Genomic DNA, 72089 nt, shown 5'->3' on the forward strand with positions numbered 1-72089 from the left:
TGTTTCTGCTTTTCCTTACATCTCTTTATATAGTTTATACACCAGTTTTCAATAATAAGATTTACTTGTAAGAGTCAATTGAATTCGTCTGCTAATTTATTTTAGTTGAGTTTCATGCGTAAGTAAATGAATAAATAAAGATCAAATCCATCTACGTTTCCTTCTTTCATTTTTCTTTCATAAGGCTTGGCTGACAATCGTAAGTGTTTTATGTAAACTTTGTGTATGCAGATAATAAAAAATTTTAAAGACATTGAGATTGAAGTTTTTGCGCAGAGATTACATTATCGTCTCCTTTATTACGTTTCATCAATGCGTTAAATTTCGAAATTTAACTCTCCCCCTAGCGTTAATTACCGATTAAAGATTTACTCGGTGTACTGTCTGAAGGGATTATTTTCTTTCTGCTTTATAAACCCGATGGCGAATTTTTTTAATTATTTGGTTGCGATTATTGTACAAAGCGAAGAAAAAAAAAACATTATACGCATGAGAATATAATTCAAACAACTGCGCATACATAAGTATGCTTATATTGAGCATACGAAACCACAATTTGCTAGAAATGTTCTACATGTCAGTTCGAGAGTGGGGGGCGGTTGATAGAAAAAACCATTTAAACTTGAGGATTAACCACTTGGACTAACCGCAACAAAATTACTGTTGTATTGCAACTTTAAAGAGGAAAAAACAAAAGTATAGCATGTAAAAACAACAAAGGGGAAACTAAACGCTTACACCACATACCGCAACTAAATGTTTTTTTTTTTTTTTTCGTAAATAAAATATACGTGTAACGTAATGCGATGATGAAAAATAAGGAAACTTTGTTTTAAATGAACTTTAAACGAATCGTTTTCAATACTTTTCACATTTTACGCGTAAAATGTTAATATGAAGTAAAAACTGAGCAAACGAGATAAACGTTTACATCCGTTAGAGTTTATTTGGATCAGAACGTTTGTGCTTTGCAGCCTTTTCCTTTGGCAAATCATATGGCAAGGCGAGCTTCTGAGCAATGAGCAATGAGCTTCTTAAACTGACTGTAACGACTATTTCAATGAAAGAAAATTGTTAAGAAATAATGTTTCGACTAATTTATCGAAATTCCCACGTGCTGTACTGGAAAAGGTTCTTTTAAAGATATTTTTAGGAATTCGACGAAAAGAAGCGAAAATTATTTCAGTACGAAAGGTTCAATTGTTTAGAAATTTTTTTCCATTCGCTCCTAATCCTTGCGCGGGACTGCGCGAGTATTTGAGGCTATTTTGAACTTGGAACTTACATCCTTTGATTATTTCATATCGCATTTGCAAAATTTTTCTTTACTTTTTATTTACTTTGCAACTAAGCCTATAAAACTTTGATTTTGCACAACATTTTTCTAAACTAGGGTTAACTCATTGACCGAATCGCGGTACTCGCAAACAAGGACAAGAAAAATCTTTGCCGATAAGATAAAAACATTGCATTACGATTTAGCCGTAGAGTCACAAAAAAAAGTGGTTCAATGCTCAAGTTGATGTGTTCTGCTCCTATTCTGAAAACCATGAATTTGTCGATTGTTACTACACCGTTACAAATTGACGACTAAACGAATTTACAGGATCTAGTAAATCTTTGTAGAATACTTTGCTGCAAGTCTTTGTTGCTTTCATGGAGTAAACGCAAGCGTCATCACAGGATAATAGTGCTTGGTCGCGGGCAATTACCACGAAACATCTGATTAGTATTCAACAATGATAATTTCTCTCTCATTTTCGAGAGCCTAATAAAAATTTGATTTGCTTCCATACAAACAAAAATTTAATTCTTGACTATCTACTCTAATATCTTCTCAAACCTTTTTAATATATTTTCTAGGCGGGATTCTTCATATTTTACTATTTTTTCTTTTTTCCTGCTTTTTCAACAAGTATTCCGAACACTTCAAAATAGATACGTGTTAAGGTTAAGCAAAAAAAAAAAAATTGAAGGAGAAACTATTATATATAAAGAAATAATATTCTATATAAAAAATAGATTTCCCTTCAATTTTTTTTTTTTTTTTAGTTTCAATTATTCTTATAATAATCACAATTCCTTCGTAGTTTTTCTTTTTCCGACTTGAGCTACCTACGTTTCGTATATAAAAGAGAATTATTTGTAACTATTTCGACCTCACGAAAGAGAACAGAACAAATATATCCTGAAATTTTGCGCTTGCAGAAGATAAATTTAAAAACATGAAAATTCAATTAACTAACTTACCAATGATAGTTTGTTGTTATATTTAGTATTACTTTTATGATAGTTTTTACCATTTTTCTGCTCTTCATCGTCCTCATCATCATTATTATCAGCATCGTCATCATCATCATCTTCATCGTCATTGACATCATCAATATCGCCTTCGCCTCCTCCTCCTCCTCCTCCTCCTCCTCTATCGTTTTGCTTTTCATCTTGCACATAATAATAAGATTTACGATCACGTTGATAAGAAGGTAAGGCATTAAATTGTCTCCCAGTATGTTTAACAATTTGCTCACTGTTATCATCAGCATTGTAATCAGGTTGTAGAAGTGCTTGCGAATTTGACGACGTTAATCTAACTACAGCAGCAGGATTTTCCATACAATTTCTTGTTGTTATATTTGTCGATGTATTATTACGATTGGCTAACAAGTGTTTACGTCCTATAAGTATTGCTGTGTCTGCAGGTGTAACCGTTGTACAGCTGGGGGTTAGTGGTGAAAAAAGACTGGTACCATCTTCCATTTCGTAAGATTCACTTTTGCCTGAGTTCGTATAGCCATCGTCGATTCCACTGATATGATTTTGACATTTTTCTTGTGGCTGTTGCGGTTGCTGCTGTTGCTGCTGCTGCTGATGTTGCTGTAAATTATTTCGGTTACTCAATTGCATAAAACTGTTCGTCGTGTTAGTAGTATTCTCCGTAGAATAATTCCCTCGTGTTGAATTATAAGGATATGATGTACTTAAAGTGAAGTTGTTTGAATTCTGAGTAGATCGTCCATTAATACGTGCAGAGCGATAAAGAGGACGGGAAACGCTGAAATGTGTGAATAAAAACAAATGAGTAAGAAACGAACGCATCATTACTATCAACAAACAAGTTTATTAAAGTTTTAAAGTTAACAGTTCACGCATAAACACATATTGTAGATACTAGTGACGCTTACTATAGCTGCGTACTCTGTTTACTTCTGTCACGATTAACACCACACTAAATGTTCGACTACAAAAAAAGAAAGTATTTTTTTACTTTCTTATATTCATCATTAGGTGCTTATACAATCAAGCAATAGCGCTTATATTAACCGGTGTCTTCAAAGTAAAATCATAGTTTCTAATAAGGTAATGTATAGAGTCATTAATTTTGTAGTTTTGAAAGTAAAGATAAACAAAAATAAAATATAAAGTACCCGATAGTCTTTAAATATAGCGTTTTCCCTTAGAAGCCGTACTGAATGACGGCCAAGAGAGATTTAACTAATCTTACAGCTGGTGTATAAGTGAAGATGACTAGACCTAAATAAAAGCCTGGGCGTTAACCACGACGGCACAAAAGGAATACTTGACATGATAACATAACGGCAGAGAGACGGACAATTAACTACGGTTTTTAACAATAGATTGCCGGATGTTGGGTATATATTTATTTTGCCTGAAATGAGTCGATTTAGATCAAACATCGAAATTGAAGATGTTTATTATTTTTAAGAAATTTTATTCAAAATAGTTTTTACATATATAATACTGTATCCAAAAAGTAAGACCAATATTCAAGTTAAATTGGGTTGGAGAAGAGACTCGGATCTACGCGTACGAGCCGAGAACATTCGACCGAATATCGCGAAAAAGGTGAATCAAACCTGGAAAGAAGCGCACCAAAGTCCCTCAAAAGTCAAAGTTCTCTTCGATTATTGTGGTGTTTTACGCTGTGAACTGCAAACTGTTAATAAGGAATAACACTGAAATGTTTTAAAAGCAATGAATGCCATGAGATTGGTGTCCAAGGATAGATAAAAATTATTCATTTTGTAAGCAAATTCACTGTGCTTATTGAACACAGCAGTACATATATAATTTATTGCGTTTATAAAATGCATTTTCCGAAAATTGTTTCAGTACATTCAGCACACATGGCCTTACTTTTGTTTCGCTTTGCTAGACTAACAATTTAAACGTTTTGATGTCTAATTTATTTGATTTAGCCGGGATGCATTAAGTAAATGGGCGCTTGGCTCTAGTTGCAAAGTATTGCTCATCGACTATTATGTCTGTTCCAGATTTTATAACAAGTTACAAAGAACAGCTCAATACATATTTCCTATACTTTATTATATAATGAGTCATATTCATTCACATCAAAAAATGATGGTAAAACACATACGGAGTTTGAAAACTCCCGAAGTGAGGGGAAGAAACTAGTATTTGTGCACATTTCATATTCTTATGAAAAGTCAAAACTTGGTTTTAAAAACGATTTTTATTTTTCTTATTATTATTTTAACGAATTTAGCCAGAGAATAAATTCTAATGCCGAAGCCTTAAAGCACTAGCATCCAAGGCTGTCGGTTTTATTGTAAACTCTACGGTACTTGAAAGTTGAATATAATAATAAAATTTTTTCTAATATAATTTCCGGTCCCCAACGAGTAACGTATTCCTATGTCTCGTAGAGGGCCTATAATACAATGGAGAGCTAGACATGAGGTATTGGATTTGGGATAAACTCTCTCTTCTTGACAAGACAAAGCCTACTTAGCATCATTGACCTTTTAATGCTCCGCTGAGATTTTGGTCTAGTCACAAGCGCCGTGATATACCCCTTGGACTGTTCTCAGTTATAAAAACTTCGTCGCTTCCATTCCAATGTACCGTAAGTAGGAAAAACTCCGCCTAAGTAGGCGAGTTGATAAGAATCTCGACTACCAAATCAGCGTTCGCAGGTGTAAATCTCAAGTTCGGTAAAGTTTTCGACACCCTTTGCCCATAAAGCAACGAAGTGACAATATAAAATAATATTATAATCATTAAATGCCTATCAAACCAAATGATTTTATGAGATTTTCATTTTATCCCAGATTATATTAGCTCAACATCTGAACATAATTTGTTGAAAGTTGTTTACGAAGGAGGATTAAGCGTACAGCTCACCTTCTTGTTTCCATTATTTTATTAAGAATCTATACGTTTCGAACACTTTTTGGGACTTTGAGAGATCCATTAATCCATGTCTACATAAATTGATAGGCAGATGGATATCTTAAAATTTTTCCATGATAAAGAACCATTTATTTTCATTAGTTGTTACAAGTGAATTAATAGAATTATTATAATCTCTTTCAATTTTAGGGTGAGGGATATGTAGTGAACAGTTGAAATTAGAACTTACTTGTATTGGTAAATTGGCGAATCAGTTTCTTGTCGCCGCCTCGATGACATCATAGAGTGAGCCCGATCTCCGCGGGCAGATGCCATCACATACGTCCACATGGCTTTTCATCACCTTATTGTCGTTGCCATTTTCCATTCATATTAGTTTTATATAAGTCAGCGAAATAAAAATTTTGCACAATAAATGAACTGATGATTGAATTGTTCGTGATAAACATCTGTTTTGTATTCAAATAATAAAAAAGTCAATAAAAACTGTACTCATGCACGCTTTTAAGCATATGCATAAATTCATTCGATTTGTATATCGATGCACATTTAAACACACGCACCGGATTAATCTATACTTTCGCTGTGCCTAACACATCGTTGTATTCGTTTCATAGATATCATAGTCCCTTGAGACTTTGCTTTCCTATTCATTCGCCATTAATAAATATTGTGTGTGTGTATGTGTACGTATTTCTATTGCTGTTGCCGTTTTTATATTTGCTGAATTCTTTATCGCCAAACCGGTTTCCTTAAGCCCATAGAAGCGCTTGATTAAATTTTCTTCTTCGATTTTTAACGTAATTTCCGTTAAATCATTGCTTCAACGACATATATATGCGTAAATTTACTGCCGAACATTTCAATGCCATCTATCACCGTTCTTTAGCTCGCACTGTGATTTAATTGGAAAACAAATTAGTGAGAATTCAATTGACACGTTGCGAATGAATCCCTTATCTGCAACCATAATAAATAAATAAAAATATTTAATTAAATTCAATTCCTTATGATAACATTTGCGGTAATAATTTTATTAAAAAATATAACAAACAAAATCAGCCATTACGAAGAGAAATGATTCATCAAATACTTCTTTCTTCGAAAACTATTCAAATTCCAATCTAAAACTTAAACTTCAAAGCCGATTTATTGAAAACAATTCCGTCCTTAAGACAGAGGGTTGGATTATTTCAATATGGGAACGACAAGCACTTGCATAAGCCTTTAGGGAAATGATTTCAGAAGGGCCTGAACCGTGCCTATTCTTGTAGTTTGTCAATAACTTTAATAACTTATACACAAACACCGTAAAGAGCAACTAGTTCTAGAAAATGTATTATTCGTGAAGTAAGTTACTTTGCAACCATAACTATTTCTGTAATTACAGATGCTTAAAATGACTCAACAAAGTCGAAATTTGTTTACATAAGCCTTTAAGCAGTTCATACGAAAAAACTGGAATGATTGAAAATATGTTTACAAAATTATTTTTTTTTATTAAATTAATGGTAAGAAAGGACCAACGGGGAGGTTGTCGCTTTCTGTGCATCGGAAGTAATATTATTGTCAAAGAAAAACCTATTTTGTAGACAAATTAGATTAACATCTCTTTTTGAATTCGTTTTTCTTAACAAGCAACCATTAAAGCATTAGATACTTAACACCTCTTCGCTTAATACCTTTATTCATGAAGCCTCAAATTTTTTAATATAACGGCTTTTCAAAATAGTGCGTTTTGTGGGAAATGTTGATTGTTATTATTATTATTATTATTTATTGAAACAAAGTAAATTTGAAAATAAGAAAGCACTTAAATCCTATTTATCATAGCGTTTGTATATACATTCGCACTCTATTTTTGATTCAATGGCAAAAATTCAAAATATTATCTTATAGTTACTAATTAAGTGCGCAAATTATTCTTCCAATATAAACCAAAACTTCGAATCTCGTAATTAGCGGTTGCACACCTACGGAAGCCTGAATTATTTAGAGTGATCAGCTGATACAGCGAGAAAAGTAAGCAGGCATTTTAGTTTAGTATTGCCGTCTTTATCCTTTTTATTTCTTTATTACGACGGCGTAATATCATACAGTTTAGGGATGTCATTGCATTGATCAACACGCAAATCAAAGTGGATGGTTCATCTCGTAGTTGGTACGAGGTGAAGGCAGCGTCAACAGACGGGCAGCTGGAACAGACTCTTCCATGCCAAGCCACGTAAAGCAAGAAAAATTTTTCCACCCACTTGATTTGATCGACGTAATTGTATGAATACTTGTAGTTCGTAGACCAAACTACAATTGAACTCCAAAATCGGCCGAGAAAGTGCACTAAATAATCTTTTGCGAATGTAGAGGTCTTTAAATACAAACAACCATCGTTTAATAGAACTTTTCGTTTTCTTAACCCTGACATAGAATTGTAAATTAAAGCTCAATTTACGATCCAATACAACCACCAGATGAGTAAAGCTCGAAACACATTGAAACTTATAGGTATCAATAAAATAGTCAATAGCAATCGGCACTCCTCTGCAAAACATAATTTGTTAGCATTTGGTCAAGTGAAATGCCTTATAGTTATATTTATACCGTATATAAAACTCGTCCAAAACAAGTCTAAACGCAAGCATCTGGCATCCACTAGGGGATTAAATGAGCAAAATAACTTGGCATCATCAGCAAAAAATACTTTTGAAGATAGTAAACGAGATGATGGAATGATAATGAATAAAATAAAAAGTAAAAGATCCGAAAGGCTCCTCTGCGGAATACCAGATACAGCTTGTATAGATCGAGATATATAAGAATTAAATAACACACATCGTGTACGACTAATTAGATATGATATAGACCGTGCAATCAAATTAGTAGAGAAGCCAGTACAGTACAACTTACGTGCAAGCAATTTGTGATTGACTCGATCAAACGCTTCATTAAGGTCTGTGTGAACAACGTCAATTTGTTTGCCCTGTGAAAACCCTGTATAGACTTAACAAACAAGCTCCAACAGGAGCACTTAATAAAGCCATTTGGAGAGAACGACACAATAGACACCAGCGACGGTCCAAGTCTTTTCGATGTTCGAATAATTTGGAGAGAGCGGCCAGTTTAGCAATTCCTCTATAATTTTCATCGTTCTTCTTATGAAAAGCAGTTAAACAGGATTCTTTCCAAAAATAGCATTTCCTGACAGAAGAATAAAATAGCAAAGTTGAGGGAATATGAAGAATATTAAAAGAAAACCTTAAGATACACGGCGGTATCCCATCCGGACCAGGTCAACATGATGATTTTAAAGCGGCTAGGGTACTGAAGACTTCTATGTTAGTAAAGATAATATGAAGAAAAATATTAAACGATTCTAGATGATATGAATAAGTTATTAGTAGTTACACATTGTTACAAATATTTATGGAACTGTAAGATGCACTACTAAGCTACGACTACGAACTAACAAATTTAAGAAAACACTTCGGATTCGTCTGAACCGAGTGACACATTTTGTTGATGTAAGCATTGTAACAATGCTTATTCAAAGTATTAAACACGCTTCTTCTTCTAGAGTAATTGGCCAAATCAACAAATGGCCCAGTTTTTTTATATTTTCTAAAAGTCTGTTCCCTTTATTGCGTACTACTCTTAGCTCATTGGGAAGCCACACCGGCGATTGTTCGGCAGTGAGGTAGGGCTTGACAGCAACACGCTCAGATATAGCGGAATAAAGAATTGAGTAAATAACAGACAGGCTCCCATCGATGTCACCGTAATCAAAATCCCAAGAGATCGTAAATAACGCGATATAAGTTCTGACATAATTAGTTTTTTGAAAGAGAAATCACCCACTAGAATTCTTGATAAATACCGAAGATGAGTTGGAGATTCTGGCTGATCAGTTTAGCTATATCAGAATGGTTGATGGATATACATTCTCCCGAACGACTAATGTGGGGAAACGAAGAATGGATACATTCTTCGCACTACAAAAGACCAAGTCCGAAAGTTTATTAAAGGAATTCGTAACATGGTCCAACTAGATACAGAATCCAAATAGCCACGCTCAACATTGAAGTTCCAGGAAACATTAAGTGAATTAAAATCTCCTAATATCAGTAATGTATCCGCGAGATTCATTTTTAAGGACGCCAAGCAAATGCGATGGAAGTGATTTGAATAAGCACTATTATCAGACGTCAGAAGTGTATACGAACACGTTGTAAAAATAACGTTACCACCAAGTTTCAGCGATATTACAATAAAGTCTACATCAATTTCTGTAGACGGTAATAGCCGGCGGTAAGGGAGAGAATTTACCACAGCGATTAAAACTCCACCCTCAACCTTGTTAAACAATATACCCTTGATATTCCGAAGAAAACGATTCCGCATCCAGAACACTTGGCTTTCGCCAAGTTTCTGCAAATGCAATAAGCTGATATTCAAAATTATGAGAGCCAACACGTACATACTTAACTTTAGTATTAAGCCCGCGGACATTGTGATAACCGACGGACAAAAAGCTAATTGAAGCAGAATTATCCTCCCTTCCCATAGCAATATTACCCGCAATGCCAAAATCCGGCATTCTAGCATTCCGACGAGGTAAAAAGTCCTTAATAAAAACTCCGCCAGGCCAACATTTTCTGTCAAAGATACGCGAGTAATAATAATATCGGAACAAGGATTTGAAACGACGCAGTTTCTCTAACACTAGACTTTTGACTTAATTGATTTTTGACATAATTGATCTTTGACTTAATAAAGCACTCAATTATCTCCTCTGATAAATTGAAACAAATAAAGCCTTTAAAGGCTTTTGCTTACGGCCCTGTTGTTGTGTGCTAATTGGACTCTTGCTTGCTATATTAAGAGAGAAGTCTGAAATAGATGCGCGACCATCGTCTGAGGGCTGAGACGAACCATCCATGCTCCTAGAACTACTGTCTACGTCACCTATGCAGGATCGAAAAATGCTGGACACCACCGGCCACGGGCATTCGCTTGGTTTACCGCCAGGTGCTGGGTCAAGGAAGGCCTTTCGGTAACTCACTCAACGTGCAGACAGAATTTGTACTATTGACCGAATCCTAAACAGCTGACGATTGCTCAGACATTGATGGAGGCGCAGAGGACGATCCTAAAGAAGTAGTAAGCGAAGTACCAATCGTAGACGCGGATACATCTTTTCGGGAACATGTTTCATAGACACGTTGGCGTCCATAATAATTTTGTGGACGTCAACGCACTAAGAAGCATTATTATTATACAATGTTGCCATCTCATCAAGGCATTCACACCCGTCAAGGGCAGTCTTCTGATCTTCAAACATATTACACATATCACGAAAGCGTTTGGAAATCTTCCTGAAATCGTCTCTTGCCTGCGAAAGCACCTTAAACAACTTGATCTTATTTTGGTTGTACTCTTCACGCGACCAGTACAAGCTCTTGATGTTTTCGCAAATAATATCGAAGACAAGACAAGATTGATGCCAGCATATTTGTGACACATTACGCGGTCACAGTATTGGTGGAACAAATATCTCTCATCTGGGTTTTATTTCAAGATGAGAGCAAAACAAAACCCACACCTTAGAAATTCAACAAACCACAACAGCTTCCGAAATAAAAAACACTTTATAAAACAGCGGATCCTGCGATTTGTTGTTGGAATGCGCTGACAATCACTTTTGCTTTCATAGAGTTTAATTCTACAAATTAAATGGCAGACGAAGAATTCTACAGTAAAATATATTTATTGAGATTAAGTTATTAAAGAATTGCAGTTGACAAAAATGAAATAAAACTCTGGAAAGACAAAACTCTAACCCCAAAACTGTTACTTCACTCTAGCACATATCGAAGGCAAATCTACGGCTAAAACTTGCTTCCTAACAACCTCCTGCGCGCTCAACATTTGTTTCACATGGGCAATAAAATACGCACATGAATTAAATTGATTTCAGATGGGACTTATTTTTTATCTTCTTGTCCAGAAGAAATCGTTCCTGTATAAGGTGTTATAAGAGTTTTTCGCAATGTGATCAGCTTTGAGAATATGATCTTCACATCCAACATCACGTGGACAAAGGCAATTGTTACTATTATTGCATCCATGTTATTAGTTACGCCAGGACTCAAAAGGAAAAAGAATGCAAGCGAGAAAATGACATATATTTAAGTATGTTGTGATCGAATAATTTAAACCCTCTACAGGAGGTGGACCTACAGACTCATCCAAAACGTAGAACAATTGGTGGGAAACAGATATGGGGAAATTAAGGAAATAGAAACTACGCCAGATGATGTGCTAGCGCGCGTGTCAATAGCGCTACACCCAAAGACAACAACGAGGTTGATAGTGAGGATCAACAATTGATAAGAGCCTATTTCGAGGTAGTGCGGTATGGGTATTTACCACAATGTACGGCCATTAGTTGGCAGTGTGGTGCCGCTACGCCCAGGCAGATGGGCTGACGGACAAATGGACAGACGGACATGGACATAGCTAAATTTTATCTAAACTTAGCACTATTTAAGATCTTCGAAGCCTTTTTCCTGGACATTGCAGCCAAATGACAAATGAATGTACCTTCACCATCTATGGTGAGTATAAACGAGTAACGTAGTACCTGCTTATCTTTCTCATATTCTTAAGTTGCGATATCATTTAACAATTCAATAAAATTATATTTCTACTCTGAAGTGCAATACTTTTGCATTTCAATAGCCCGTGATAGAGTCTTAGTATATAAACTGAGATGCATAAAGTGGAGCGCATAATACATTAAACGAAAATAAAAGATGTACTTATTGTTCTGCATTTTTATTCGCTTCATTGGCAAAAAGAAAACAGAAAAGAAAAATCAATAAAAAAAGCTTTCGTTGCTAATCTGAACTGCTTATCTAAAAATTTATTTTTGCGTGGCTTATGGTGTATGTAAGCAAGCATACGTAAAAGTATACTATGCTTATAAAAGAGACCGAACAAATGCACATCTTCAAGTATGTAATACACATGACCACATGCTTTTTTCATTCCTACACCAAAATTTTTCCTTTTACTTTCGCCTCGATTTGCTATAAATTCGGTAAAATTGTTTTTGCCATGGTAAGCATATTGAACATATTTCTACAAAAGCAAAGAATTTCAGAATATACTTCAGTTGTTTGTTCATTTATTCTAACACAACAGGCCTTTATGATTCGTTTCAAGCTAAATGTTTAAGAAATTTCTTATTCCCTTGACTCTGCTCCTCTTCTTATTTGATTTTATTTGTCCAAAAAAATGCGCAAAAAATTCTTCTAACCCCAAATAAATATTGAGCTGAATAAGTTTAAGAATGTGGAAGAAATTTTAAGATAGTAATTCGAAAATAAGCATACAGACGACATTACGAAGGAGACGTCTAGTCTTCAATAAGCGACATTTTACTTAAGCGCATAATGCATTTATTATGTTCAATATATGCCAAAATATAACGTTTAAGGTTAAATGAAAATTGTTTACCTATTAAAGTTCGAGAATGTTTAGAGAACGTTTGCCAGGCGAAAGGAGAAAATTGAGCTGGAAAAGAGTTTTAAGTAAATATGAGAGGGGATGTACATAAAATTGAAAGTGCTTTGTGTGGCAACTATATGTAAGCACCAGCCACTCATAGTTAAAGTAGTTAAATGAAAATTCAAAGAAATATATACAAGAACCAAAAGATAAATTTTTGAAGAAATAAAAATCAAATTATAGACCATATCTTCGAACGAATATTAATTTTTAATTTCGTTGGATCAAATGCGATTTTATATTTATGCAAATTTGGCAAATACGGCCATTTTTAGCATTGTTTAAACTATGAAATGACGAACAAACCGCATTTTTATACCCATTACTGAAGGATGGAATGCATATTAAGTTTGTCAAACCGTTCGCAACGACCACAAGGAAACCTCAAAAACATCCAAAGTGTATATGTTCTTGAACGGCATGAGTATACCTGTCCGCCTGTAAGCATTCTCCTGGCCGCAAAAATGAATGTATCGACTTCAAATTTGGGAGAAACATTACACGTTTTTGCATGTAGGTTGGTATAGAAAATGGGCTAAATCGGTGCATAAAGTGAAGACATCTCGATTTTTCAATAGGAATAAAAATAAATTTTTGCTTATTACTCATAAACTACCTCAGATATATGTACAAAAATTTAAACTTATATTCTATTAGTGATGGTGTAATGCCTGTACAAAAGTGAGAAAAATTAACCCCGTCTATCCAGTATTTTAGAGTAACAAAATTTAATTTTTTTTTTCAATAACTTTAAGCAAACTTCGAAGTTACCACAAAATACATAACTTCTTTGACACCTTCAAATCCGGAATGTACCTAAGCATGTCCGTTTATTCGTCTGTCCGTATATCCGCCTGTCCAAGTGTGTATTATCTGTGGAAAGCATTCCCTTTTTATGCGTCTCTACAAATTTGGTAATTAATTTTGAAATTACACGCCTAGGTAACAAAAACTGTGAACACCTTTACCTTCCGTGCGTTTTCTGCTTGTTACTCATGAAGTGCAACACCTGCGCAATATAAATTTTCATTTTTATTCTGAAAATGGAAAAAATCGGGCACGCCCATTCAATATTATAGAATATAAAAATTCAATTCTTAAAATTTTTTTTTTAGTCTTTTTTTATGATAGCAATGATGGGTGTAAAAGCCGGTTCGGTCGCGACCGAATATAAATTTCTTGCTGGTTTATCTCAAAACCGGTGAATTTTTCAATAGTCCTTGCCGAGGCCTAACACTGTTATGATGGCTAATTCTAAAAATGAAAACGATATTCAGAGAATAAGGGCCCTTGGCAACAGATTAAGAGAAGCCAAAATTGTATATCTCTTTTGGGACGATATTTTTCTTTCAGCATTTCTCGAATCGCGAACGATGTAATAATGTAAAAAATGTGCTTGTCAAGCAGTTACTAGAGGTAGGTAACAAATGTAGACGCGGAGATAATAGAACGACTACCAAAATATTTCAATAGCCATCATAAAACTGCAACAGACCACAGTAAATCATTTCAGTTTATTTTAAAGGGAAATACTACTACTAACTATTTGTACATAACAAAGCTTTTAATCTTATATTATGTAAAAAGAGAATAAGTACTCGGTTCTTGAACATCAACGCCCATATTAATTACGCTTTCTTTCACTAGCACAAGTAATGTATAATAGTTTTATTTTGATTGCTACACATACTTTTACATCCTTATGAATGCGAGTATGTGTTCATTTGCACATATATTTCCACATCAACAATTTTATAAAAAGCCAAATAATATAAAGAAAATAAAAAAAAAAACAACACCATCTTCAGTAAATAATCACTTCTTGCGCTTAAAGCGCAGTAGTTTAATTAATAAATTTTAGCGCCGTTAAGAGGAATCATTGAACCTTCTCTTGGCGCACAGATGCAAACTTCATCAAAAATTCATAATTTTCATGTTTCTCTGCAGAGAAATGATTTTGTGTTTTAATTGCATTGATGGTATTAGCTCTGATTTGTTGCAATACACGAAACTCGTTATCAAATGTTATGTAAACAGGATTATCGGTTCACAGAGTAGTTTTACACATTTGGTAACATTCCAAAATTTATTACGAAATGAATTACGAAATTTCTGAGATTTAATATAACTACTGCGCTATGATCGCAGGAGATAATGTGGCCATTTTTATTGCCAGTTACTTGCAATGAGATATCGGAATTTTTAGAAACAGTTATATTCAACTTTCCTTATCACTGTTCATACCCCTTTGGTGCTTTTAGACGAATATATATTGCGTCGAGGAACAAGCTCTAGAGAGTTTTCCTCAACGATGATTTCAAAAATGCGTGACTTAACACGAACTCTTGCCAGGCATACCACAGTACGTATTCAAGCTGATAGCACAGATATAAAGAAAAGTCTGTATTCCAATATATGTTTAGAAACATCACTTCGTGTAAGACGAATACGTTTTGCAAAGTTGCGAACAACCATAAATATCGCGAACATTATTAAAATCAGTAGCACGTAAATAGTTCGGTCGGACTGAGTAGAATGGAAGGCTGACATTTGGGTACGATAGGAATTAACGATAAAAACTTTTATGTGCCGAGTTTCCATCTTAGAATCGCCGCTGAAGTACAACACTTGAAAAGGAATGCAATCCTAGACAAGCATAACCGACGTCAAAGCCAACGTTGGCGCAAATTACGGTAATGCTTTGTTTGTTGGGAAGGAGCCATTCATCTTGTACTATTGCAATAGGTAATTAATTTTATGGACTACAGTTAAGAAGTAGGAAAAAGGTTTCGACAACGCGGGACAACATAGGTTTTGTGTTGACTCGACAAAAATTGGTAGTCCTTAGTTCGAAAGTTTTGTTGCAGCCACCTTCTGGTTCGGACATTGCCCGGTTCGACCACGATTTATTATCGTCTCTACGAGATTTACTTAATGGTGCAATGCCGACTTCAAGGCAAAGCCAGTTCCGGTTTTTGCCAAGCAAACCCAAGGATCCTGTCGGGCGTCGGTATACTTGAAGACCCTATTAATGTTGCTAACGCAAATCATGAACGATCTTCGCTTCGTATGTTAACATCTTACGGAGCCCTTGCTTTCAAATTGCGTGACGAAGATATCCATTTCTTTAAAAAGCTGTGCAGTCGTTAGATTAGGGTAATCTCCCAAACTATTGCGACAGCAGCTACAATTTCTGCATGGCTTCTATAGCATTCCCGTATACGTATGGACGCTATGGTCATCGGGTAGAATTATAGGAAGAGTGGGATAAAGAAAGAGAGTACCGTTTGCGAACGTTTGGCTCGAAAATGGAGAAATCAGGCACGACAGGAAAGACCTCTGCTGGTAAGTTGTTCCAAAGGCGGGCAATACAGTTGGTAAACATTAGTGTGTTGTGCCATATACAGGTAACTCTAAGATGAGTAGGGGAAGACGTTGAAAAAACGTGTATCCGCGTTGAAGGATTTGCTTTGTGGATATATCTTTTTTATTTTATAATAGATTCGCTTAAAACAGAATATAATTTTTGTACTTGCTTTTTTTTCCCAATTTTTTATATTTCTGTACAAAGTAAGGTAATAGAAATTTAAAAAGCTTTTGCTTACAAACAAACATATTGATAAATTGAGGCAACTTACAAAGCTGTAACCAATTCAGCACGAATCTTGAATACTCTTCACATTAAATGTCTAGCATTTATGCTGCACGTAAAAGCGATGCATAAGAATAGTTTCATTGAAAATTAAACAAAATTTTTTCAGTGATAACTTTATCTATATAGTATACGTATAAATAGTCATTCTAAAGGTAACTTTAGCTAATAAGTTAATCCACAGGATTGTACAAAAAATTATAAAAAAAAAAAAAACAGTTTCGAAACAAGTAAACGAACATGATAACATTGAATCAAAAGCTAGCGCTGATCAGGAGTGTATTATGCACAGTTCGGCGAATGCACAAGAATTTATAATACATGGAATATAACATCTTTAACTTTACATAAGGGCTGCAAATGGCCTAACAAATATATGTAATAAAATAAGTAAGGACATTATAGTCGAACAAGGCCGACCTTTAATTGCTCTACATCACTTTATGCAATACATTCATTCACTCATTTTGGTAATAATATACCAAATATTACACATTATTTTCAAGCAAATGTATACTTTTCGTGAAAGTCCGCATATTGGACAGTACCCAAAACCCTTCATGATGTGATTCAAATTTAACAAGCTTGACATACTTCCAATTATATTACTATACGCAAGTTTCTGTCATAAAAAAACTAGATATTAGAATTCCTCTCCATATATGAGCTTGCTTCTCATGATAACCCCTGTACATATTAGTGTCTATAACATAGACACTAAAGATAGATCTAAAGTCCCTATCGTTACTGTTAATAAGAAATCTTACATGAGACGTGGTCGAAGACACATTTAATTTTTATATCAAGTTACTTTAACGAAAAAATTTTCACAATAAAACATTAACGATCAAATGTTCTCGACATGAAAAGATTTGAATTTCCTCCAAATAATTGATCTACATGATGCAAATTCAATTCGCCTGATTTCTTTGTCAATTTACTATTACGAGCCAAGTTTTAGGGAACGGTTATACGGGAGGGGTATCAAAATATTGTCCCAGCCGATCCAAATTGTTCATGCTAGTTTAAAATGTCGAAGCACTATTACTCAGCGAGTTTTGTCGAAAAATCATAAATATTGTAATTTGTTTCCATAAAAAGGGTTTTCAAAATAAGCGGTTGAAAAGTCTATCCGAAGCATTTTTAATAGCGTTGCTACTTGGCAAAATATGTCAGTGTACCAAATTTCATCCAAATAAGTCAGAAATTGTGATTTGTAGGCTTAACACAAAGGTACATATATACAATCTGGCATCGGTATACTGGCTGTAATAAAGGTTCATTTTAAGCACGAGTGGTATAGGATATGAAGACCATAACAAAGCTGAGTTTTCTAAGATGCAAGCACATATGCAGCGTTGCTACGCGGAAGACAACAGCATGTGACCTACGAAACACTAACTTGAGGATAATAGCAACTTTATTAATCGAAAGAAATATTTGCATAAAATTGAGCTGGATGGTTTGTTTAAAATTTTGAGCCTTAAGTGCAGAAAGTGCAGCTCAACTTCCCTCAGTCAAATCCAATTTTCTTCACTCTTATACATTGACAGGCTATATTCCGCCAAATACCAATCCCTTGGACTAGGTAACAGGATATGAATTCCTATAAGTTTTCTTTGTATCGTAAGTAAATGAGTTTATTCATCGTGCCTCAGTTACGTAATGTAAATGGCAATTTATCTTTGCGAGCTGACGTATAGCTGATAAAGAAGAGTCGCGACTACAAATCAGTATTCGCGTTAAAATCTTAGTCTTAGGTCTGTCCATATTTAGTGAATGTTCAGTCGCTAAAAGCATCATACTAACCGTTCGGGCGATCACCACCTAGGTTGCGGCATCTCCGTACCTCCTTCCCAATTTCCTCCTTCCTGTCCTTCCCAACAAACAACTGTTATACGTATAGGGGACATTGCCTCAGTAATTTGTCACGTCAAAAAAAAAAGATTTCTAGAATAGACCCAGTAGCTTTTAAAGTGTGGCATGCCTATTGGTTTGCTATCATATTCTACGCCCCTAGTAGTAAGAGTGTCGCAAGATTGTGCGGATTTAAACGTCTAGAAGATTTTGGAATATGCCAACCTTTTATTGCAGGGATCGATTCAGACTCATTTTCTAACCCGAATTTTCTGTTCTTCTGTCTGTTTGCCTATCTATGTATTCTTCTATAAGACCTACGGTTGTTGTATCACAATTTTCAAGATGTTTTAATGAAATTTACTATACAGACATATATTGACCCAAAGACGGAAACTAATTTTATGTTATTATATTAAAAATGTGTGCCAATCAGTTCGTGTTATGTCTGTCCATGAAATTTTTTATATATTTTGATGCAGTTTGTTATGCTAACATGTTTTGGCCTAAGCACGAACGGTATTAAGAAGGAACTGATTTGGACGATTTTTACGAACATTCTAAACGTGAAGCCTTATGCTAACAAATGCTTTAACGAAAACAATTTTCACTTCTAATATATCTCGATAAAAATAGGTAAAGAATAGAGTATGTTACAAATTTGAACCATTTTTAAGAAGCCTCCGCACAATAAAATACTCCCACAAAAGAAGTCATCTAATCTTGGAAAAATAAGCCTTCATACGGCAAAAAAATCTCGTTTTTAATGAATAATGATAAGAAATGCTGCCAAATGCCTTTTGAACATGTTTTAACTAATCGTAGTAAGTTTATATTATATAGATTTGTTTCGCGGACTTCTCCCCGTTTGATGACCTTTATATATACCCCTATATGGCGATAAGGTATAATTTCTGAAGTTTACAACGGAAATAGATGAAGAATTGTAATCGAATGTCTTGCTTAGAAGTCGGTAGTTTCATTTTTTCGGCCAAGAGACGACTTGCCATAGACATTGAGCAAAGGGACAGACGGACAGGGGAAGAGACGAAAGAATTAACGGACGTACAGTAGAGACAGACAAACAGAAGGGCAGAGGTGCTCATGCATAGAGCGACGGCTAGAGAGCGACGGCGCGATTAAATCGGTTCAAAGTTTGATACTGATCAAAAATATATTTACCTTATGGACTTACTTCCTTCTGCCAACGTTTCGAAAAAATAAATTAACCCCTATCCATTGGCGATAGTTATGACGAACGTACTAACATACTATGACTATATGGACGAATAAAGATAAGAAATGTTATTTCTGTAGTTTTAGTTAACGCGGAAAATCAGCGGAAAAAAAAGATAAAAAGTTTATGTTATGTTTGCCCAACGTAACGCAAATTGCTGACAATAATTGTGTATTGACAACAGACAATTTCCAAATCCGAAAAATGAATCCCAAAAATTGCTGAATTTCTTTTAAGAAATAATTAAAAACTTTAAAGGCTGCACATGTTGGCTTGGCAAACATAACCTCGTTGTCTTTTTAATTACTACACTGAAAACAATACGAATGCGGGTAAGAAATTTACAAAAAAACAAAAGTCAGTTACAGGAAAGAGTACCTACGTACGCGTGCATTTACTTGCACACACTGTGTATTTTTATATGTTTATTGCTTTTGTGTTAAATATATTTATTTTAAAGACATATTAAGGTCTCAAACGGCCGTATAAGGGAAAAAATGAATTCATCCAGAGGGCTCCACCCTTGCAACGTTATTTTACTTTTATTGTATTAATTAAAACGAATTGAATTGAATCTATCGATTAACAGAATAAATTTGCATAAATTAATAAAAAAAAAAATACGTTATGACTTCATTGCATCTTTATTGTGGCTTAATACTCTGGAACGATTTATAAGAGATATTGCACAAAGAAATCTCAACGAATAGTTGAATGTCGGACATGAATACTTGACGTGAGTATTGACAGAAAATTTCAATTCACTGCAAAATATCATGATTGCAACAATTTGTTGCATGCAATGCATGAATTGCAAGTAATAAGAGTTGAAACAATTAAAAAAGTATTCTTGAATATTTATATATGTACACGAGTACTTGGAAGCACTTCAAGGCATTCCAGTGCCATGACCATAAAATGGCTTAATATACGAAGGCAATCGGTCTTAATACAATGAAGTTGACATCACTACATGCTGAATGCCAAGGATTTAGGCTTTTGTGAAATCCTTGAATAGTACTTTTGTAAATAAGACATGGAAGGAGATTATGCGCGGTTATTAAGGGCTGGAAGAAGTGATCGAACTGAGTTAAGAAAAAATAGCACATGAAACCCTTCCACAAAATCATTTCCCCATATTAGGCTCAAAATTTTGCTGAACAAAAATTATAAACCAAAAGAAATAATAAAATCAATTAAGACAACTAAAAATATTGTAGTGCGCATGTCGCACTACTCTGTCATTGAGTAGCGTAGACCAGTACGTTTAATATGATTACTCACGACTTTTCAACAGGAGGAGAGAAGACGGACAGAAAAGCTTGAAGGAGTGATTCTGATTCGATCGCTACAATAAACGTTGCGCTTATCTCAAGCAATAGACCCTTACACGGCAAGTGACATAAGGCATAACAAAGCATTCTTTCTTCTTTGATATTCATCTAATACTAGCAAAATTTTCTAATAACCAGGGTCAGTTAGCAGTTATTGTACTGAAGTTTCAGACAAGTTTGGTTTTAGGCTATTTGGCTCATTACAAACACAAAATTTACACATACGCACATTTACAGAAAGACATGTCTAGGTCGACTTGGATTTTTAAGCTGTTCGAGGGCATAGGTACTACAGCTATGAAGGTTGTGTTTGGGTGTCGTAGACGTTTTAATAAAGTCCTTAGTTATTCGATGGTGGATTAGGCATACACCTACCTCATCTATCTCTTTCTCTTTCTACACTTCTTTCTAGCCATTACTGTGTTACAGGCGAAGGCAAAATTCTTCGAGCGATTGGTTATACTAAAAAAAAGAAACTTTGATTTTGACAAATACTCATACTTCCCCTCCTTCCGCGGTTCCTCGGCGATAGGTATAAAAACGTAATAGTTTTATTACTCGTGAACTTTAGACATACTCTCACTTTCATAATTAAGCAAAGAAATTTTAATATCGCGGAAATACAAGAAAATCCCATTCGTTTTTTCCTTTTTAAAACTGCAAAGAAAACCTTTGCAAGTACTTGTTAAGTCCTGTAAGAGGGACTTTAAAAAAATCGAAAAACTTTTACGTCTTCTTAATTTCGTTAAAATACTCTTAATAATTGCACACGTCAGTGCAAAATTGTTTATGATACATTAGTATACGCACATATACACACTCTCAATTGTATAAGCATCCACATCTATAAATATAAAGAACGTATAGGAAATGAGGGCGTTTCCATATACAAACCATATATCATATAAAGAGAACCATTCATCAATTTGACTTGAAGACATTTATCACAAATTACATAATAATGCAGTCGGTATAATAAGTCTCAAAATAATCGCTTGGAAAATTGAATTCACTACGATTCTTTTGATCAAATCTTTTTTTGCTATCACATATGGAATAGAAGAAAATGAGAAAATCGATATGTAATCAATAAATACCCAGAAAACTTTCGACAAAAAGATCCTTCTTAACTTATGTCAAATTTCTTGAGAGTTAATGTTAGTTGATATAATTTGTCAAATACATTTCAAAAGCTTTGATGAGTTTTCTCCAAATTTTCCGCGATATTTCAATATTTCGCTCACAAATACTCCCTATCGCTTATATTGTTAATCATACCTTCTTAGTGTTTGAGATGTTTACGAAATTTAAGGAAACGATTTCGTCAAAAGCATTTGAGAGTAATTGAGACGAAACTAATATGCCCTATAATTGTAAGCATTCATTGGAAACCCACAACAAAATATATGTAGGATGAGTAGATGGAGCTGTAATAATGTCAATCTTAATATGATGAAAGGCGACGACGATAAGGCCAAGGACAAACCATAAAAAGAAAAGCGAGCTTAGTAAAGATTACTATGAGATTCTCATAAACGTTGGGTGAACAAAAAAATTGCGTTTGTTGTAGAAGTTGTCCCTCGCTATCCGAGACTTTTTTATTTGAATTTTTCTCCAGATTACATTTTTCAGTCTAGCCGAACTACTAACGCTTTCAATTTTCAACCGATTATCTTTAAATTTCAGGTAAAGCCTAACATAGTATAGTTAACGTTACTTCGATTAATTCAAACGTCGATGATTTTCATCTCTTTTATTTAACAACATTTTAAAAACATTTTACATTTTCTTTTAGACAGAAAATTTGCGACTTGTAGGAATACGACCAAAAACGTTGTATGAAGCCAGGTAAGAAAATTTTATTCACTTTTAGGCTAAGAACAAAGGAGAAAAAGCAATTTACATCCTCTATAGTATTAAGTAGGGGTGATTTTCTCTATTTTTTAGAAAGAACATAGAAATTTATATTGTGCTTGCCGAGGCTCGCAGGCTCGTCATGCAGTTGCAGGCCGATGAAAACGATTAGAGGAAAAGCAGGCTGGGATTAGAAATAAAACCATAAATTTAGGTATAGTAACATGCTTGTAAAAATGTACATAAATAGAATGTTTGTGAAAGGGAGAGTGAGTCTGGGAAGAACGTAGAAGTTGATAGTACGGCCAAAAATAAATTGTAAATAAATGATCCTACTGTTAAGGAATATAATTGCAAATCAAAGAACTTTGAAGTGTATTTCGCTTGATCAAAATATGCACGATCTAGTGATACGGACTGTATCTTATTAAAAGCGAATTTCATAACAATATGTTTGATAATACAAACTATTTCATTAAGTATGGGAATAAAGTTTCATTGTTTATAAAAAAGTTAAAACATAAAACATTTTTTCGAGAACTTAGTTAGGTATGCTTTTAGGCAATATGTATGTAACAGTGAAATAAGGATTACACCATGTGGTTGCAGGTAATACATACTTTCCGGAAAGACACCTCATAGTATAAATATCTTTCCAATCCAATTACGTTATTTTGAATATTAGAGAATTTGTATTCATTGAATCTTAGCATTTTCACATGGATTCATTCAAAAAAAATCTTTCAAATGTTTTCTAATTGCCAACTGTTACAATGAACCAACGTAATTACTTTCTGAACTTTACTGCGGTCAAAAGAGAAATTTAATAGCCAATTTTCTATTATCATTACGTATTTAAATAAAATTCATTTTAAATAAAACAAAAGTGAAAAAAAATCTTTCTTTTCTTTTTTGCCGCTCGTAAACGAAATCAATACACATTTATCCCCAAAAGTATGCTTACAAAATTTAATTAAAACCAAGAAGAGCATGTAGCCAATTTTAAATACTAATACGTCCAGTTTGCCTTCTAGTTTTTTATCTCTAATCTCAATTAAATGCTTTTCAAAATGATTGTTAGAAAATAGAAAAACGGAAAGGGGATAGAGAAAGAGAGACAACAAGCGATGAAAACGAAGCATAGAATCTTTTTTATTTTTATTTTTCAAGGAATATTTTCAAGGTTGTTGGAGACAAAGAAATCATTTCTTATTCTCGTTTACGTTTAATTCAAAGTATTTTATCTGCGTTGCATGTTTATTTATCATCATTGTTAACAGTCAATGTCAAAGTCCTAATCACGAGCGTCCTGTTTCTATGTCTTTTAAAAAAATGTAAATAAAACAAAATGAACAGGAATAGTAAAAACAATAACAACAATCATTCAAAGTGACATTATTTCAATTGTTTTACATAATTGAAAGTTAAACAACATTATTAACAGCATTGTTCTAAAAGTCTCGTAGTATAATGTTTAGCCTCATATCTGCTTGAGTATTTGCGTATTTGTATTTCAGTTTATTATATACGCTAATCAATTAAAGTGAAATATTATTGATTCTAAGTAATATTAGCAACTTAATGCGTCATTCATTCATTCACTTATTCACTTTGAAGCGTTTAATTATATAAACTATTTTTACCTTCGTAATTAGCCATGTATTCTTTTCATTGTTTGTATAATTTAAATTTCATTAAAGACAATTAATATCGAACGAAAATTATAAATGAAGAAAAACACGTAACCATTATTTGTATTTACGTTGCTTTTTTATTTATAGCTTCAGATAAATTTAAAATAAATTTTTTTTTCATAAAAACGATTATACTTATTTGCTGCTGCAGCGGCACAGATGGACAGTAATGTATAGCAAAACATTGAAAAAAAGCTAGAAATTCAAAAATGTGAAAAAGTTATGCTAGCAGAGGTTAAGCAAATAATGTCTGTCATCGATAATGTTTTTATCTATCGTTTGCGGATATCTTTATTTATGATTTCATTAGATTGACACTCAAGAACGCCACAATATCCGGAAAGGTTTACGGTCGATTATGTTTACCGTTTCTGGCGCCGCTTTTTTAATAGCTACCGCTACTGCCGTCATCCTTGGTCGAGTTTAATTTTACTTTAATTTCAATTGCACTTAAAATGTTTTTATCTGCCTTATTTTGTATCGCTTTCTTTACACACACGCTTTACATTTTTTATTATTTTTCATATTACATCTGCAGCTAAAATGATGTTGACTTGGAAATACAAACAAGAGAAATGTTAACGAATAGAAAGAGTAAAAAAATAAAGTATACAAAATAGAGTCACGACAAAGCTGATGCTTATCCACAGTACGCAAAGACTTTAAGCGCGATACAAAAGTAAAATTAAATTAAAACAATTCACTTTTACATGTTCCCGCTGATACTGGTCATATCATTGTAATACCATTCTAAAGTATATTGACATGAAACTCTCAAACTTCCATTTTAATTACAATATTCGTTGCAGATTATATTGATTATATTACTTTCGCTTGCAACCACCATTTGACCCTTTGAATGCCATAAGATTCTTTTTAGCCAAATCAGTTGCATTTTCAAGCTTGAGGTTTGCAATTATAACGAAACCGTTTGCGCCAAGCTTTAAATATTTCCATCAATTATTATCACTTTAAGGGCATCAACAACAGGCAGATCGGTGGACGAACGACAGCTTAATTTAATCAAAAAATATCAGACTTTGTACCAAGGTAATGATATTAGTTATGTGAATAAGGTGCTGCCTATTTTTCATTCGTGTTGTCTAACAATAACCCGCACTCATCTTTTATGCAAAGCATGAATTAAGTACGGGTATCGTCGTAAGAATGAAAGCATCATTCGGACAAAATATAAGTTACACATTGAAATCAGTGTTAATCGGAGGGTGTAGTGTCTCCTGATAACAGCGTGGACATTTCACAATAAGGAGACCGAACTATTTTATGCCAGAAGCTGACTACACATGACTTTTGGCATATTGCCCCCGTTTTTCATCACAATTATATAAGTTGTCTTTACTGGTAGCTTTTTGGAGTGACGGTTTCATTTGCTTGCCATAAACCATAATATATTAGAGCCAGCTTACTTCCCCAAATGGAGCCGGAACGGTTCGCCTAACCTGCATTATGCTTGTTTCGGCTTTGGATATGGCAACCCATACACTATTTGTCATTGTTAAGGACTTATCAGGGCTATGCTTTGAATTAAGCAGGAAAAGTGAGAATTATCGCATATGACATTTTTTTTAGCACAGAACTATACGTATACAAAGCTGCAAGAGACTGCATCGTGTACGCTTTAGCATAATAACTTGTACAGTTGTGTATATTTTAAAGACAACGCTTTGGAATGATGAAGTCATAGTTTTATTTAGCACTTCATAGCACTGCTTACACTGTCGCTTAGAAAATGGCAGACACTTATTCGCGTATGCAAAATAAATGTCTTTATAATTGAATTTTTTCGAGTCGAGTCAAGTCCTTCATTGCGATATTCTCCTCGCATCTCCCCCGTTGCTTTATAATAACTCGCAAGAAAACAAAAGTGTGCTTAATGGCTAATTTAAAAGATCTTTGAAAATTTTTACAATCTCTTCAGCATTTTTGTGTCACCATATGCAGCCTAAAAAGAAATGTAATTTTGTTGCAAAACTGTATATCTCTTCTCTACATATGGAAACATTTTAGCTCTTTAGGTTTTAATAAAAAACTGACAGCTATATTTTTGCAGCTAGTTTTGCAAATAGTTAAAACAAAGCGCATATATGCCTTATACCGCTTATACATACATTATGCATTATTTCATAAAAGTTATAAATATTAAAAAAAAATCGCAAGCAACCGTTGCATATTCGTAAATTATTCATCAGTTAAATGATAAAATTTTTCTCAGGGAAAAATTACACACAGTCTTATATAACAATTCTTAGCCTTTAGTTTTTCTTCTTTTTTTTTTATTCTTAATAAAGGATACACTAAATGTAAAACAATAATAATGCCTAAGAAAATCCTTGAGCTGTTTGCCTAACACTTTGCCCTTTGCTTAAATAATATTTTTTTTGTCGTATTGAATGAAATGCATTGTGCCTAAAGCATAAAATGGAAACTTGAATGATTCGGATGTGGGCAGATGTATATTTAAAATCTTCCGCTGAACCCAAGAAACCATAACAGCGTAAATCTAACGGCAACTTAAGTCATATCTTTGTCAAATTCCAGAATATTCAAACCGCGTCTTTCACTGCTTATTCTTATTTAGAATTTCTACATTTTTTCACAAAAATAAGCAAATAATAAAGAACCTTAATTATCATTTCCTCTTCCTCCTTACATGTATCTGTGCTGCTTTCTTCTTCAAAGCCGCAAATAACGGGACTATCAAGTCGTTTCGCTATCAAGTTGTTCGCTCGTTCAAATCTTAAGTACGGTAGTGTTTAATTTGGTCATAGTTATAGTGGGCGACTCAGCCAGTAAAAGTATAACACTTTTTTCTTCTCTTTCCTCGTCTTTCTCATCGTCGTCGTATTAGCCGTAAAGCGATTGTTCACATTGAAAAGAAAAGAAACAAATTATCTCGCGACTAGTCTTTTTAAGACGATATACAAACGATAGACGAAGTTGTAGAGTGTGTTTATTTGTTGCATGCACGTTGGTTTGCCACCATATCCCACGCCCTTAGTAGTAAGAATATATTAAACTTTTGCGAATGTATACAATATCTACATGATCATGAAATGCATCAAACCTTTATAATACGAATCGTTTCAGTTTCATTTTCTAGCCCGCTTCGTCTGTTCTTCTGACTGTTTTGTTTGTTGCATTCAAGTTGACATAATTCTATCATCGTTTCTAATAATATTGATTCTCACTTTTCTGATCGCATGCTCATCATGTTTCCTATTTGTCGACTTGTTTATCAAAGAGTTTTGCTACATTCAACGGAAGTTTTAATAATTTTTACGATCATTATCAAATGTTGCAGGCTTGCCAGTTTTGATTCTTCCGCTTTCACCATCCAAACTAAGCCATAGAATTTGTTTATTTTATGTTGTGTCTACGCCTCTGTACGTTCTTCATCGCCCATTCGTTCTATAAACTATACCAGATGAACCTGCAAAAGTTCGAACATGTATTATATGGGCGACGCTGTAGTTCAAAAGTGTATAAAGAGCGGTAAAATTAATTACACTTACATAATGTTACATTAATACACTAATTGTACGTAAAAATTAAATTCGTGTGAACCACACTCCCTATGATGAAATTTCAAAAGTCTTTAACGTAATAACCTAATGCATGTTAATAGATGAGTAACTCAATTGTGCCGCACTTCGATCAAATCGTGTTTGTTTAGCCTTCGACAAAAAGGTATTTATTAAAATTATTTACTAACAAATGTATTGACTTTTAAGGGTGAAACGACATATGCGTTTCTATAATCTACAGACGACCGATAGGGCGAGGTAAACGGTAGTTTATAAATATTATTGATAACTTATTTAATACAGGCAAACAAATTTACACTTTAAGTGCGCAAACATGTATCAATTTTCAGATAAATACACGTTTATAAATAAATTTATTTTCACAAGGGCTGGCAACTTCCCCAATTCATACAGAAGAGTCAAGGGTTAGATACAGATAGCCGTACGTAGTACGTAAGTGTAGACGAATAGGTGAAAATATTCGCATACACATATTTAAAGAAATAGAGATACAAACGTGTAGATGAAAAATTTAGAAGTATTTTCCATGGAATTTCAATCGTTTGTAAATAAAGTCTCGGCTTACGTCGTCGCAATTGAAACCGAAGAGAATAAGAACCGCTTGGGATGATGCGGATAGTTTTTTCTTTTTGTTAATTCGAGCTAAAATTTGTATGGAAACTTTTATTTATTGAGCTTTGAAAAGCATTTTGCAAATCCATCATATTAGCAATCGCGTAGATTTTCCTTAAGTAATGCCGATGGGGAACCTTTAAAGAGTTTTCTCGAATATTTGAACCGAATTTTAGATTCAGATGTGATCAAATCATTTTCTCATCCAATTTTCTATTTTTAATCGTATTGTAGAGTGCATTAAAAGCAGGTCAGAGTCGATTTTTTTGGAAGATTTTTCGACAAGACTGAACTGCCAACCTGTGTCATCGCGATGAAATTTGACCAGCGAAAACTATGAGGTTTTCAAATCTGAATCGTCGACTGAATGTTGGAAGTGCATGAGCAAAATCATGATTTTTTTCAAAGAACTCCTCTGAGTGAGTAAAGTCGTACGGTTCTGGTTGGGTAAATCAGTAGATAAGAGTACGGCATCAGGAGCTCAAGAGAGGCCGTCGAGAACCAATTGATACAGATTTTGGGAAAGCGTATAATATAATTTTTGTAATTTTTGAGAACTCTGCCGATTTCAACATTACGATGGATGCAAATGTTATAGAACGACATTAACCAAATATTCTTTTTGCTGAAATTATTGCTATTGTTACCACAGATACAAAGGCAGCGTTTATTTTCAGCAAGACGTCTACACCGCTTACAAAAGTTTCCTCTTGTTTTAAAATAATATCTCGCGTACAAAGGTCCTATCAATACCCTTGGCAGTTTGCTACGTAAATGTCTTGACACTATGAATTGATTGATAAAAGCGTTTTTGGATGCTTCAGATGTAAGTGTTGATCTTTTTCTCTGTCTCTTACTGATCAGACCCACTTTACAAGACGTCGACAGCTGGCATCGAATGAATGGCAAGGCAGGGTCGCGCATGCCACCGACTAAGGTGTTGCATACATCCGAGCAAATACCATATACCCTTGCACAGAAGTGCTGTAGGAAACAATAAATTGCTTGTTTTCTAAAACGAAAACGCATAAAGCAAGTCTGTAGTGCATTTAACTAAATTATTTTCGCACGTTCCTTTGTAGCAAACATATGAGGGCGATATAAGTACGCGAATATTTAACTCTATTTTTTTACATTACCCAATAGATATAGATATGCGTGTGTTTGTATGTGCATATGCAAGCTTAAAAAAAATATCTGAAAAGTTTTCATTGAAAAATGTATTGCGAAATATACAAATAATGCGAAGAATTTGGTAACCAGCCGAGACAGTTATTCATTTACATAAAGCTCTCACTTGCTGTCATTGTATGGGGTAAAAAAAAATTAGGCCAACGGAATTTTTCCACATTTCTACTCTTTGCGATGGCATTTAAATCTTCAGCTTACAAGTATGCTCTCATTTTAAAAATTATATGAACGTGAAATTTGTACATATTGCGCCAGCAATTTCTCTAGAAGATACTTACCAAGCTAAGCCGCTGACGACAATGCAATTAAGCCCTAACGTGTGATGATTTGTTTACGTGTGTTTAGAAAGGAAATATTTAAGATATCATAAAATATGCGATCAGAGGGATTTTTTATGTGTTTTTGTCTTTCTCACCTATTCCTCTATTAATCTTTAGAAAAAGCTTAAGGTAACGAGAACAAAAAAAATTTGCAGAAAGAAATATTTATGATTTTCTCGACCCTCACCTTCTGCAAATTAAATTATTATTAAAGAGTTTTTACTTTTTTTCTAACATCCGAATATATGTATGGCTCTTTTCGCCATTCTGTTTATATGAAGTCTCACATTTATGTACATAAAACAAGTGAAAACACTGTATCGCCACCGTTAATGCCTTACGCCATGCTAGAGTTATTCATACAAAGTCTTTTCAAAGAAAGTGTTATAAAGGGATGTGGTGGACAAAGTGTTCCGGTCCGAGGCATTTTCAATGGCGTTCGTCCTTGCGCCAAAACATTCTCGGCTTAGCAAATTTTATCGAAGTTTGCGAAAAATTGCGATGTGTAAGCTGAACACATGAAAACAAAATGGACAAAGGAACAGGCGAGCTTAGATCGATTCCAAATCGCTTACTGAATAAAAGGTGGATCTATTTCAAGTCTTTCTGGGTGTTGTATATATCCGCGCAAACTTAATATGCTCTTGTACCAATATTTCGTGATGAAAATTGATCCACGACAAATATTCGATGTAAAAATTATGCTTACCAAGTTTGGATAAAATAAGTCGATTTATATGTATACTTATGCATATACATATCTAAAGATTCGCACAAAGATTAGGCCTTTCTTCAACAAGAAACTTCCCAGGGCTTTATGACGAAAATGTGTGCATAGCGTTAAGATATTGAAAAAGAAAATAAATTTTTGACATACATTTGAATCACATTAGTTCACGCTTTCGCCCCAGGTATAATTTTTAGTGTTTCATTGTGAGAATTGTGTTAGACAACATGGTGTAGCATGTTTAAAGGTTGTCATTTTCTGATTTTATTGTTTTACATGCGTTCCTTATGCAGACGTAATTACGACAACAAAAGCACTATCGTCGCGAAAACTTTTACATTCCGACAGAAAAAAAATAAAATATTGTCATACTGAAAACATACATCGACCTCGCCAATTTTAAGGTCAGGCAAGTAGAATGCAATGTAGCGGATGAATGATGTAAATCGTATCTATCAAAACTATCATAGAATTCCATTAACTACTTTTAGCTTTTATACTAAAGTAATGATTTCATTTGGAAAATTCAGGTTTTGCGCAATCGACCTAGCAAAAATCTTTTCAAATATCCTTTTTGGGGGTTTAAGTGGTCATTTAAGAAACTAGAAAAAAAATGTAAAGGAAAAGCTTACAACGTAGCATTGTCCTTCGAGGTTAATTTCTTGGCCAAATCTTTGAAATGATTCTCATCAACTGTCTTGAATATTTGCTTATTTACTTACTGCACGTAACTGCTTCAAACGATCTGACCTATCTCGCCTATCCACAACATAGCCTATCGCCTTAAACTACAAGTTTTGATGGCATACTATGGCTAAGGAGAATTTCTTAAGAAGTCATCGTTGATCTTAAGGAAATTTTATCAGTTAATAATGTTTTAGCTAACCACAAATATTTTAATGAGTAACTTGCCAGTTAAACCTCTCACGACCACCCAATATGAATGAAATCCAATTTCTTTTCCAATCTCTACAATGACTCAATGAAGCATTAAAGCGTTCCTTCGAACGCGTTACGTGTATGTAATGCAAATATTTCTTTAATTATTACGAATGTCTACATACAATCAAAAAATTGAAACTCTTTCTCTAACCAAAAAAAAAAAAAAAAAAAAAAAAATGTCAATTGACATAAGAAATTAATTAATTATAGGTATTCTTGCACAAGAGTAGTCAATTGGCGATGAAATACTGCCGTTATTGAGCAGGAGAAATCCTTCGGTAAGGGAAGTTACAATAAACGAAAGAAAAATATTTTCGTACGAAACCAAAGAGATGTGACAATGTGTGCCAACGTATCGTCAGTAAGGAGAGTAAACTAATACTTATGTCGCGTTTGTAACTCCTCTTGGGGCAAGTATGAAAAATGCTATAAAATATATATTTAGAGAGTGTCGAGTCTATTTATCAAGACAATCTAAATTTCTTCCAAATGTCACTGATATTAATGCGGGCATGAAGTAGATGAGCGCAGCAAAGCATAAAGATTTTTAAGTTTATTCTTAACGGAAGTGACATTCGTAATGAACTTAGAGCCTTATTCTGAGCAACGTCACAGAGACATCACAAAGAATTTTTTCCTGTACGATTTACAGGAGTTAGGTAACTTGTTTTACAATAAAACTGATATCGAACGGTATCCTTAGGACTTTTCCTTCGGAATGCCAAAATCGATTTAAAATCAAAGCAACTATAATAAGAATACACATAGTTTTCTCTTATAACTAATGATTGATCGCAACACCCATTTTTCTATCCCTCAATTGATGTTTTCTTGATGTATCTAAAGCATATCTTTCATTGAAATTGAAAATGTAACAAAAATTCTGGCCTTGAGATAGATCATTACGTCTACTCATCACGAAATCCTAAATTTTTAATAAGATATTGAATACCACGCTGAGATAATCTACTGGCGGGAAAGTGTTTGGATCATTTACTTCAATTCAAATTCCAAATTTTGCTAAAGAACATTACAATAAACAACTTGTAAAAAATTATTCATCATAAAAAGTTTTCTTGTCACAATTCTTGGGAATTTTTATCAAATTTAACATTCCGCAGCGCAATATTTAATGTTGTTATAAAACGAGATTGTTAAGCTTTAAAGGCTACAAAAAGGAGAGCTTGTGATTTTTTTGTGATCTGTGACAGCTCTATGATGCTACCCGGAATGCGATTGTTTTTCAGTGTTTGCACACCTTTGTAGTATCGTGACAAGGTGAACCATTCTCAGAGAATAGAAGAAAAGAGTTTACTACATTCGTATCGATAAAAACTTTGAATCCAGAAGAGCCGTCTAAAAACCTAAATGGAATATATTGTGCTCCCGGTTTGACGTCCATGAAAAACTTTGTAGTTTATGCATACGAGTCATTTGCTTGTTCGTAATTTTCTGGCCAAAACCATGATCGTAATCATAGCACTTGTCCTCCTGCGACGTTTTCCTATTCCCAAACTTTCGAATGGATAGAGTTTCGGCCCGATTAAGGAGATAAAGACCGCATCACTGAAAGATCTCTAGGCTTATTAGAAGTGCTTTGAGGTTTGGGAAAAGAGCCGGCAGAAGTGTGATTATATGTAAGGGTACAAAGTAGACATCTCGCATACTTTATACTTTAAATGTTCTAGAGATTATCTGGCCACGAGAAACTCATATATTTGTATGGTTTATCACACGTACGGTTGTGACAAACTAACACTGTCGCCTTCATTACACACTGTATGTTCAACTTTAAGACCATTTAAAATATTCAAGTTTGATTCTAAAGCGAATAGTTTCTATTGAGTAAAATAAATAAATCAGAAGAAGATTCGTTCACAACAATTGTGCAATGACAGCACAAATACCACAAGAAGAATCACAGCTTGCCGTAAATGGCTAATATATTCGTTTCCTTCATGTGAAATAGTTACCCAACAATTTATACGCATATCAATGCTTATTTTTGTATGCATGTAATTTATATTAAAATGCATTCACTATGCAAGCACATCGTAGATAAACGATCAGATGCACACCAGGGAACCCAATCAATTGACGGCAATCGCAATCTAATTAGGCGATATTTTAATAAACGACGAATTAATGCGTTTTCAAGTGTTTTATGCGTGAAAGTGATATCACTTCAGACTCGTCCCCTTCTTAATGGTTAAATCCATTTAAAAAAACATTTGTTTCCCGCAATTTCTATTTTTAATGTTTCCAATGTCTTTCCAGCGTACTGTGGATGGGTTAGTTCTCACTAGCCATAAATAAATGCATAAAACTAACTTCTTCATGCAATTTCTTAGTAAATTTGAAGTTACTTTCAATTTTCGAATTCACAAACTATAACATGTTTGTTATCTATGTTTGCATGTATGCAAATACTAATTCAATGAAATTTATTCCTTGCTATTGTTTTAAACTTTTACATTTAACTTTTTCACTTCAAATATTTTTTTAATATTGTTTTTTTTGATATATCGAGTCGACTTGTGTTCAGTGTAGTGCGTGTTTTCTTTTCGTCTGCGTTTTTTCAATTGTTTCGGTGTTTTCGGTGTTTTTGTGTATTTAACTTCTGTCTTTTCAGTGTTATTGCTAAAACTGGTTAACGCGGATATCGCATATGTGCTTTTGTTTCGTCTATATATAATAAAAAATAGAAAACAAAAAAACAAAATAAAAAAAATTGAAAACATTTGACACTTTTCTTTAGTAGTTCCCAACCTCCTTCCACAGTTCCCAAACCTTTTCAAGTGAGTGATTATTTCACAAATAATAAGCAATAGAAAACAATAAGGCATAATGGCCCCGGGGCCGCCAGACAAAAACTCGAATAGATTTTATCTATTAAGTGATACATCCCCCCAAAGAAAAAAAAGTAAAAATTCAGATTTTCCGGTGTTGCCGATCACCGGTATAACCCCTATTGATAAAAAATATATTGTTATTTCTTCAACCGATGCTCGAATAACAATTTCCCAAATTAGCCCTTTTGCTATAAAAAAAGCTCTAGATAGCATTACAACATACATCGACTCGATCTCGATTCTACGCGATGGGAATTTACTGGTCCTCGCTGGGAACCCGCGCGCAACCGAAAAACTAATAAAGGCCAATTCTTTAGCTAATCTATAAGCTATTTCAGCTAAACTATATGAGAAACTTAACTCGGTTCGAGGCGTAATTTATGCCCCTTGCTTAAAGCATGTGCCGGAAGATGAAATTGTCCGCGAAATGGGCATTCAAGGAGTGACTGAAATATATAAATTAACCAAACTGAATGATGACGGAAAAACACGCTCTCCTACAGGAAGGATTATTTTAACTTTTGATCGCTATCGATTACCGCGAACAGTTGATGTGGCGTGGTATAAATGTAAAGTAGAACTATACATCCCAAATCCTATGAGGTGTAAAAATTGCCAATGCCTGGATCATACGGCAAAAAGATGCACTAGTGCTGCATCTTGTGCTAACTGTGGTCATCCTCCACATACTGAAAGCTGTACCCGTAGTTTCTGCATAAATTGCAATGATCAACACTCAGCGTTAGACAAACAATGCCCACGTTTTGTACAGATGCGTGAAATACTAAAAATCAAAACAGAAAATTACTGTAGCATGGGCGAAGCGCGACGCACATACCGGGAAAGAAATCCATCTGTAGCGACCTTCTCGACGGAGACGCTGATATGTCAACTTAAGCCTCCCTCCACTCTGCTTACATGTTATTACAATTAAATAAAGTTTTTAAAATTCTACAATGGAACATTAAGGGACTTATTAATAATTTTGATGAACTCCGTACACTCATAAGCGATTTTAATCCAACCTTTTTATCGCTTCAAGAAACCCATTGTAGAAGCTCTTTTAATCCTATTCCATCCAAATCATATACTGGATACTTCACGAATGCTGATCAAAATTCATATTCTAAACAAGGAGTAGGTGTTTTTATAAAATCAAGTATACCTCACAAACGCATAAATTTAAGCTCAAATATACAAGCCGTAGCGATACAAATAATGTTAAATATAAAATTTACAGTGCTTTCGCTCTATATTCCACCTTCGCAATCGTTTTCTCAGCAAGAACTCTACAATTTATTCTCCGTACTTTCCCTCCCATTAATTATATGCCGACGATTTCAACAGCTGGAATACCATCTGGGGCTCAACAGTGAACAACACTCGCGGTACTGTTTTAGAAAAGGACTTTTTTCAAAGCAACCTTTGCGTTTTAAAAGATGGAAAACCAACGCACTTCTCAACTGATCATACTTTTTCACATATTTATTTAACATGTTGCTCTCCATCACTTCTTCCTTTGGTGTCCTGGTCTATTTCTGATGATCTACATAATAGTGATCACTTTCCAATCATAATCGATCTTAAACTTTCAACGTCCTCTGCTACTCCAGCAAAACAGGCCAAATTCCTCCTAGATAAAGCGGATTGGATCAATTACTCCAAACAAGTGGAGTCATTTTTGAATTCAAAGCCAAGCAAACGGAAACTGCAACCATGATGCTGCTATTATGTCTAAAGCGATTCGCACGGCTGCTCATCTTTCTATTCCTCAATCCAACACCTCTTTTAAACGAGCTAGGGTTCTTTGGTGGAACAACACGCTTTCGTTTTTGAGGAAAAATAAAATGGATCTATGGCACCGCTTTAAGAGATGTCCTGATCAGTATCACCTGTTATTATACAAAAAGGCCAATGCTCTATTCAGGAAGGAATTACGGAAATCAAAGGCACTTAGTTTCGAACTTTTCTCGAGACGAATTCACAGAAATACATCAATGAAAGTTGTCTGGAACAAAATCAACAGACTTAATGGGACTTCAAACCTCAACGAAATTTCTGCCATCTGCACTCCCAATGGAACTTTAACTGACGCAGATGAGATTTCTAATTACTTTGGAAAAGTGTGGTGCGAATACTCCTCTGACAGCAACTTCTCCAGTGCTTTCATTGATAATAAAAGGACTCCAATATCTCCTTCAAATAATATCGATAGATGTGCCATGTTCCTGGAAAATTGCGTATCTACCTCAGAACTTGGAAGATGTCTCTCCAATTTGAAGGGGAAGACACCTGGTCTAGACCGCATCTCATACCAAATGATCAGTGGTATGTCTAAGTCTAGTAAAAAGAAATTACTGGACCTATATAACACGGTATTTATGACTGGCCATATACCCTACATGTGGAAACTGGCAACAGTTGTTCCAATTCCAAAGTCAAAAAATGTCTCCATCGCATCTGATTATCGCCCAATTTCTCTTTTACCTTGCCTCTCTAAGGTATTAGAGAAGATTATGGCATCTAGATTATCTTGGTTTCTTGAGTCCAAGAACCTGATAACAAAGCAACAAGTTGGTTTCATGCGGGGTAGAGGATGCATCGACGTTCTGTTACATATTGATTATTTCACAAGCAAAGCAATTTCCGAACGAAATCACGTAACAATTCTCTCAATTGATTTCGAAAAAGCATTTGATAGAGTTGGTCTTCATGTTATCTTAAGACTCTTGAAATCATGGAATGTTGGACCCAAATTCTTCAACTACATCAAATTATTCATGTCGCATCGCCGGTTCAAAGTTAGAATCAAATCTTTCTGATTCCTTTCCGCTAATGAATGGCATTCCGCAAGGATCTCCTCTCTCTGTCACGCTTTTCCAGATCGCTTTCAACGAAATTAGCAAAATTCTACGCGGACGATGTATACATTTTTACAAAAGAAAAAGACAACACGAAAGCAATCAACATCCTCGAATCTATTGCATGTGAGATCTCCACATGGGCAAACTCATCAGGAACTATAATCTCTATACAAAAATCAAAAAAAATGCACATTTGTCGAAAACAAATATGCGATGCAGGAAACCTACTGATGCATTTTAATTTTTAAGCGCTCACGTTTTCAAACAATTATCGTTGGAAAGCACACTGCCTTCGGTTAAAAAACTCCCTTTTAACAAGGGCAAATTTCATACAGTACGTTGCTTGGAGAAGCCATGCGCATATTAACACTATCGCTTATCTTACCAAAATGCTTGTGTTAAGCAAGATTGACTATGCTTTGATAATTTATGGCAATAGCTGCAAATCTAATATCAACATCCTTAAACCGGTCTATCACCAAGCCGTTAGAGCAAGTTGTTATGCTTTTCGGACGACGCCCATAAATAATATTATAATTGAAACTGGTCTCCCAACTTTAGAAAATAGACTGTATGAGTTAAAAGCTAAAATAGTCCCTAAGCTTCTTAATTCAAACAAATCCATTCTCGGTGATGACGTAAGAAAGATTATTATTGCGAAGAAAATTCCAAAGTCACCATCTGCAATTGACCATTGTTTGTGCATCGCAAAGGAATTGAACATTTCCTTAAAAATGTCCCGCTCTTTTGGTGTTAAGCCTCCCTGGATTTTGAAAGACTGCTCTTTTGACATCTCACTGTCTATGCACAAGAAAGAAGATACTCCAAATTACGTCTTCAGGAATCTAATAGCTGAAAAAACCCAAATATTGGACAGTACTGGTTGGAATCTTTTGTACACAGACGGCTCAAAATCGCCTGGCCTGCCTCCTGCTTGTGCGGTGGTAGATGCTACAGGACAGGTTCTTCTCAAACACATTTTTCACGAAAGTACTTCAACGTTCACTACCGAAGCCAGAGCTATCCTTCACGCTGCGAACCTTGCCCATAAAAACAAACTCAAAACCATCATTGTTACCAACAGTTTGTCGGTATTACAAGCTATTCGGAACCCTTCGACTTCGAGATGGAGCACCATCAACAAATTAAGGTATATAATTACTACACCCGACGGAAAAATTCAAATGTTATGGGTACCAAGTCAGATCGGTTTATTGGGAAATGAGCAGGCTGATCGAGCGGCAAAGTATGCTGCTTCTGCTCCTCTATTTATGGATGATGTCATGGAAAAGTTGGATCTTCAAAGATACATTGGGAGAAAAGTTAAAGTGAAAATTGCAGAAAGAAATTTACAATACCATCATCAACACTACTCTTGCATTAACCCTCAATTAACTCCACCTCTATATCCAACAAATGTTGAGAAAACCAAGATCCAAACATTTTCGAGAATTCGCCTTGGTCATATTATCGCACCTCACCAATGGATCTTGAAGAAGTCTTCCTCCCTAATCTGCAGTTGTGGACAAACTCTAACTATAAAGCACATTCTCTGCGACTGCCTTAAGTTTTCTTTGGCTAGAAATATTGCATTTGGAGCGACTAACCCTTTGGACATTCTAAAATCAGCTTCAGAACCGAATATAAATTCTATATATTGCTTTATTAATACTACTAAGCTCATTATCTAATGTACATTTACTTATATTAGAGCCGATAGCCTGTGCTGCTAGTGCTCAATGTCTTTTTTTTAGTCTAAGAATTCAATTCATTAGTCTAAAATTAAAATAATAATAATAATAATAGTGTTTTGTGCGCATTTGTTTTTATGGTTTAACAACAAACCGCACATTAATAAGAAAAAGTTTAAAAACTTTATATAATAATGTGGTAAACTACATAAGTAATGAAGCTATAGTAATCCTTAAGATAATTCTCGTGTGAGTGAATGTGCGCCAGAGTTTTCCGAAAGTGTACGCAAGTCAGTGCAATTGGCTATCAAAAAATTAATCGCCATTCCTCATTTCAAAGCAATTCCTTAAACTCTAAGTTCTATATTTCTATAGTTAAGCATCAGCTGAATACAATGGTTATAAAATAGGCAAAAATAGTATAGTGGCCCACCGGCCCAGCATTAAGTAGCCTACATTACTCTCCAGTTGTTCATATAACAATTTTTCAAAATAAGCCGTTATACGTGCAAGGGGTTGAAAAAATGGTTAAGCCCGAAACATTTTCAACAGCGTTCGTCCTTGGACCAAAACATTCGGGAATACGAAATTTCATCAAAATACGTGAATAATTGCTATCTGTAGGAAATGGATAGATATCAAATGTACAGACGGACAGATAACCTTACATCACTATATATACTCATTATATAAAGGTTCATTTTAAGCCCTTCCGGGCGTTACCGGACACTATAGGGTATGAATATCACAACAAAGGAGAGTTTCATAAGAATATTTCTGCTCGGTGGACGATACGTAACCAATCTAAGAGTTAAGCAATTTTAACAGCAGGTGCTCTGTAAGCATAATAGAACCATTGCTTCACAAGCCGTGTAGCAATTGGGGCCGCCCTGTTGAAAGTAAATGTCGTACGCATGCGCCATTGTACCATTTTTCAAATGGTACAGACTAATCGTACCAAAAACTGCTCTAGTTTGTCCCTGATTGTGATTGGAGGATTTGTTCGACTATTACTCTCGAATTTCCGATGCGTCAAGTGCGACAGTTCCACTTAATTACGCACCTAAGCAAGTGGAAATGAGTGCTTCATAATCTGGAATATATTTTTTTTTTAAATCGCGATCTTGTTTATGCATTTTCCTCACCTAAACAATTACTTATATCCTGTATCGACTCGAAATCACTCTCTGAATCAATATAGGCCTATGATTGCTTGATGTCTGTCCCTATATTTTCATCTTCAACCTACAGCACACAAATTTTGAAATATTTCATAGAAATTTGGTACGTTAACGTAACGTTTAGCCGAAAGGGGAGACCTATTGAATGCACGTTTGGATCCGACTCTTAAAAGAAAAAGTCTTATGAAAGGAAACTGAAATTATTGATATTTTTTGAAAAAAAGTAGTGGAAACCAGTTTTTTGCCGTATAAATTAAATTGGAATGTGGAATGTAGAATTCGGCGATGGGACAATTTTTTAAATTCTTTCCTACATAAAAGTTCTTAGAAGAAAATAAGTAAGGAGTAGGAGTACTTTTTAGAATTTTGATGAAAATTGATTCAGACTTGGATCATATGAAATCATTTTTAGGGTTGCTTCTCCCAAGTCATTAAAACAGGGAAAGGTTTAGTTTCCACGATTTTATGATAAAAATAAGCGCGGAGCAATATATTCTTCGGCAAAAAAGTTTAATTTTACGAAATTTGAAACACCCTACTTTTAATTTTAGGATCTTCTCATGAAAAATAAACATTTATCAGATAACTTTATTTGCAATTTTTTGTATGTTATGGAAAATATAAACGCAGTATTATTTGATGTAAAGTGTTTAGTGGTCGAACACTTGTTCTTATATCCTACGAAATTTTACTTTTCAACATACCGTTCCTTGGCAGACGGAACAATATTCTCTTAAGTAACATACATAAAAATTAATTCTATTAACAATAAGCAATACTCGAGCGCTTTAGATGTTGTGTAATCGACGGACGACATATTTTAAATGAATTGCTAAAGAAAATTTTAATTAATTAACCACTGCGCACCTGATGTCATTAATTGCTGTGAAGTTAATTATTCTATAAAGTTTCCATATAATTGATTAATTGAATTAATATAAGTTTATCAATGTAGTTAAGCATATGTCTATAAAGGGATAAATTTGTTATTAAAGTTACCCAACGAGAACGAAATTGATGTATTGATAAAATTGTTTAACAATGAGATGAGCCGCCATTAATTAGTAGTAACGTACGATATCTTCGATGCGACATGACTTTAACGGATACTTAATCATGTTTTATTAATTTTCGAAATGAAAAAAGGCCATTAAAACCGCATTATAAAGAATGCTTTTTTCCGTTTTTTTTTTTTTTTTTTGAGTACCTATTGCAACTACAACCAAGTATACTTTACCAACGATGCGTTTATCTCTGACCCTAACTGACACCGAGGTTTAGGCTCGCTGACACTCACTTAGTAGTCGTGATTCGTATCAACTCGACTACGGAAAATAGTAAATATAAAAAAAAAAATGTGAAATATTGGCGAAAATAAAACCTTAAATGTTTGTTTTTTAATTTATTGTCATCATTCTTTTTTTCGTTTCGTTAAATTGATTGTGCTCATGGTGTTTCCTGGTATTTCTTGTAGGTAGAGGAAGGTATTTCCTTTTGGGAATGTCCTAGCTAGATCACGCACACGCTCTCTCTCTCTCTCTCTCTCTCTCTCTCTCTCTCTCTCTCTCTCTCTCTCTCTCTCTCTCTCTCTCTCTCTCTCTCTCTCTCTCTTTCTCTCTCTTATAGGTATTGATATCGAAATTGCTTAAATCATACCCGCCGTTTTGCGATCTTGAACATATTTATCCGTCACGCCTAAATAAATTGGGATGTGGTGTAGACTTCAGTCAAGGATTTTATTGCATTGGAGCTACATAACTTCATCTCCCGAGCAAACTTTTACGGCAGTTTGCAACTTCCAAAAGCCTTTTTCACCACAGACGACGTCTGCGCATATATTCAGATCTTCAGTAATCTTAATGTTAATTTGTTTTGTAATGTTAATTTAAAAAATAAAAATTTTAAAATAAAATGTCACAAGCAGTTGGACTATTGTACAATAAACACATAAACTGTCAATTTTATAGTAAAACCAATAAAATTCACACCCATTATTAAGTATTTGATTAAACAATGAAACTTAATGCGCATATCGCTCTCCCTCGCTCATTCGCCCTCTTGTTCCTTGTTCGATACCTTCCAATCCTCCGGAGAATATTAACATCCTATTGAAAATTGTAAACATACACTCGGGCACACACCTACTTACATGTTTACTTTTTCACTGAACGTAAACATCAATTCACGCAATATTGACTTTGGTGTTGACAATCTATCAATATATCAAATTTCACCAATACGTACGTAAATATATGATATTCAGGGGTCGTCACACAATATGCTACAGAAATGTTACTGCGAACTATCAAATATGTGCATAGACCGAAAGGACAGACGTCAAGGTTTAAAAACGTTTGTTAAATGACGAAAGTCAACTGACTATTTACACACACTTACTCATATTGAATTAATTATAATAAATTTGTGTATTTATTATATTAAAAACGAGATTTACACTTAAAAGCTAGCCGGGTCTCCTGCACAATTTTTCGATTTAATTGCAATCCACCTCAGTGCATATATGTATATGCACTAAAAACAGAAAGAACAAATTTTCACATTCTCTTTTTTTTATACATGTATATACATACATGTCCATCTATATCTACATGTATATATGCGCATACATATGTACATATGCCCATATAGATGTATATGTATATATTTCTATATGTATACGTGTATACGTATATATGTACATGTATGTAAATATATATATACGTACACATGTACATGTATGTATATGTATATACGAATATATATATATGCATGTATATGTATATACGAATATATGTATATATATGTATATGTAGTGCGAACCTTCCTTTTAATTCAAAATATTAACTCCCGCGTGCATTTCGTGTCAAAAATAATTTTGGCCACCATAGTACATAATACGATATTTTAAAGCACTATAGTACATACCAGACATCGGAGTACATTAATGCAAATGAAACATGTGACGAAAAGATATTTCGATATAAATCGCATTTTCTCCATAGACTGCAAACACTGTGGGAAACACAAACGATAAGATAAGTTGGCAATGCCAACGGTTTACAAACAACACGAGATCAGTATTCCCTTCTCGTTCCTCTTACCATATCGAACACTCACCCCTACAGAAAGTTATCTTTCTCTGCATTAAAGTAGATTTAACGGCAACACCGATATAGTAAGGCTGATACCAGTGACATAAGTTCTATTGTCCTATACTGTTACTGTCACGATTTACTTTATTTGATCGGGTGCTTTCTCTGTCTGACCGAACCAATTTATTATAGAGGCGGTACTGTAATTCGTCATGTACCGCGATACCTACGCTGCACTTTTCAAGTCTTTCATGTGCACCCTTGTTTTTTGTCAAAGTCTAAATCTGCTCTATTTCTTCGCTGTCTTCCCAGTTATGCTACCATGGTTTTCCTGTTCCTTTTTTGATGTCATCTATTGCGAAGAATTATGTAGATCGTCGCAAAAACTCACGCCCTGTGGACTTCAAATCTACTCTTGTTTCTTTCATAATCGAAATTACTAGCATAATACAAGCTTTTATGCTTTGTGATGTTCCCCTCCCAAATGAATTTATTGCCGACATATACACTGTCGTGCTTTTCGACTTTTTCTCTCACATAACTAGGAAAAGAATTGAATTAGTGAAGACTTTAAATCTATATGCCGAGCAACACGTATTTCCATCAATTCTTGGTGACATCGATGCGGTAGAGAGAAGAGTATAACGTAATAAAGAGGCAAGCAATTTTATTCGTCCACTTGAAATGACAATTGGATATGTGTTCTCCTTAGGATATTCTTGGGAAATTAGTTCCTAACAAAAGTTGTGAAAATAAAAAAAGATCTATCTCTTTAAGGAATCTTATTTTTAACCAAAATTCCAGATTTTATGTCTAATATTTCGTGCACACATACACATGACTGTTAACTTAAATTGCATTCTCGAAAATTGAAATAAAATATTTTCTGGGCACATTTATGAAATAATTTTTCATATGCATCACCGAAAGATGAGAGGTATATTCATTTTGGCAAAAAATTTGAAACGGCCAGACGGAAAGCTCGGAAAGATCAGCATCAAATTTTGAATTGATTTGTTCGTCTATCTCCTGATAAAGCATTTTGCTTTAAATTTTCCGAAAACATTAAAAGTTCTTATACGCAAGCTGGTAGTCAGATCCAAAGCGGTCAAAAAACACGACTACCGTACAATATTAGTTGAGGTGACGTTTTCGTTACGATTAAACTTTACATTTGCATTGTTTCGGTGACCTTGCAGAACCTGCATAAAAATAGAAAAAATCAACCACGCCTACTTAATATTACAGAAAATTGAAATTCCTTTCTTCTCTCGAAAAGTTTATAGCAGGCAGAAGGAAGCTTCGGGAACATCAACGCACCAAACGGTGATCCAGTCGCGGCGTAATATAATTATTTTTTGCTTTGTTCTTCAATGCTCCCTTCTCTCAAAGTTAATTTTAATCAAAGAATCAAGTCGTCATAATACTTACCGAAAAAGAAATTTCTAAGGTAAATTAAATTCCATAATTGAACCAATTGAACCAATGCGAGCAATCGTTGAATGGAAAACTTATGGATTAATAATAAAGTGAAAGTGTTTTCCTTTCTAAGTGCATAGAAAATATATTCCATACATTGTTTACTTTTCCCACTTAACATAAATTAAAATCGTGTACTATTGTTGTTTTGTTAAAAAGCGATTTTAGAAAAAAATACAAATGAATTAAGCGCAACACAATGACAATAACAATATATACATAATGGCAGTTTTTCACACTCGCACAATAATGAAGAAAAACAAATAACACCGTAATACGACCGTAAACAAGTGATTTGATTAAAATGCAAATGAGCTCGTTTTTCCGTAATTCTCCTTCTTCCGTTTATCAATTTAGACAAGAATAATAATAACTGCTATGTTAATCATAAAAATTTAAATTCCAAATGAGTTTTTCTTTCCTTTTTTTTTTTTGTTGTTTACGGTTTATTAAGTTTTCCGTTAAAAGGGCACGAGATGATGTGTCAAGTCGAAGAAAACGATTTTTTATTTCTTCTCACATAATCACTACTTGTTTTTATTACAAAAGATTATTTTTAATTTTTTTTTTTTTGTTTACCGACGCTATGATAATTTCTAACCTATAACATATTTACTCCTTTGATTACTTTATCTTTTTTTCATATTTTCTTCTTCTATTATTTACGTAACAATTTATGCTTTTGGTATTTTATTTTTTTGTTTTTTTTTTTTAATGGTAAATTTTATAGTAATTTCTTATTTTTTTTATTTTTGCTAATATTATTGACACTATATATATATTTTTTTTTTGCGCAATAACGTATAATACCGTTTTCGGTTTGAAACGTAATAATAGTTTAATGGCAAACTACCAATATTTAAAGTCTCCCGTTAGAAAAATCATCAACTACAACAATCATGGCTACGTGAGTGAATGAATATGCTTAGCATCTGCGAAGTTTGCAAGCGAGTCATAGTCGGACTCAACATAACACAAAACAACTGCTTCTGTATCAAGGAAATGCTGCTGGCTGTTCACGTGGCTCTTTTCTCAAGGGATGAAAAATCAACTTTTATCCGCCAAATTCATTCATAACAACGATGCGAGATATAAGATATAGATATAAGATCTTGTCTTGTCATCTTTTATTTTAGTTAACATTCGTTATTGCCTTGCCTTAAGCTTTTCAGAGAGTAATTTATTTGAAAGCTTACTCTTCTTTGTTAAGAGAACGTTATCACATAAACGCACATGCGTTTTAATTCTACACATACGTATTATCTCTACACTTAACAAATGCACACGTGTATGTAAATTTTCACCGGGAACATAAGACCTGTTGAATGTTTAATGTTGACAATTTGAAGGTTAACCGAGTTAACTTCAAAGTTAAATATTCATATATACAAGTATATACAAGTATATTGACGACCTTAACAAGAAATACACTAAGTAAGGTGTCTATCAATACCTTCGTTATTTAGTGAAATTTTAAAGGGTTTTTGTTGAAAATTTTTATTTTTTTACTTTTTTTGAAACAGAAATAAACTAAAAATAATATTCGATGTTTTTACCTGTCGAAAGTCGAAAAGGCAATTGAATTGAATATCGAATTAACGAAAAGATTTGTCTGATCGACAAACTGTAAATGTGTTCTTACTAGATACTATGTAGATACTTTGGATACACGATGATATCATTTATGTCTTTCGTACCGTATGGACCGGCTCCTGTTAGCAACTGCAAAGTTTTCCGACTGTAAATAAGCAAAAATATTATAGTGGACAATGGCCACCGCCGCCATCACCGTTAAACAGCCTACTCCACTACCCTTAATACAGTTATTTTATGAGAAGTTATATCGGAAGTGGTCGAAAACGAGGTCCATTCCAAACCGTTTTATTCTTTCTTGCGCCAAAAGACGTGGGTGTGTCAAATTTTACCAGAATGTCTTAGAAACTGAAGCCTATAGGGTAAGCATAAAAATAAAAGGCGGACAGACAGCCAGACGAGCAGACAAACCCATATCGATTCAGAATCACTGCCGGGACAATCTGTCGTTTTAATAAAAGTTGGATCCGTTTCAAGTCGTTCCCGGGTGTTGTACACATTCGCACAAACTTAATAAAGACTTGTACCCAAAGTGCGGGGCATAAAGAAAGGAAAAAAGCGAGAGAGAGAGAGAGAGAGGAAGAGAGATAGGCATATGAAATACTTCGGTTTCGTACTTTTCGTAAGTTTCTTACTTTTCGTAAGTTTATTACTTTTAGTTACTTACTCACTACTGAAGGTTGGAGGTATAATCAGAGACGCCACAATATGTACATATTCACGAGCAGCATCAAATTCTGAATCGATTAAAGTATTTCCGGCTGTACGTCCGTGTAGTGTCTGCTGCAAACATTTTGCTAGCCGCTATCGATTTCGAATTCGACAGTAACATTGGAAGTTCTTGCACGCAAGTTGGTATTAAAAACGCGCCAAATAGGTCGAAGAACACGCCTACAGTACGATGTAAACTGAGAACACCTCTGCTTTCCAAAAGCGATAAAAAATTAGTCTTTTTGCTTATTACTCATAAACCATAGCAGATAAACCTATAAATATTTGAAAGTATATTCCCTGAGCGATGCTTTAATATTTGTAGAAACTTGGGGAAAATTGACCCACTATGATAAATTTAATTTTTTTTTCATGTCCGTCTGTCCAGTTATCTGTCAGTGCCCACAAATTTACAAAAGAATTTAAAAATGATCCAAACCTTTGTCTCCCGTGTGTTTTTTGCTTTTTACTTATGAAGTACGACACAAACACGGTATAAATTTTCAGTTTTATATTGCAAATAAAAAAAATCCAGCCACGCCCATACACTGTTATAGATTATGAAAGTTTATTTTTTAGCTTTTTTTCAGTCTTCTTTAGGATAACTGTGATGGGTATAAAAGATTCGATAAGGACCGAATATAATCTTCTTATTTGTTAGGAGTTCGTTTTGCGGAATGTGTAAATTCTTAATATCGCCATAAGCAGTAGACGACATCCTCCAAAGAAGAAAAATTATATGAAGCAGCGAAATATAGTTTTATTTATTCATTTATTTATTCATTTATACATGAAATTCAACTACAGGAAATTACAGCCGAATTCATTACATGTTAATAGAAAATCTTATACTACTAATTTTAAAACTAGTATACAATAGAAAAAAGGAAGAATAATAATAAGCAAGTAAGTTTACAATAAATTAAAAAGTTAAAAGTAATAATTCATGTATAAATAAACAAAAGAAGAGAAAAAAAAGAAAAAACATGTGTCAGAAGCACACCCGCAACAAGAACAGGTCCAGGTTGCAAGTGAACCCCTAAACCATTGCAAACATGCATAAGCTTGACAACTAACACGTTAACAACATAATATTGTTTTAAATAAGAAATGAGATATTAAGAATGGAATGTTATAATAATTATAAGACATTTAAGACATAGGTAAATCGCGCATATTAAGTAAAGTTGCTTTAATAGACTTTAAAGAGTCCGATAATGGGAATAAGTGATAGACGTCATTTATGTCCTTGCAAACAACTCTGATCGGGTTAAACAGCTCATAAATATATTTACATTGACTAAGCTTAACCAAGATAAAGTGCTTGGAGAAGCGGTTAGAAGCATTAAAGCTTATCTCACCAAGTAATGTGGGCGAGTCAATTGCACTATTTATTACTTTGATTACGAAGGAAACGCCAAGAACAAATCTACGTTTCTCGAGAGACGGTAAGGGCAACAGAAGCAATCTATTTTCATAGGGGGGAAGACAGGCAATCGGATCCCAACCCAAATTCCTAAGGGCAAACAGCAAGAATTGCTTTTGAACAGATTCAATTGAATCAACATAGCACTTATAATAATAATGATAGTTGAGGGAGTTAAATCTATGCCTTGCCGCCGAGTAAACGAAATAGTCGAAAACAGAGCCACTTTTCGAATATTTTTTGAAAAGCGTGTTTTTCCTAACCTTAAAATATTTAATTGTCTTATTAAACCACGGGGGACACCTGCTTCGAGATCGGGATTGCTTGACCCGAACAGATGCAGAAATAGCTAGATTTCATGTATTGTAGAACGATGACTGTAAGCTTTCAATACTTCCAGTTGAAAAATCAATCATAATATGTGAAAGATGAGATTTTAGCATTGAAACATTATTTGAAAAAGTTGACTTGGGAAGGTTGCAGAAGTTCAACGAACCATCATGCTTGTAATGAAAGCAAATACCCAATGCTGGATGATAAGGATCCTCAGGTAAACTAAAAGGTAGACAACGATTAACACTAATCTCGGGAAAATTTACAAAGCAAAGATCAAGCAGTCTATCAATGCAGTTAGGGGTACCATTGTATTGAACTAAGTTGTGATCAAATAATTCATTAAAGAACACAACAGTTCTATCAGATGTTGAAGTAGAAATCAAACAGCCAGAACTATCACTTTAACACCAAGTGGCTTGAGGCAAGTTGAAGTCACCCAACGCAATGAATATATCAGTAGGTTTAAATTGCTTGGCCAGTTCGCAAATGAGGGCGGCCCGTTTCTTATATACGGAAATATCCGAATTTGGGGGAATATATGAACAGGTCACATGTAAGTGTTTATTAGAAAATTTCGCTCGAATGGCGATAAATTCAAAGTCGGGAAATTCAATTGAATAGGAGGGAACTGCCGCAGATATGGCTATTAAAACACCACCACCATTGCGACACAATCGATCATTTCTGAAAAGATCGCTTGGATTTCCTGCCCATTAAGTAAGATGTTCCACTTTTTGAAAAACGCATTTGTTTGAATGCATGCTGCTTATAGATTGGCAATGATGTCGGCAGGAAAAATGCCAGAACTGAGGGTCGGAATGTCGTCAGCAACAATTGGAAACATACATCCACTTGACAGTGGAATGTCGAGAGATACAACCTACACCGATAGACGTCAGATGGATATCAAAGCACCTACCTTTCAAAAAGCTGCGTGTGAATTTAGCAATTTCGAAAAAAAAATTCTAACGAAGCATTTTAATAATGAGTCTTTCGTGCTAAACAGCTGGCAAAAATGGCGATGAAAGCTAAAAAATGACAATATTGGTAAGTTTTTATAAAAACCAAATAAAAATATAGCTGGTCACAGGCCACCATTCACTTAATACAATTATTCACATAGCAACCATTTAAAATAAGACGGTATATGAGAGGGCAGTGGTTGACGAAGCGATCCAATCCGAACCATTTTCAACAGCGTTCATCCTTTGGTACCCAATTTCAACGAAATATATCAAAAATAGCTATATTTGGGGAGAATAGAAGGAAACAGAACGGACAGATAGACAAACGAGCAGGCAAGCTTAGATCGAATCGAAAAAATCAAAACTCTTAACATACCCTCGCACCACAAGTGGTGTAGGATATAAAAAATGAAATCATTTTTTTAATGTACAGAGTTTTACTTATGAAAGTACAAGTCTTAAAGTACTTAGAAAAATTTTTTTCGTTATTGTTTGGACAGCCTGCCTTAATATACCGCTACAATTCACAATTTTGCGTTCAATACAATAAATCGATAATTTTTTGCCTCAAAATCTAGTGAACATTACGGAATTATTAAAGGAGGAAATTGAATCAACTTGAAAACTTATCGAAAAAATTACCTTGATCGTCAATGAAATATTTAATGAAAGTTTTAATAAAAATTTTAGGACAAGCAGAAAATTTAAAAAGCCAGCAGTACTCGAAAAATCCATTTTGAAGAGGTCTTTACTTTGTATTTAAATTAAAAATCTCTGCAGTTTGCTTTAAAAACTTCTATTGGCGTCTTTGAGTTCTCTTTAAGACTTTTGCAATTTCAAAGATGGTCAAAATACGGCTGATATAGCCGACCGCATTCTGAAAATCAAAATTTTAGATTATTTAAAATTTCAGCCCTTCCTACAGCACTTGTGGCACAGGGTGGCCCAGAAGGACTTAAGATTGGCCCACCTTTTATTATACCGATCCATTCAGAATCACTTTCTAAATCGATCTAAGCCTCTTTGTCCGTTCGATGTACTTTTGTATACAAGCTGCAGGTCGCAATTTTTGAGATATATTGATGAAATTTGGTATACGGAAATACTTTCGTCCAAAAATAACGCCATATTCTATGAAAATTCGCTTGCTAGCGAATATTGTAATTTTCAAAATGTCTAGGTAAAAGTGGCTAAGTAGTAATATTCCGGCAATCTAAATTGGTGTGAAAACTTTGGAGTAACTTTTTTAAACCTCTCTGGTATAACCGTTCCTACGGAAGCTGATGCTTTATATGATAAAGAGAAAAGCTTCGCTCATAGTAGTAAATTAACAAAGTAATCCACCATGGAACACGTAGGTCTATTTTTTGAATATTTTTTGTGATGAATGATTGAATGATTGAATGATTGAAATAAAGTTGACCTAATTTGAACTACATGGGTCTATTTTTTGGCTTCCCCATAAAAGATATGTCAGGAGTAATAAGCCCTTCAAAAAAAACTTTAATTTGTAATATTTTATGGTAAAAAGGATTCATAGTAGTGTTTCCACAAAAAAATTAAGGGTGGGGAATTTGGATCACATAGATCTATTTATTTGGAGCCCAACATATACGCTCTATTATGAAACGCAAACTTTTATATGGGGAGAAAATCTAACCTCCCAATATACGGGCTTTCAGCAAAATAATGTGTACTTTTTGGTGTATTATTACCAAAACTAGCGAATGACTGCCCTAGGCGATGGTCTTACTTTTTTTTTTTAAGTAAGTTAATAATATAAAAAACAGAAAAAATGATAAGATAATATTACGCGAAAATAGAATTATTTTGAAAATTATCAGGAATTGACAATAACAAAAAAATATTGTCTTTATATCACCAAACAATAGCTTTCAGAATTTAAAAGTTACATTTTAAACTTGTAGTTTGCTTAAATCCTTCTAAGAACTTTCCCTTTTAGCATTAGCAATGTACTCGACCTCAAGCCAATGTATCATAAACTGATCTCGTAAACGAGGTGATTCTATGAGTGTTGTCGTATTACTTCTAATTCTATCAATTCAAATACAAGTTATTTTTGATCGATACTACTCATTAAGCGGGATTTGTGGATAAGCAATTCTTCATACACTATTTCAAAAGAATATTGAAATTCCTAACAGGACATTTTTAAATGGATCTGATAAGAATTTGCATTTTCTAGTAATAGTATAAGTGTTCGCTGATAGGAACGTACACATTTCAATCCTAGATTCGGATTAAGCATTCACTTTTTGGCAACCTTAACAGTTCAGATATACAAGAAAGTAAACCAATAACTATCATAAATGGCCAGAACAAGGAGACAATGACAGCACTACTATCATCCCCAATCATCAGGAAAAATTTTATAACGGGGAAGAGCTAGATTAAAATGTTGCGGTGAGTGATTTAACTAAAGTTACAGAAGCAGACGGGTACATTTATTTTCCCTATGTCAACAATATTTTCATTTTCTGGAGGTTCTTGCTTGCCGGGCAAAAAAAGAGGAACTTTCTTCGGTACGTTGTGACTGGCAATGAAAAGTGGATTTCCCATGACAATCCCAAGCGCAAAAGATCATGAGTTAGTTCTGGAGAGCCGTCTGCATTATGGCCACAAAGTTTTGCTGTGCAGATGATCGGATCAGGACCGTACATTGTATCACAAGCCGCTGAAACCGAATAGAAGAGCTGATGTCTACCAATGCCAATTGAAAGTATGGATCGAAATATTGTGGCAACAATAGTTGTTAACGGACACAAAGTCGTCTTCTTGCATGACAACGCTCGGCCGCATGTTGCACGAGCCGTGTCCTTCACGGTGTATCCCGATAATGTTGCAGCTCGAATGGGAAACTCTGTTCCATCCAATACCAGACATAGCACCTACTGATTACCACTTGTTTAGATCGACACAATATGGCTTGGCCGTCACGCGTTTTCAAAATACTGAAGAAGTGCGAAAAGGTGTCAACGATTGCATCGCTGCCAAACCAACGTCGTCCGTTCGACACGGTTTCGCCGTATCAAAAAATGAAGGGAAATGTGATCAGAAAACGTGGAAGCACCTAATGTTTGTGAATGCATTTTCCTATTGTAAACTATTTAAGCTGCGTAACCATGTGACCTTAATAAACTTTGCAGTTACAGAAGCTTGCAGAAGTAAGAATATTAAATTCGGGTGGGACCGAATCTATCATACCCATCACTCAAACACTAATAAGTTAAGCAAACAGACAGATGGACAGAGGAACATGTGGACATGTTCACGTGCATTCAAGGGTGATAACTGGCCAACAATTTCTACACTTGATGTGGTTTTTGAAGCTTGTTTCCGCGGTATTGAAAAAATAATTAAATTTTGATACGTTATAATATTCATAATATATTGGGTACGGGCGGTCAATTTTTCCCACTTTTGTGCACAAATGTGCATAAAGCATCGCCAATAGAATAGGCTTTCAAATTTTTGTACCTTTATTTGCTATGGTTTATGAATAATGAGCAAAAAACCAATTTTTCATCCCCTTTGAGAAACAGAGGTTGCAGTTAACGTGCTGCTGTGGGCGTGTGCTTCAACGAATTTGACTCATTTTTGCGAGATCTTTCAATGTTTCTGCCAAATTTAAAGTCGACAGCTTCATTTTGGCAGCCAGGAGAATGTTTACAATAGACATCATACAGACGGACGGACAGACATGTTTAAATCGATTTAGGATTTGACGTTGACCAAGAGTGAATATATACTTTGTGCGATCTCTGATACTTCTTTCTGAGCGTTGCAAACGTTTTTATACCTTTACCCTAGCTATTATACTTTACAAAGTATATACACACGCAATAGAAAACTAATACATCATACGACCAAGTTAGGGTGATAAATATGGGTATATACTTTTACTACTAATTTGTTGATTTATTAAACGAATGCACCTTTTTTTTTAAACTTTAATTATTTTGTAAACTTTGAAAAGAATTGACTACTACCGCAAATACAAACTTAATTATATTTTAAAGTACATATCTACATATATATTAAATGTATTTAACTTCCTAGACATGGCATCCGAAATTTCTCAAAGAAAGTTTTTAAACTTATGATAGTTAAAACGAATTAACAGAAAAAAAGAAAAAATAACTTTTCACAAAAAAAAAAGAAAGTAAACAAATTCAAAAACGGTCAGAAATTCTTGAAAACAAAAGCAATAAATATATAAAGACACATTTAAATATCAGATAAATTAACTATAAATATAAACTTAAGAAATAAAAGAGTATAAAATGTATTGCTTTTTAAAAGTGGTCTTACCGTAATAAAAGGTATGCCCAGTCTATAGGACGGAAAGACTTAATGCGAGTTAATCATTAAAAATATGTCATTATAAAGAAAAGGTATTTTTAACTTTAACTTAAAATGAACATAACTTATCTGATTTAAAAACGAGAACCCGGCTTCTCTCAGGGTTGACGCTACTTGATCTACAGTATAAGTATATAGCTTTTAACTTTGTGCTTAAGCGATTAATAAAAAAAATGTGTCACTAAAAATACAAATTAACGTCGAATTATTTTTTACGTATGGATTTGAGATGTTGCTGCAATTGTTCGCACCGTTGACATTCTCTAGTTAGTTGTTTAACAGCGGTCGCATATTGACGTTGTAACTCGATTAGACCTTGCAATTCTTCGGTAAGCATATCACGTCGTCTCTTCTCTTCATTATATTTAGCACGAACTTTCGTTTCCGTCTGTTTGACTCCATGTACAATTGTTTCAAATTGTTTAATAAATTCTTCACGGCCGTGTGAGCTCATCATACCCTCATTGTAGGCTTCACATATGGAATTTAGCAATGATAGTTCTTTTTCCATATAACGTTTTTTATCGTTAAGTGTATTGTAAAACGTGTAATACTGTTTTGTCTCCAAATGCTTAACGCTCACTACATTAATTCATTTTTAATTCATGAAAATTTCAATGCACGACGAATGAGAAACAAAAACAAAGAGAATTAATTAAAATGCTGTTTATATGTAATAACAAAATTTTGTCTAAACAAAGATGACGCCTAAATAGTTCACTCCGATCTTTGATAAGAAATTTTTTTTGCATATTTTATAAAAAAATTTATTATTTTTCAAATTATAAATTCTTTAATCATTAATTTTTCGTTTTCAATAATCCCCAAGTCGTTCTCTGATTAAACTATACATTTTCATAGAAGAATGCACAGAAGAATGCAGTACTCCTATGAAAAAGTTACATTTTATTCAGAATAAGTGTTAAAATAATTTTATAAATTTAAAAGATAATATTCCAAATGATGCGAGATTTTATTCCAACTTCCCATCTATTATTCTTGTTTAGTTGATTGTAAAAAAGATAAACACATTACGCCGATACTCAAATGTATCTAATGCTTTTGACATACTTTTGCCGCCTATGAGCAACTGCCTTTTGCTGTGTTCGGTCAAGTATCTTCAAGCAAAGGAACATAGAAAATGTGTTTGTAAGGAATGAAATAATGGCTGCAGTTCTTTCACCACCAAAGGTGTGAAGGTCGTTTTAGCAAATATAGATTCTGTGAGATGGAAGCAGCCTCAGGCGTTAGTTTCGCCATTACCAGACAGTTTTTTCATTGGATCTAACGTAATTTGACAAAATCCCGAAAAAATGCTCGTGTCGATTGGTACAAGCCAAAGCTTAAGAAGTGCAATGATGGTACTTAAAAACTACTACTGTACTAGATAAGTGTTCTAAGAAAACGAATCAGGGACACTTGGGAACCAGGAAGTAAGCATCACTCGACTCTATTCCCTTCGACCAAATCGCACAACACTTACTCATGCTCGAGGCACATTCATACAAATTTTCTTTTGTTTTTTTTGGAATATTTAGTCATGTAGCAAAAGTGCCTTTAGAGGAACGTACAACGATCAATTATGAATGCTGCACAACCATTTGTTTGCTGGAAGTCTTCGGTTAAATAAGTATCGTTCTTCACCATGACAATGCAAATTCTTAAACATCCTTTTTTTACCCGCCTAATTAAAAAAATCAAAAAATTTGCGCCGCCAGCAGCAACGTTTCATGCGTTCAATAAACATGTTTTGAAAAAAAGCTATGAAAAATAATTTGATCGTATGCAAAAGTACATAGGACATAAAGGAGAGTATTTTAGGAAAAAATAGAGCATGGCATTTAATGTTTTTCCATAAATAAGCTCAAAATATAAATAGCGCCTCACGTACTTGTTGGGCTCAACAACAAACCCATTGTCAGAGTGAAGTCCACAAAAAATCGACAATCCTTACCTATAAAATCAGTTATGCACACATTACGCAAGAATTATGATTATAAACTGAATCGGAAAAGTACTAAAGGAAATCACTTACTTTCATTGTACAATTCATGAAATCGGCGTTGATATTGAGCCAATTCAGTACGATCAGGTATATTATCGAGTTGTCGCTGTATAGCCACAATACCACGATTACGTTTTGCCAACTGTAGTTTCAATGTTCTAATACGTTCCTTTTCTGCGAATATCGCTGCTTCCCGCTCTTCAGGACTTTGGCATGTAAACGCTTCCAATTCTCTATAAATAAACATTAAAAGGAAATTTATACATGAGGTTATAATCAAGATAACTATTAAGAGTAAAATAATAATAAAAAGAAATCCCTTCATAAAAGTATAGCGCTACTTGTTTGGTTAAGTACTAAGATATATTTTCAAGTAAAGGCAAAGAGCGATTCCTACATTCAATTGTGGAACAGATTTACGGTTACAAGTTACATTTTTATTGTTCCCTTACAAAACCCCTTTTTTGTATTCATAAAGCAAAGATAGAGATGGTTTTCGGAAAAAGTTGCAATTTATTCTATCTTACTTGGCTATCGCGTTGGTGATTTGATGGGAGAGTTATTTACTTTAACAGTAGGTATGGACATAAACCAAAAAAAAAAAACACATTGTAACAAGAAATCATTATAAAACGTCAATGTCAGTGAAAAAACGTTCTTCATAAAGTTCTGAAGCTAATAGGCTAATAAAGCTAATAAAAAAAATATTGCGATTGCGCTGGAGCGATAATACACATTTGTCTGTTTTCCAATGGTAGAAATACCAGTACTACAGTAAAACTGGAGAGGAAACGTCAATAGCGAAGAATTTTATAAACAACTTCTGAAATTTCTCCTAAGAGGAAAGTACAATCACTATAAGGATATTCTCCAAGGGAAGACATAATAACGAAAAGGAACGTTCTCTATAAAATTCTTACGCAAGATTTAAATCATTAAATTAAAGTTAAAAATATTTTCAAATTTATATGCTACTCAAATTTATATGCTTACTCAATTTGTTGTTGCAGTTCAGCTAAATCTTTGCGGCAATGCTCCTTGAATTCGGACTCTTCCTTTTTCAAATCATCATGTTGTGTTAATAGTGTTTGCACCTCACTTACTAATCTGGAATTATGCGAAGCTGTAAGGACCAAACTTTTGAAAACATTAAAAAACCTACTCGGTTTTGACTCCTGCTTCCACGTTTTTGTACTCTTCAATTTGTGCTTCCAACTTTTTTTGTTGTGCCACATCCTTTTCCGCTAATTTTTCCTGCTCTTGTAACGATTGTAATAAGTCTTGCAAGTCCGCCTGATTGCGTTCAACTTTGCGTTGCAATGCCGACTTCACGGTCTCTAATGCTGCCAGTTGATTTTGTTCTGTCAACTCTTTCGCATCGATTTGCATTTCTTGCTGAAATTCTCGATAATGTTTCTTAAGAGCTGTACGCAACGTTGTATCTAGCTTTTGTGAGAATCGATTCTGATCTTCCTAGAAATAGAATATTGAAAAAGCTGGATCGATACATTAACGCCAATAATAAGACATATATACCTCATTAATTAAAAAAAGATTTTTTAATAATTTTTCACATTTAAGCTGCAAGAGAACGTAACGGAAAAAAAAAAACTCAAGGTGAGCCCAAAAAATTAAGAAAAAAAAAAACCAAAGATATTTACAAGAGATATATATGATTTTAGAAATTTACTTCCTGACTTGAAGATATATTTTCATCATTTGCAGAATTTTCCTCGCTGACGTGATTGGCCAAAGTCCCATCATATTCCAAAAGCGTCATTTGAACACGCGTTTTCTCGTCTTCGATGGAAAAGTCCTTGCACTGGTAATGTCTAATTGGAGTGTAAATTTGCTGAAAATAATTGTGAGACTATTTTTTCAAAAAAGCAAACACAAAACGATCAAATACTTGTATCCTTTTAATGTAATTAGAAGCAATTCGCATCTTTTCCAAATTCTTTTTGTCACTTTTGTACTGATAATGATTGTGAAATTGACCAACGGCAAATTTTTTTAAACGCAAATTCCTTTCCTCTCTATTCTCTACCTACAGCAAAAAAAAAAAGAAGAAAAAATAAAAAATAATTTCCATTGTCGAAAGATTTCATTTTCATTACCGATTTCTTAACCAGCCATTGTATAACTGGGTGTATACACAAAAATTCTAAACCCTGTATTTGATGAGGCTCAATGTGATAAGGACACTTCATTTGGGGCAGCACGGCTACTATTTTTTCAACCAAAGCTCTGCAATGGCCATGAAGACATTGTAACTTGGTTTTATTATAATCAAACTCAATGAACTCACATCTTTTGACCAATTGTTAGATTTTCGTGGAATAATAAGTCTATATCAATATCATAATCACACATGCATTCGATGCACCAAGTCATACCGCCTACCACTTTATCAAAAGCCGAGAGTCCTTTTATACACGCTCTATAATAACCCGCTTTTATCAAAATATCAAAAGTCTCTTGTTCTTTGATTGTGGCATCGGAATCTTCCCGTCTCTCCACCTGAAATGAATTAAGAAATGAATTACGATCACTAAAAATGGGGAAGACTTTGCCAATGCACTAAATTCACTAAAGATACCTGCACTTCCCGGCCTTCAGCATCGTAACGCGTGGATAATTTAACATTTGATTTGATGAGCTTCGAGAATATTTCGCGATTTGCCATTTTTTTGCATGCGGTTTTAATCTGTTAAATTAAAATTAAGTTATTTAAAATAACTTAATTAGTATTGTGTTCTTCTACGAGAAACCGCTTTTTATAGAAAAGTTTATTATTATAATATTCTCATTCTCTCTATTTTGCCTCAACAATACCATCAGCTGTTAGCACTTTGAACAGAGGTTTACAATGGTTTTCAAAATAATAGCAGTGTTTTTCTGCAACTTTAAGCTTCATAAATAATGGCGCGATTTGCTTTAGAAGATGTAAATTTTTTAACAAAGTGAAATTTGACTACCAAAAAGAACTTGTAGCGTCCAGCGAATAAACCTACCAACACTAAACCCAATGGCAATAATTTAACTAAATGTGTTGTGTATGATTCTCTATGCGAGAGTTCTCTATGAAGGTGGTCAACGATCGAAAGTGCTTAGTTTCTTGCTACATTTCTTGATTGGAATGTTAAATCAAAATTCGAGTATAGACTTATTGTACTTATAGCATTATCTGATTTTTATACCTTAAGTTTACGACGCCTGGGACTTAAGATAGACCAACCATTCGCTGCATCTGTAGACTCAATCACTTTTAACCTTGATCTCAGCTTGTCTGTCCGTCTGTCTGTCTAGTTTTCTTGTGTTCAACTACAGGTAACAATTTTGAAGAAATTTAGTACGGGAAAGTATTTTGGTCCGAGGAGGCACACTATTGAAAATGGTTCGCATCGAACCACCTTTGCAATCACTTCTTATAAACGGCCTTATTTCGATAAATCGTGACAGGAATACTTGTATGAAGAGAAATGACAGATAGCCGGCACAATCCGATCGGTATTACACGTTTGCTGACCAAGAACTCAGTACTCAGTACAACTTCTCGCCATACCGTGTTTATAAAAGCTTGCTTGTGTTTTAATTTCGATACTTTTCTGAAAAGAAAAGAGCGCATTTTTAGTAAAAAAGAAGAACGCATAGACGCCTGTAACAATACGTTCATAAAATTTTTTTATTATTTTTTCAATGATCTATTCAGTTTAATTACTATCCTTCTCCTCCTGTCTCTCTGTATGTCTCTTTACTTTGTACTCTGATTTTCTTATATTTTGTATTCGGTTAATGATTTTGATCGGGTGATAATTACGAAAATTGCAGTTGTATTTGAAGACAATTCTAAAGTTTCAGTCCACGTTTATAAACACAATTTTTATTTCTACAGCAAAAGATTTGTATATTAAAGAGGTGAGTATTTATTAAGTTTTCTTGTCATTTGTAACCATTTTCTCTAGGACAAATGCATCTGTTGACTCAATGCATTTGTAATAATGTTTATGAGTTTCAACAATTGCAAAACCAAATTTCTTATAGAAATCTAAAGCGCCATCGTTATTAATTTGAACATGTCTGCAACAATAACACGAATTATTTACAAGATACTTGGGTAAATAATTATAAAATACTTACAAGAAAATGCTATCAAAATTTCCGTCATTTTCTACATAGTTGAGAATATATAGAAACATTACAGTTCCTATACCTAACCGTCGATAGGGCAGTAAACATCCAAGTGTCATAATGTATAAACGCCTCTTGTTTTCTGTTGTGTCAATTCGCCAGCATATAAGGCATCGTTATCGTTATAGGTGATGGGAAAGATGACAGTGTTCAATTTTTTTAACAATTTAATATTGTGAGGAGTAACATCTCCTAATTCTATGCGGGATCTGTGAGAAAAAAAAATTCTTTTCAAATTAAGTTTATTGCACAATGAGCTAATGATGCGACTCGACCTAGTCATTTCGTTCCAGTTATCACAGTTTATTACAGTAATTTCTTTAATAATTTGAAGCAATGACTTAACAATTAAATCAGCTGTAGCTATACTATTTTTATTCATTTAAATACTCAGCGAACTCTTTCAAATGAAAGGCGAGACTTTCTATTTAATTTTTTCAAAACCGATCATATGGTAACATTGTGTAAAAAAAATAGTATTAACAAAGAAAATATATAAATACGATTCGACATATGAAGGTGCAAAGTTTTGACTCCGGAACATATTGATCGATTCAGAACCATTTTCTGAATCATTTCTGAATGCATCAAAGCTTGTCTGTGCGTCTGTATCTTGCATGTATCTTTGTGTTCAATGTATTTCGCAATTTTTGACAATCGCTACTGAAAATGGATTAGAACGGGCCACTTTTTCGCACACTCCTAATATAACGCCTTGTTTTGATAAGTCGTTACATGAAAAAATAGTGTAATTTTTAGAATTTCGCGACAAAAATCGCTTAGTAATAGTATTTCGGCATCCTAAATTTGTTTGAGAAATTTGAATCGGTTGGTCAATTTTTTCACATTCTTATCATATAAGCTTTCGTATGCAACTTGAATCATTATATGCTAAAAAGATATAAGTTCCAATGTTTCGTGGTGAAAACTGAATCCAACATATATAAGGGCTTGTCATTAAATCATATATACCGGTTTCGAAGAACAATGTGCACAACCGAAAAGTGAATTTATGGACTAACTAAGACGTCAAATTATCGATTACAGAGCCTCGACTTAAGTCAAGTGCAGAAAAGACATCCTAGTAGAAAGCTTCTCGCATGCAACACAATTTAGTTGAAAAATCATGTGTCTGCAATAAACCCAGTTTCTATGAAATTCGAGTGCCGTTGTTGGATGCAAATATATTCGTATACACGCCTTCTTAAAACGAGAAATTCAAAAGTTAATTAGACAATTATTCTTAAACTTATGAACGAAACTTATGAGAAAGGAAATCTACTGTGTCAATTTGTTTTTTGTAAATAAAAAGTTGTTTAGATGTATTTGATCTTTGCTCTAAACCGAATGAATGAAATGGAATGTGAGGTGATCTTGATTTATAGCAGACTATAAAAATATTATAGTTTTGTTATTGCTTTGTTGTTGCACTGTTTCTAAGTAAACTTACTAAATCGCATGCAAAGGATTGTGGCTAACAACACAAATATTGCGGGTTGAAAATTCAAGTGCGATAAAGTTTTCAATATCAGCGAGCATGTGATCTAAGTTATCCGGCGGCCTTTAAGTCCATATTTCGTAACTTTATTTACAAAATATATAGACAATATATAAATAAAATAAAGGTATTAAGAACGCCTTTAATTTATCAGTTAGAAATTTCCGTGCCCAACTACATTGACCGTAGACAGCCTCAAGATTATTTTGATCATAATTTATGCCAGCTAAAGTAGCAGCGCAGTATCTACGATTTTTATCACGTTTAATTTGCATCGTTGTGCAGGACGTCATTGTCACTACAACATATTTGGTGTCAACACCATCCGTGAAATGAAGTCAAGATCAGACTGATTTTCTGTAGCATGTAAAAAAGAAAGTCACATAGTTCGTTTTGGTCCTACACGTAATTTAAAATACCCATTCTATCTGCCTATATTAGTATGTTTTTATATTTTATCTATATATAGTAGAATATTTTTTATATCACGCTGGTGTAATTATATAGTTATGTAGGTCATTGTTCTACCTATATACTATATCCGTATAATACTTAAATATAGTTGTGTAGTTATTTACATTATTCGATATTTAACGTTATTTAAAAATGGCAGACTTAAAATCGCTTGTACGAGACTAGCCAATAAGGTGCCGCCGTACGAAGGGACGTGCGAATACCGCATATATTTTATTTTATTTTTTATTTTATTTTATTTTTTATTTATTTATTTATTTATTCCACTTATACAAGAAACTCAACTAAAACAAAATGGCAGTCGAGTTCAAATGACTCTAAAGTAAATCTTAAAATTATTTAATAATAAAACTTAGTATAAGTACAATAAAACAAATAAGGAGGAAAAAAAAAGAAAAAAAAAAAAAAGCATGTACACAATTAGCATAGAGCCACGCCCACAACCGATACAGGACCAAATTGCAAGTGAACCCCTAAGCCATCGCAAACATGCATAAGCTTGGCAACCGATAATTGTTAACAACAAATTAATTTTCGACTCATAATGACAAAATCTAAGGTTAAATCAGTTTAAGTACGACATAGGTAAATCGCGCTTGTTGAGCAATATTGCTTTAATGGACTTTAAAGAGTCCGTTAATGAGAATAGATGATAGACATCATTTAGGTTCTTGCAAACAACTCTGAGCGGGTTAAACAGTTCAAAGTTATATTTGCATTGACTAAGCTTTATCAACATAAAGTACCTAGAGAAGCGATTAGGGACATTAAAGCAAATCTCACGAAGTAATGCGGGCGAATCAATTGCACCATTTATTAATTTGATTAGGAAGGAAACCCCAAGAACAAATCTACGTTTCTCGAGTGACGGTAAGGATAACAGAAGCAACCTATCTTCATAGGGTGGAAGAGGGGAAATCGGGTCCCAACCCAAATTCCTAAGTGCAAACAGCAAGAATTGCTTTTGTATAGATTCAATTGAACCAACGTAGCATCTATATGAAGGAGACCACACAACAGAGGCATACTCAAGAATAGGTCTAACCAAACACGTGTAAAGCCTTTTAGTAATATAAGGATCATCAAGCTCTTTGGACCACCTCTTTATAAAACCAAGAGCGGACCTAGCTTTGCTTAACGAGGACTCAATATGCAAATTGAAACGTAACCTATAATCGAACGCCTAAATCAATGAACGAATCGACGTCTTCCAACCTGTGCGAATCAATGAAGTATTGGGTACTAAACGACTTCCTTCTTAAGAAAGAAAGCTTCTTACATTTATTTAGATTTAGCTTCAGAAGATTGAGGGAGCACCATGCAACCAAATTGTTCAAATCACTTTGAAGATGATGTGATTGCGATTCTACGGAAAAAGAAGTAAACAGTTTCACATCATCAGCATACATTAAAATCTTACTGAATTTAATCACGGAGGGCAAATCATTGATGTAAAGATTAAATAAAATAGGACCCAAGTGGCTACCTTGAGGTACGCCAGACGTCACGGGAAATTCATCCGAGGTAATGAGGTTAAACAAAACCCTGAATGATCTACCATACAGATAAGAGCTTAACCATTCAACTAAGAAGAGAGGAAAGCCAGAGGTCTGGATTTTAAATCTAAGAAGTCTATGATTAACCATATCAAACGCCTTGCTAAAGTCAGTGTAAATGACATCAGTGCGAAAACCACTAGAAAAAGCCTTGAAAACATGAGAAGTAAACTCCAACAGATTGGTCACCGTAGATCTTCCCTTTCGAAAACCATGCTGGAAAGGAGAAATATACAATTTCATGGAAAAGGCTATATGCTGAGCCACAATTCGCTCGAACAGTTTAGGTAAGACACTCAACTTGGCGATGCCTCTGTAGTTCTCTACAAGTTGCCTACTACCACTTTTGTGAATAGGAATAAGGAAAGAAGTCTTCCAACACAAAGGGAAAACACCTAAATTCAAAGACTTATTAAAAATCTTTGAGATAACATCACAAAGCTCGCCAGCACAAGATATAAGTACACATGAGGGGATGCCATCGGGTCCAGGCGAGCAATTATATTTCAGAGAGTTCAATCCTTCAAAAACGTCATTTTCCGATATAACAAAGTTAGGAATTGAAACCGAATTAGAAATCGAATATGGATAATTTTCCGATAAATCAAAATTGGCAGTTGAAAAGTTCTGTCGGAAGTATTCCGCAAAGAGATTTGAGGATTCAAAATCATCCGAGGACTCGGAGCCATTAAAAGACACAAACGACGGGTTTATGGAGATTTTTCTTTTGGAATTAACGAACTTAAAAAAGTATTTAGGGTTAGCAAACAAGGAGGATTTAACAAACTGAAGGTATCTGCAGTAGTATTGGCGGTTGAGGGAATTAAATTTATGCCTTGCAACAGAGTAAGCGAAATAGTCGAAAGAAGAACCACTTTTCGAAAATTTTTTGAACAACTTGTTTTTCCTATTCTTGTAGTATTTAATTGTCTTATTAAACCACGGGGGATCCTTACTTCGAGGACGGGACTGCTTGATCGGAACGGATGCAGAAATAGCTTGATTTAATACATTGTAGAACGACGACAGTAAGCTATCAATGCTTCCCTCTGAGAAATCGAGCACAAAATGAGAAAGATGAGATTTTAGTATGGAAACATTGATTTTATGAAAATCATAACGTTGATATGAAAAATTTGAATTTGGAACGTTATAGAGGTTCAACGAACCAACATACTTGTAATGAAAGGAAACACCCAATGCTGGATGATATGGATCCTCAGGTAAACTAAACGGAAGACAACGATTAACGCAAACCTCAGGAAAATTTGCAAAGCAGAGATCAAGAAATCTCCCATTACAATTAGGGGTACCATTGTATTGAACTAAATTATTATCAAATAATTCATTGAAGAACACAACGGCTTTATCAGATGTTGAGGAAGGAATCAAACAGCCAGAACTATCACTGTAAAATCAATTGACTTGAGGCAAGTTGAAGTCACCCAACGCAAGGACTATATCGGTAGATTTAGATTGCTTGGCCACTTCACAAATGAGGGCGCCTGTTTCTTATATACAGAGATATCCGAATTTGGGGGAATATATATGTGAACTGACTTGTCCTTAATGTGGCTAAATTAGCGATTGGCCTTGTCAATCGGAATCTTTGACATCTATGTAACTACGCACACTTTTAATATATAAGAGATTTGATTACAAAAATGAGGAATGGTAGGAGTTTTATTTAAGTCAGAGAATAGGGAAGAAAATATACCGGAGGTAAAAACGCCTGAGTGATCCACTGAGTCTACAACAGCATTATTAATTCGGGTAGGAATTCTTCTAAAGAACGGGGGAAAATTCGCATCCTCACAACCAGCTACAATAAAAACTAAGGTAAGTATCAAAACTAATACTGTGTTCATACACAGGAGGCTGAAAAGTCATTCAGAATAATCTAACCAAACTAAATTATATTGTCTAAGTGTAGTAATTAAACTTAAGTAACCTATAACATCGCGTTTAATGGGTGCTTTACTATAAATTGTAAGTTTAGTAGAATACTACAAACAAAGACGACGTATTTGGGATGGATTTTGGTCTAAGTTGTTTTGCTTTTTCTTATTGGTGCTAGAGATTTTGACTTCATTGTGCATAATTTAAGGTGAATTGTATACTTGGTTTGTATATGGAAATAATATATATCCCGAAAATTATTATGAGCTAAAATAATGTATTCGGTGAGCGATACGCTTATATGCAGGAATACAATTGATTGAATAAGAAGAGAATAAAATGTTACTGGTGTGCAATTACATTTCAAAAAAAATCTACTTTTTTATTAATGGAATTCAAAAAAAAATCTACAATGCTTATTTTTGTACATGCAGCGCATCAAAATATGCTTAATATTGAATGCACTCTGTCTTGCAAAAATATAATGAATAGTTGTCGCCCTGTATAAGTTAAAACTATGCAACTTTATTATTGTTTATTTCTTTTACTTCTGGTAGGCTAACGGATTGTACACACGTGATAATTTTTGGTCAATAACAAAAAAATTGCTGATAAATAATGGACAAACCAGTTGTCTGTGCTCGCGTTATAAAAGTTTTGGGGCGCACCGGCTCCCAAGGCCAATGTACACAGGTAAAGGTAGAATTTATAGGAGAACAAAACCGTCAAATTATTCGCAATGTGAAAGGGCCTGTGCGGGAAGGTGATATTTTGACTTTACTAGAGTCAGAGCGCGAAGCAAGAAGATTGCGATAAATGGAATGTGTTGACGATTGTTGTAAAAGTGAGTATAGTCTAAATATGGATATATAAGCCACAAATCTATTGGCTTAGTCTATCTCCACTCAACAAACCAAACAAAAACAAGGAAAAATATATATATATATTGAACAGAGATGGACTAAGCCAATAGATTTGTGACTTATATGTCCATGGAAAAATATATAGTCTAAATATCACAAATACCCAGAACAATCAATTTTGTTCCGTTTTTTTTTCTTACAGACTTTTCAACCTATGTATAATTTTTCGTTTTCAATTTGAATGCGCAAGCAATCAGCAAATAAATTTGATATCTTCTTAAAACTTGAACGCTTGAAATTTCATTACATGCAATATTTTAGTGGTAACTATTCGTGTGAATTGACGACATACCGCACCGTACCGATTGCAGGAAGTATCGCGCATTTACGGAACCAGAATTTTTCTTGTGCAAGAAAATCCGTGAATTGTGAGCTGCATATTATGCATATTATGCGTTTTGAGTAAATTTCATGCGCTCTGTGCGCTATGAGTAAATACAAGCAGGAAATTCTCGATAGCCTTCAAAGTCGAATATCATTTTCAGGTACCAAGCAAAATTTGAGTGAAGATCAGATATTTATAAAAATCTCGTATATGGGATTAAAACAGTGATCAGGTGTTGCGTTAGAAGGAAAGCGAAACGCAAGTTATTGGCACTGCTTATACGATAGACAAAAATCTACATGATAAATTAGATTTTGTTTGTAAAATTGCTACATCATCGCCCATAGAACACGCATTCAAACCTTTCTATCCTTATCTGTTATAATTTATTAGTAATGACAAAAACGATTTTTCATTCCTTTTGAAAAACAGAGGCGTCCTCAGTTTACGTGATGCTGCGTGCGTATCGTTCGACAGGTTTGGCCCCTTTTCAATGCCAAGCTGCATGAGAATATTTCAAATGTTTTGCCAAATTTGAAGACGATGGGTTCATTTTTGCGACCAAAAGGGAGTTTACAACAAAAATTACAAAGACGGACATACTTAAATTGGTTTAAAACTTGACGCCGATGAAAAATATATATACTTTGTTGGGTCTCTAATGCTTCTTTCTGGACGATACAAACGTTTTAACAAAATTAATATACCTCTCATCTGCCATCGATATAAAGTAAATTAAAAAATTATAGTTCATTGTTTATGTTTTCTTTACAATTATAGTCCTAACGTTTTAGTCCGTGTAAGGACGTTTTATTTTTCATAATATATAAAATCTCCAATGACAACAGAATCCACAAGCAAGCATGTTTGTTCTTAAATTTTCTAAAGTGAGCACAGATTAAGCTTTTTTATCTTTCTTTTCTAAATGGCCATTACTATGAACATGATTCGACGAGTTTAGTGATGTTTTGCGTAAAGTTTTTTGTAGAACATGTGCATCCGCGGGTTCAATGCGTTTATAGTAATGTTTTTTAGTTTCAACAATTTCAAAACCAAATTTCTTATAAAACTCAATAGCACCATCATTGTTAACTTGAACATGTCTATAGCAAAAACACAAATTATTTACAATGTACTTTAATAAATAGTTGTAAAGTACTTACAAAAAAATGCTATCAAAATTTCCGTCATTTTCTACATAGTTGAGGATATGCTGAAACATGACAGTTCCTATGCCTAAGCGCCGATAGGGCGATAAACATCCCAGCGTCATAATGTATAAACGTCTTTGGTTGTCGGATGTATCAATGCGACAGCAAACAGCGCCTACCACAATATCATTATAATAGGCTAACTTTGCCAATTCTCCAGCATCCAAAACATCAACGTAAAATTTATCGTTATAGGAGACGGGGAATACGACAGTATTTAATTTTCTTAATTGCTTAATATTGTGAGGTGTAACATCTCCTAGTTCTATGCTGGTCCTGTAGAATAATTTAAACATATGTAAATAAAGGCAATCGCAATGCAATTTGCAGGAGGAATATGTAATGCATACCTGGTCATTTTGTTTAATATCCCGCAACCAATTGTAATAAACTTATGAATAATTTAAACTAATATTTTAAAAAGTAAATTCAATCACGACTGTGTTTCTTTGCTTAACAAGTCACTCACACACAGATTATTACTGTCCTTCAAAGAAAATGCGGACTTGGGCAAGTTAAGTTTCTTCTTCTTCTTGACAGACAGTGTTGTCAGATGGATGCAGATATAGATATGTAGAAATTGTAAACAATATAAATATCAAACAGATCTTTAATATATTTTTCTAAGTTAGCTGTAATGCGCTGTAAAATTGGAAAACATTATTATCATCCAATAAATGCAACTCAATCACTGATCAAGAACGATGACAGTTTTACAATTACAACTCCAGGTTATCTGGCAATGTTGGCGATACTTTATCGAAAATAATAAAATTGACAACTAAGCAGCTGCTCTCTTAGTTGTAAAACATTTTGTTTATTATTTAATACATTTGGTAATAGTTCTTCTTTTTTTTGAAGTTTTTAATAAGAAGGAAATTTTTGTTCTCATTAATTTTCGTATGCAAAAACAAATAAGTGCTTGTGTAAAAAAGAATTTTAAACATGTTAATGTGAATGTTTGAATTTTGAATGAAGTACTAGCTGACTGATTTTAACAATGTCGTCAACCCTTCGGGATAAATTGCCGCCACGACGAAAGGGATTATCTAAACCATAGTCGGTGCTTTGCCGCCGATCGCAGCCTGCTATCGGCCTCCTTGTAATGTCCTCAAAATTATGATTAAAATTACTTAACGAATTACATAGTGTTTCCGTATTTTGTTTAAATATTTGGGAGTGTAAATATCTTACTGTTTCCTACTTTGATAAGATGACACACGCACTACTGGACATTCATATTCCTCTTAAACTTCAATACCACTGTCGCCCGTACTGACAATAGCGTGTCTAATTGCAAGTTGCCGTCACAGCCACATTCCATATTTGGTTATATACGTTACGATAAAGGAGTTGGCTTTTCAAAAACCAACGTTTCAATCATGGAATCTTTTGAGAAACCAAACGACGCCCTTTTCAGGCCGTCTGTTTTTGGCCCCAATTTAGTAAGTTTCGTTGTATCGTTTGATGAGGATTATGAACAGTTATCATTTTATCAATATTAGAAGCGTTGCACAAAGGTATCTAATTTTTAGTCAACTCGGCGACTCATCTGTTTTGTGATTTGCTAACTGACAGCAGAGGAACATTTATTTTTACTATTTATATTTTTACATTTATTATTTACTATTTTTATTTTGCGTTTATAAGCTATGATTAGAATATATTTTAACTGAAAATGATTGTAAACATCAATATTGGTCTACTGGGTCATGTAGACTCAGGCAAAACATCATTGGCTAAAGCCTTAAGTACAATTTCCAGTACCGCAGCTTTTGATAAAAATCCTCAATCGAAAGAACGCGGCATTACATTGGATTTAGGCTTCAGTGCTATCGTATTAGAAGCTCCAGCTCAACTGAAATCGCAAGACGAGCAAATTAAACAATTGCAACTCACATTTGTTGATTGTCCAGGGCACGCTAGTCTAATTAGAACCATAATAGGAGGTAAATATTAAAACTCCCACATTTGCCTCGTATGTAACTAAAATAAAATTTTGTTAAAGGTGCACAAATTATTGATTTGATGCTCTTGGTAATTGACGTTCAAAAAGGTGTGCAAACACAAACGGCTGAATGTGTAGTAATAGGAGGACTTTTGAAGCGTAAACTTATCGTTGTTATTAACAAAATTGATTTAGTAGAAACGCAGCAGCAAACTATTGTTTTAACCAAATTGGAGAAGAAATTACGAAAGGCTTTAATAGCTGCAAGTTTTACTGAAAATTTTCCAATATTTCGTGTATCGGCTCAAAATGGGCAGGGAATTCAAGAATTATTGAATGGTATGAAAAACGAAATACATATACCGGTGCGTCTGCCGGAGAAACCCTTGGTAATGTATGTCGATCATTGTTTTTCAATTAGAGGGCAAGGTAGTTACAAAAGCTGTGTTCGAACTAATTTAAAACTATTTACGATTTGTTTTATTTCGTTTTTGTTAGGTACTATTTGTACTGGTACTATTGTGCAGGGGCAACTTAAAATCAATGATTTTATTGAATTGCCTGCCGTAGGGGAACAATGTAAGGTGAAATCTTTACAAATGTTTAAAAAACCGGTACAAAGTGCTGTTATGGGTGACCGGGTGGGAGTTTGTGTTACACAATTCAATGCTAAACAATTGGAAAGAGGGGTTCTTTGTCAGCCTGGCTATTTGCAAGCGGTCTATGCTGCCGTAATATTACTCGAACATGTAAAGTATTATAAACTTGCTTTAAAGTCTAAAAGTAAATTCCATGTAAGCGTAGGACATGATACTGTAATGGCACGAATCATCTTATTTAGAAGTCTTACAAATCAACGCGAATTCAATATCAACGAAGAATATGAATACATTGATGAAATAGGACCATCAGAAATACAACCCAGTCAAGATGAATGCAGCGTTTTTACATTATTGGAATTTGAAAGACCTGTCTATGCAATTTCTAATGGAATTCTAATTGCTTCGAAATTGGATTTAGATGCCCATTGCAATTGCTGCCGTTTGGCTTTTTGGGGTAATATGCAGTGGTGCAGCTCGTCCACGAACTACTTAAACGAACAATTAATGCTATGGAGGATTTTTAAAAACAAACAAAGACAAGGAAACGTACACAGGCTTGTGAATTCTCAAGAAATAATTGTACAAAATTTATTTAGAAAAGATAACAATCGGGAACTATTCATTGGAAAACATGTTCAACTTTCAACTGGTGAGACGGGCATCATCGCAAGTACTTTTGGCCAGACTTCAAAGGTAAAAATAACGTTTTCGGAGTGTCTTAAAAGGGAAACTTTGAAAATCCTAAAAGAAGGCGGAGCAAATAATATTTTAGTGATACTAAAGTATAAAAAATATACTTTTAATAAAAATGCTGGTTTATGTCAATAATATCAATAAATGTTTTCACGAAATTATACAAATCACAGCAATATTATCCATAATTGGTAGACTATTCAGAATCAGGAAGTTTTAAAATCGACTTAATACTGTCTGTTGAGTAAGAAAAATACATTTGCAAAAGTAGCTACATTTGTTCCTAGACATGGAAGCACAAGTATTGAAAACTTTTCTAGAGTTTGAAGTCTGATGTTAAACAGTCAATTCTTAAAATCTTTGCACAAAAAATCATACGCACATACGTTTTATGTTTTATGTCAAGTGCGGTAGGCTTTTTAATAAAAGCCAAAAGCCTTAGGTGCTAGTGTTTTAAGACTTCAGTC

General features: G+C 34.1%; 5 protein-coding genes and 1 pseudogene across 10 annotated transcripts; 2 read left to right on the forward strand and 4 right to left on the reverse strand.

The window, feature by feature from the left end:
- Window positions 1-2073: 2073 nt before the first annotated feature.
- On the reverse strand, window positions 2074-45481 carry LOC119641027 (probable serine/threonine-protein kinase mps1). Its single transcript, XM_038039442.1, has 4 exons — window positions 44836-45481; window positions 5402-6132; window positions 2251-3052; window positions 2074-2115 (listed from the first exon to the last, which is right to left on the reverse strand). The coding sequence occupies exons 2-4, from the start codon at window positions 5500-5502 to the stop codon at window positions 2074-2076; spliced, it is 945 nt and encodes a 314-aa protein (XP_037895370.1). The 5' UTR covers window positions 5503-6132; window positions 44836-45481.
- An 8892-nt stretch (window positions 45482-54373) lies between these two features.
- Window positions 54374-59099, reverse strand: LOC119640920 (coiled-coil domain-containing protein 93). 2 transcript variants are annotated; one of them, XM_038039273.1, is made up of 10 exons: window positions 58902-59099; window positions 58611-58822; window positions 58420-58549; window positions 58212-58349; window positions 57993-58154; window positions 57839-57883; window positions 57465-57775; window positions 57296-57409; window positions 56333-56535; window positions 54374-54879 (listed from the first exon to the last, which is right to left on the reverse strand). In XM_038039273.1, exons 1-10 carry the CDS (start codon window positions 58986-58988, stop codon window positions 54503-54505), a joined length of 1779 nt encoding a protein of 592 aa, XP_037895201.1. In that variant the 5' UTR covers window positions 58989-59099; the 3' UTR covers window positions 54374-54502. The 2 variants fall into 2 exon arrangements, with proteins under 2 accessions (XP_037895201.1, XP_037895202.1); XM_038039274.1 differs by lacking the exon at window positions 57839-57883.
- Window positions 59100-60231: 1132 nt separating this feature from the next.
- Window positions 60232-60776, reverse strand: LOC119641028 (annotated as a pseudogene).
- A 4816-nt stretch (window positions 60777-65592) lies between these two features.
- Window positions 65593-67751, forward strand: LOC119640949 (40S ribosomal protein S28). 2 transcript variants are annotated; one of them, XM_038039329.1, is made up of 3 exons: window positions 65593-65860; window positions 66478-66764; window positions 66986-67751. In XM_038039329.1, the coding sequence occupies exon 2, from the start codon at window positions 66539-66541 to the stop codon at window positions 66734-66736; it is 198 nt and encodes a 65-aa protein (XP_037895257.1). In that variant the 5' UTR covers window positions 65593-65860; window positions 66478-66538; the 3' UTR covers window positions 66737-66764; window positions 66986-67751. The 2 variants fall into 2 exon arrangements, with proteins under 2 accessions (XP_037895257.1, XP_037895256.1); XM_038039328.1 differs by lacking the exon at window positions 65593-65860 and having other exon boundaries at window positions 66466-66764.
- LOC119640948 (probable N-acetyltransferase san) lies at window positions 67746-68975 on the reverse strand. Of its 2 annotated transcripts, XM_038039327.1 has the most exons (3): window positions 68730-68975; window positions 68332-68655; window positions 67746-68271 (listed from the first exon to the last, which is right to left on the reverse strand). In XM_038039327.1, the coding sequence occupies exons 1-3, from the start codon at window positions 68735-68737 to the stop codon at window positions 68067-68069; spliced, it is 537 nt and encodes a 178-aa protein (XP_037895255.1). In that variant the 5' UTR covers window positions 68738-68975; the 3' UTR covers window positions 67746-68066. The 2 variants fall into 2 exon arrangements, with proteins under 2 accessions (XP_037895255.1, XP_037895254.1); XM_038039326.1 differs by lacking the exon at window positions 68730-68975 and having other exon boundaries at window positions 68332-68675.
- Window positions 68976-69046: 71 nt separating this feature from the next.
- On the forward strand, window positions 69047-71757 carry LOC119640947 (selenocysteine-specific elongation factor). Of its 3 annotated transcripts, none has more exons than XM_038039324.1 (4): window positions 69047-69481; window positions 70030-70328; window positions 70388-70756; window positions 70826-71757. In XM_038039324.1, exons 2-4 carry the CDS (start codon window positions 70058-70060, stop codon window positions 71755-71757), a joined length of 1572 nt encoding a protein of 523 aa, XP_037895252.1. In that variant the 5' UTR covers window positions 69047-69481; window positions 70030-70057. The 3 variants fall into 3 exon arrangements, with proteins under 3 accessions (XP_037895252.1, XP_037895251.1, XP_037895253.1); XM_038039325.1 differs by having other exon boundaries at window positions 69143-69215; window positions 70029-70328; XM_038039323.1 differs by having other exon boundaries at window positions 69047-70328.
- The last annotated feature ends 332 nt before the right edge of the window (window positions 71758-72089 follow it).

This window comes from Glossina fuscipes, unplaced genomic scaffold, assembly GCF_014805625.2.
Source record: "Glossina fuscipes isolate IAEA_lab_2018 unplaced genomic scaffold, Yale_Gfus_2 133, whole genome shotgun sequence".
NCBI lineage: Eukaryota > Metazoa > Arthropoda > Insecta > Diptera > Glossinidae > Glossina > Glossina fuscipes.

What these genes read in the sequence shown, in the direction of transcription:
- LOC119641027 (XM_038039442.1), bottom strand. Translation starts at nt 5,502, where the DNA reads ATGTGGACGTATGTGATGGCATCTGCCCGCGGAGATCGGGCTCACTCT. An exon ending in TCGCCAATTTACCAATACAA is followed by an intron (nt 3,053 to 5,401) that starts GTAAGTTCTAAT and finishes CACACATTTCAG; the next exon opens with CGTTTCCCGTCCTCTTTATC. An exon ending in ATAACAACAAACTATCATTG is followed by an intron (nt 2,116 to 2,250) that starts GTAAGTTAGTTA and finishes TACGAAACGTAG; the next exon opens with GTAGCTCAAGTCGGAAAAAG.
- LOC119640920 (XM_038039273.1), bottom strand. Translation starts at nt 58,988, where the DNA reads ATGGCAAATCGCGAAATATTCTCGAAGCTCATCAAATCAAATGTTAAA. An exon ending in GAACTGCAACAACAAATTGA is followed by an intron (nt 56,536 to 57,295) that starts GTAAGCATATAA and finishes GTTTATTTATAG; the next exon opens with AGAATTGGAAGCGTTTACAT. An exon ending in TCATGAATTGTACAATGAAA is followed by an intron (nt 54,880 to 56,332) that starts GTAAGTGATTTC and finishes GAATTAATGTAG; the next exon opens with TGAGCGTTAAGCATTTGGAG.
- LOC119640949 (XM_038039329.1), top strand. Translation starts at nt 66,539, where the DNA reads ATGGACAAACCAGTTGTCTGTGCTCGCGTTATAAAAGTTTTGGGGCGC.
- LOC119640948 (XM_038039326.1), bottom strand. Translation starts at nt 68,675, where the DNA reads ATGTTTAAATTATTCTACAGGACCAGCATAGAACTAGGAGATGTTACA. An exon ending in AATTTTGATAGCATTTTTTT is followed by an intron (nt 68,272 to 68,331) that starts GTAAGTACTTTA and finishes TTTTTGCTATAG; the next exon opens with ACATGTTCAAGTTAACAATG.
- LOC119640947 (XM_038039323.1), top strand. Translation starts at nt 70,058, where the DNA reads ATGATTGTAAACATCAATATTGGTCTACTGGGTCATGTAGACTCAGGC. An exon ending in AATTAGAACCATAATAGGAG is followed by an intron (nt 70,329 to 70,387) that starts GTAAATATTAAA and finishes ATTTTGTTAAAG; the next exon opens with GTGCACAAATTATTGATTTG. An exon ending in TTTTTCAATTAGAGGGCAAG is followed by an intron (nt 70,757 to 70,825) that starts GTAGTTACAAAA and finishes CGTTTTTGTTAG; the next exon opens with GTACTATTTGTACTGGTACT.